Here is a 63,423-nt window from a genome sequence, read left to right on the forward strand (position 1 = left end):
CACACAACACGGGGGCACAACAGCACAATCAATCTGTTTGTGCCTAATGATGCTTCTCATTTCATCCACGATGCGCGGTGCCGAATTGCTCAGTCTTTACTTTATACAATAGTCCAATCTCATAATGTTGTCTTGTTCTTTTCCCTTGACTGGACAGCTGATCTCCCCTACCGGCATATGAACAAGAATCAAAAAAAAAAAAAAAATCAAGGCGAGTCTGACTGACATGGACCGCCCGATCCGGTCAACGGGATCTTGGTTAAACAAGCTGGGGACGGGGGTGTTGTACCTTGGGTCTGGATGACGTTGAATTTGGGTCTCCCGGGTGAAGCTGCCTGGGCTTGGATGCTGGATGGGATGAAATATCTGGGGATATATCAGTTTATGCTAAGCCTGTCTGCTGCCAATGGCATCCCGCTCTGCATTTCGTCCATCATTGTGTGCCTGCGCCACCTTAAGAGGGACCTCAGTCCATGTCCATGCATAATGTAGTGTATTGCATAGTATAGTATCCGGACGAACAGGTACGGATAACACCCAAAGGTGATGTGCAGATACACGCCTATAGTAGCAGTAGGTAGTTGATATTCTCCTAGTCTACGCCGTCCGTCCCTTCCGCCGTGGGCCCCGGCCGGTGCGACCCATGGTTCCCCAACGCTCTCGCCCAATCACGGGCCAATCCTCACCCGCAATTGTGAGCGAACCTCGCCCCGACAGGACAGGAATCCCCTTTTTCCGACAGAAATGCGCGCATAGCCTCGTGCGGCTCCGTTGCCGGCACTTGGTTGGTGCGTCGAATTGTGGGCAAGAGGGGGGCGGTGACGACGGGAATAGCCTCAGAGGGAGAGATCGGATGCTACTCACCTGTGGTACACTAGATGGGCAGAGGGGCAGTGGTCCGAGCGTAGTTGATGCACTGTACAGGCCATAGTCCATAGTACCATACATATGTAGATAGATAGGGACGGGACAGGAGCACACGGCATTTCGTCCGTCTGTCTGGGTCTAGATTGGATGCTACCTACCGTAGTACACTGCAGAAGCGGGTGACTTGGACCTCCCTCTGTCTCTCCGCCCTGCATGCGCCATGCCCGCCATGCACGCCACGCCCGCCAGGCTTTCTTGTTCTTGTATGGCGGCCCGTTCTGTCTCTCGTCGTACTATTCTCCCCCCACGATGCAGCCGGCGTTGGACGAAACCAGATCGAGGTAGAGGAGGAATGGGCCCGCTCGTTGCACGGGGACTCTGCAGTCGGCCGGCCAGTCATCTGTGGGAGAAGACGGAAGAGACATATCTGACTGACAGCAGTCACTGACCTGTTTGTTGTTGGGCAGGATATGCATGTCTCGTGCTGTGCGGCTGTGATGGGTACGGTGCAGAGCAAGGCTCTGGTTGGTGTTGGACCACGCAGTACGGATAGTGTTTCTCCAATCAGAGAGTCACGAGCCCGCCCGACGCAATCGTCCAGCTGTCTGCAAACACCAATCGGGTTTTGCGTTTTGCTGCGGCTGTCGCCCCCGCCGGCCCCCACTGATGCGTCCAACGTATTTTTATTTTATTTTTACCTGTACTCTGCATACTTCCCAATCAAGCATGGAATGAACGAAGGATATGCTTTCCTTCTCATGCGCTTGCTTTCTCTGGCTCCTCGCGTGTGGGTGTGCATGAGCGAAGAAAACGTCCGAGCAAGATTCGCCGTGGCTCGGCCCCAGCATAGCATGCTTAGTGGTAAAAGAAAAGATATTTATTTTATTTTAAAAAAAAGGGTGGAAGAAAAAAACAAGGGGGGGGATTAAAGAACATAAAAAAAAAATATAGCAGGCGTCCCATGCGTAGCGCCATGCGCCGTTGGGACAAAGATTGTCAACAAATGCTACTCTGCTCCCGGTAGCATATCTTCTCAATCTTACTGCTACCTGCCTCGCTCTGCTGGACAAATGAGGGGCGGAGGTGGCCCAGATGCTCTGGCTCCTTTTTTTTTTCCCTTGCTATTCACCGCGTTCCTTCCTATCAATGGTCGAGGTTTCTCAAAAGAGGGAATCTGCACCTTGCCTATGTGGGTCTTCAACCCTTGCCCTGGTATGGGTCGGTCCAATCAGTGATCTCAAACCGGGTATTTACCGGCTAGTCTCTATTCGTATTAGCGTCTTTGTCTCTGTAAGAGTGAGTACGTACTCCTCCTGCAGTGGGAGGAACACTTGCTTCTGAAAGGAGCAACCAGCACCAGCACCAGCACCAGCATCAGAGCAAAGGCAACAGTGGCCCACCCTCTCCTGCCCCCCATCCCATCCCACAACTCTCCTCCCCTCGTGTATTCGCACTGTACTTTGTACACTATCTTAGTACGGCTATGCAGCTCACCTCCCAGCTGCTACTCCACCCGTCCACACTCATCTCTCTCTCTCTCTCTTTCTCTTTTACTCTCGCCAATTCATTGAGGTCCCATCTTTGTCCTTTTTGTCTTGGTTTGTCTCGCTCTCTAGCTACCTATCTCCCTCTCCCTCTCTCCCTCTCTCTCTCTCTCTCTTTTTCTGGTCGTGCTGCTCTGCGTTGCAGCTAGACACTGGCACTGTGGGAATCCTCGCCTGATAAGCGTCCACGAGCAAAGACAAGGACGCAATAATACGCAGAGAGGAGAGACGGCAGCTTTGTCGACACACACGCATCACTGCAACCACCACCACCACCACCACCACCGCCGCATATGGCCTCCCGCTGAAGCTTCTTACTATTCCAATTTCGTTTTCACAATTTTCCGCTTTCCCTCACTGCGAAACCACGTTCCTTGACGCCATTCCTCCGACCCCGTCCTCCGGTCGGTTTCTTGTCACAGAACCATTTTCATTTCCTTTGTTTCGACCTTCAGCCCGACCCGGTCCCTGATCGTCCAGGCCTTCACACCGTCGCCTTTCGTCGACGCCTCCTAATACGCCGCCTCTACCGGTCGACTAACCACCCTGCCATCCCAACCGCGCTAGCTCGATAGCCGACGACCCAATTGCAATTTCCCACCCTCGCCCGCCGAACTGGTCTTCGTTTCCTCGATACCATCGACGCGCCGTCATTCATCACATTACATCTTCTTTGAATTATCCAACACCACATCGACTGCACTCGAACGCCTTCCCCAGTCCACACACGATACCCTGGAGACTGCTGGTCCCCCAGCTCTCCAGCCGTCGCGATGGCCGCTCTGTCCGCCGCGCCGGCGACCGCCAACACCATCACGCCTCCTAGCAGCAGTCACGGCAATGGCAGCCAGAGTGCTTGGAATAATTACGCGAGGGGTGATGCGGAGGTGAGTTTGCTTCCTGCCGCTGCTAATTATCGCCATTGGCCCCATGCTTGCGCTTGCATTCCATGCATGTGAGAGCACATGCTGACTGACGCCTTCTCCTGCAGAATCTGCAGAAAAAATCTCTCGACACGACCGACCAGACGAACCGAACACCCCTGGCACAGAACGGCAACTCGGCCAACGTTCTCGAATACGGCTTTGAGCCCCTGCCACCCCCACGGAAAAGGGCATCCAACGACAACATTTCCCTGACCAAGAGCAACAGGTCCTGGGACAGGACGAACCGTCGTGACCACGACACATCCAAGTCCGGGCTAACCAGCGCCGACGATGTGTTTGGGACCAAGAGCGGAGTGGCCGAGAAGCGGTCCACCAACGAACTGGCGGGCGCCACCGATGACGACAAATGGATTCACCGGGACAAGCTTGCCAAGATTGAGAGTCAGGAGCTCCAGGCCGCCGGTATCATCTTGCCCAAGATGCGTTCGAGCAGCAGACCCCCCCGCAGGGGTCGGAGCGAGGAGAAGCTCAATGGGAGCTCCAGGAGGACCGCGTCTGCCGCCCCGGACGAGGAAATTCCACTCCCGAGATCGAGGAAAAGCTCCGTGTCGCCTGAGTCCAGAGTGCCCGACGAAAGGATGCCCGAGGAGGCGAATAGCTGGGATCTGCGGCGGCCTGAAGAAATCGAAAGCGACGAGCCCTATTGGGTATCTGCCGCCGACAAGAAAAGCGGCTCCAAAATCCCCGTCGCCAAGGCCAGCCCGGCCCCCATCCCCGAGTTCTACCTGGAGAGGAACGCGCCTTCGGGACGGAGACGCAGCGGTGCTAGCGAACTCGAGACGATAGCTTACCCCAAACCGCGCCCGAGAAGCGGCAGCGCTAACACGCTCGGCGCCAGCTCTACCCTGCAGCCGGCGAAGCGCAGTGTGACTGATGTGTCTCCCCGGAAAACCAGCGGCGGCACCTCCTCGGCCACTGGCAGGAAGCCATCAGCACAGGTCAAGGCTGGTGGGAAGAACAAGACGCGCGGTGGCAAGGACTCGACGGGCAGCGTGTCCGGAAACAGATCGAGGCCTGGCGAGATCTCGCCCGGTAACAAGAGACCGGAGGGTGATCCACCATGGATGATTGGATCCTACCGCCCTGATCCACGTCTTCCTCCCGAAGAACAACTGCTCCCCACCGTCGCCAAGCGTCTGCAACAGGAACAATGGGAAAGGGAGGGCAAGTATGGCAGCGTCTACGACAGGGAATTTCGTCCCCTCACCACCGACGGCCTGCTCAAACCGCCCGAAGCTGGATCAAGCACCGCGCCTGCCGATGAAGAGACGCGGGAGCGAGATGAGTGGCCCCTCAAGGGAGAAGCGCCCAAGAGCCCCACGTCGCCAAGCATCAAGCAGAGCAACTCGTACTCAACCATGCCCAAGATCTCAGACAAACCAACGACCAGTCCCTTACCGAGCCCTCGCGGCCCTATGAGCCCGTCGATGCCGCCTCAGATGCCCGCCGAAACCCGTGCCGTCACTCGTGTACCCGACCAGTCTTCTGCTGCTGACATGCCCGTGGGCGGCGAAAAGAAGAAGAAGAGTGAAGGCTGCGGCTGCTGCATTGTCATGTGAGAGAGGGGCCTTTGCCCTTGGGGGCTGACTGTACTCTCTTGGCCATCAGTGCCATATATTCTTGTCTACATTACTCAACATACCCCCCGCCCCTTCAACCGTGAGGCGAGGCCTCCGACGACGTTATGAGTCTCTTAATTCCATTCAGAGCACAGGCCACTCTATTAGATGTATTTATCGGCCTATTTTCACCCGACTACTGCACTGTCTCCGAAGACGATTACCTCGAGAGCGCACCACGGATCAAGTTTTCCTTTGTACCCTCCCGAGTCACCCCTCACCGCGCCTTTTCCTGGTCAGCAGATCCCCATCTGGCGTGTGTCAGTTTACGAGGTGAAGACCATGGCGACGCGCCGGGCAACGAGGGATATTGCAAGCTGTTTTACCAAAGAAGCGGAGAGCGTTGTTCGAATATCCCAACTGACGGGTTGCCCGTACGGCAGAGCCGTGATTCGCAAACCCGATGCAAGGCAGGAGCAGGCCTATTAGACCCCTTGTCTTGTTTCGATTATCAAAATGTATAATCGTAGCGATACTTAAAAAACTGTCTTGAACACATACACAAACTCGCCTGTTTCCTTTTTTCTCTTTTCTGTCCTTTTGCCAATGATTTCCTGCAAGCAAGAGGAGGGAGGTTTTATACCGCCTGGCGTTTTCTTCTGGGACTCATATCCATGCTTGGCGTTGGTTTGCCCTTTGTTGTTTCTTCTTTTTTTTTTTCTTTATCCCCACGCAGTCTCTTGATTCAAAAACTTTCAGGTGTTGATGGGCGTTTCCTGCCTTGTTTTTTTTACGTTCAGGGCCGAACCCATGTGGAGGAAGTCTTTTCTGTCTTGTTACGTTTCTTCGGCGAAGGACGTCTTGGAGGTGAATAGAGGGTGCCCAAGATGAAGAGGGATGATGGACCGCGCGAGTGGCATAAGGAGGAAGGGAGCAGGCAGTCGGCGACGAGAGAGAGGAACGAAACCCGAGGAGAGAGAAGATAGGTTTCGGGGGAGGGGGTCAAGCCACCGGCGCGGGTTATACATAATTGATACCCATCCGCATTCCGCGCGGCGGCCGCGCCTCTTCGGAAAGGGGGTTGAGAGGAAGGGAGGGGAGATGCCAGAGGTTTAGAATTAAAAGAACGTCAAAGTCCAATTTTTGCTGGTCTCAACCGTCGGTGATGTTATTGGGTGGCTGTTCAAGAGAGGCGAGCATTATCGTCGTCTCGGTGATGCGATGCCTACCATGCATATTGTGTTTCACTGCGAGTTGTCGATCAGACGTGAGTGATGATTGAGCGCGCTTGTTCTATTCCTCGGGCACTTCTTCTGCCTCGTACGGTACATAGTACTACTTGCCGCCCAGCTTCCACCAAACTCGGATGGGTTGCGGACGAACCCAAAATCAACCAAGCATAATCTCCTTGAGCTTGAGGCCGCGGAACGCCTCCTTGAAGACCTTGCCCACGCCGACCCTCTCCCACCGCTCGTCCCTCCTCTCGATGAGCAGCACGTAAAACAGGTCCCACTCGCTCTGGTCCCGCTCCTTGGGCACGTAGTACGTCCACTCGCGGCACTCGGCCGCGGTGAAGCTCTTGGCCTCGGACACGGCGATGAACTCCTGCCGCGCCGGCTTCCCGTCCGCCCACGCGGCGTCCAGCACGATCGAGCCGCACCAGTCGCCGCCCTCGTCCGCGATGTGATGCCGCACCTGGCCCGCCCCGAGGGCGGTGCCCGTGCTCGCCGCCGCCGTCGCCCCTCTCTGCTGATGTTGCTGCTGCTGCTGCTCGCCGCCGCTGTCGTGGATGTACAGCCACGCGTGCCACGTGCGGAACTGCAGGATCGGCAGCAGCGGGTGCTCGGCGGTCTCGGGCCGCGCGTCGAAGGGCGCCTTGACGACGCGGTAGGGGTAGTCACGCAGGGTGATGCTGAAGTCTTCGTCGTTGTCGCGGCCGCCGTCGAAGAACATGTCGAAGAATTCGGCGTTGTGCTTCGGGTTCTCCGGGGCCACCGCCGGAGACGGGGGGGCGATGACGGGGACGGTCTGGGTCCCGTGACGGTGGTGACCGTGGCGCTCGATCACCTCTACCTCGTAGTAGCCGGAGCGCCTGCGTGTCGGACTCCTGGTTTGCGTGTGGTTGCGCCGAGGGGATATGCGTCCCTCGTACCGCTCCGGCGCCAAATAGGAGCGAGGTGGTGTTGGTGACGGTGCTCGTCGTGAATCGTAATACGGGGCTCTGGCTTCTTTCGATGGTCGGTATGGTTCACCCCTGCTCATTCTGGAGTGTCTCAAATCGAGGTCTCGGGTATTCCTATCCCGAGAGTTTTGTCGATAGGATAAGTACCTATCGTCTTCATCGTCGTAGTGATCGTGGCGTTCTACGTAGTCGCTGTCGCGACCCTCGACGCTCCTCTGAACAGACTCTGGGGAGGTAGCGTGTGGGTCTGTCCGAGAGATAGTGACTAGATCATCCGGATCGTATGGCGCAACGCTGCCGTCCTCGTCCTCGTTGCGCCGCCTCCCGCGCCGCTCGTACCTCGCGGCCCGTCTCTGCGTGTACCCCCTCCACTTGCTCTCCTTGCTCTGGTCTTCCCGGGACTTTCTAGAGTCCCACAGTGGCCGGAGATCGCCGTGGCCGTCTCGGACCCACCACTCGATCCACGTGCGGGTGTCGAGCCAGTCCGAGACGTTGTCCAGAATGCCGGACACCAGGTCTTCCTTGTACTGGACCTCGCCCACCCAGCCGGTCCACGACCAGCTCGGGAAATCCGGGATCGAGGCGTTTCCGGGCGTCTCCTCCACGACTCTCCGCCTGCTGGACTTGATGGGCTCCCAGAGGAGCGCCAGATCGAAGTGGGAGCTCGGCAGCCCGTGGATGAAGGGCGCGCGCATCCGCCTCTCCATGAGGTTCGCCATGCCGCTGAAGGCCGCCTGGATATCCTTGTCGTGCGTCAGCTTCCTCTCGGTGTACAGCTCCACGCACTTCATGTAGACCCAGATGGAGCGGTTGTCGAGCTGCCGGAACATCTGCAAGGGGGCGTCCACCAGGTCGAGCGACCAGCCGGCGCCCCTCTGGTCCCCAAAGATGTCCTCCGACATGCCCGTCGACCGGCACTGGAAGTAGACCCTCCCGTTAGTGAAGATGAGGCACCGCCGCGAGAGCAGCCTCTCCTGGAACGTCCACGCCCGCTCGTTCCACTCCGAGGCGCGGATGTACATCTCGGGCGGCCTCGTCACCATCAGTTCCAGCCGCGGGCCGACGAGGCCCTTGACCTGCTGCGTGTTGCGGGTCGCCGGCCGCATCGCGCAGAGGCCCCTCGTGGCGTCGCCGTCGGCGGCGCAGATCGTGAGCGCCGCGTTGCCGTAGATGAGGTCCATGTTGTACGCGTTGAGCTTCCACGACCGCGCGCTGTTCTGGACGATGCAGAGCCGGTCGACCCAGATGTACCGGAACCCGAGCCTGCGCGCCAGGTCGATGGCGTCCCGGATCGCCCTCGGCAGCTTCTGCAGCACCTCCTCGAGGCCCCCGTGGGTGCGGTGGAGCATGACGTTCTCCGTCCGGGTCGTGTAGGCGCCGGGGTCGGCGCCCCAGACGTAGCTCAGCGCGACGTACGGCTCGGGCTTGACCTGGTCCAGGGCGGCCTCGCGGTACGGCGGCTGTCTGTATCCCCGGGGGCTGGGCAGGGACTGGCAGGGCAGCTGCGTCAGCTGCATGTTCTGCACGTCGATGACGCCGAAGTACGAGTGCGAGATCATCTCGATGAACCTCTCGGCGCGGCCGTCGTCCGTCTGGCAGCAGGGCCCCTTGTGGGTCTTCCTGCAGAGGTCCAGCCACGACTGGATCAGGGCCTGGTTCTCGATGTTCTCCGTGATGGCGCGGCCGAGGAACAGGGAGTCCTTGACCCACACGCGATCGGCGTCGGACGTGGTCCTCGAGAACTTGTCCGGGGCGACGTACACCAGGTACGCGTCCGACAGCCGCGGGTGGTTCCACCGGAAGTGCATGCGCCGCGTGACGCCCCGCACGAGGTTCTTCGGGGACCGGCCGCCGGAGCTCCCTGTCGAGGCCGCCTCGCGCCCGTCGATCTCCCAGCTGACGAAGCACGTCGCCCTCTGTAGCTGGGCTTCCGCGCCTTCGTCGGGGGCTTGGTCGGCTGGCGGTTTCTGCGTGCCCGCCTCGCGCACCGATCTCACGATGAGCGCGCAGAGGGCGCAGGTCGCCGAGCGGGCTTCCATCCCTTGAAGGCTGCCCAGCCGTCGGGCGGTGGTGGACGAGTGCAAGAGACGTCCCGACGACGGAAACCCGGAGGCTCGGGGCGGGCCGGACTGCACCTTGAAGCTCTGAACTCCCAGTTCGAGACTCTGGCAGACCGGGCACAAGTCCTGCAAGCACCCATCCATCAGTCTGCCAGCCCAACGTGAATATCAGGGGTCAGAGGGGGGGGGCGCCTTTCACCGCCTTATGACCGCGGGCCCTCGCTCACCTTGTTCTCGCGCCGTCTCTGTTCGCTGCTGCCCGAGTCCGACAGCGGGCGGGGTCTCACCGCGGGCCGGGCCGGTGTTTCCGCCACGTCGGACATGACGGACGTGACGGACAACGGGCGGGTTCGGTGGCTGATCTCGGCGACAGACATGATCGGATGCCGGCGGGATGCTGAGGGAAAGGATGAAATGGCTGGGTTGCCGACGACAGGGAATGAAAGCTGCGGCTGAGTTCGAGGTCCCTTTTTGTTAGCATGCATCTCGTTGTAGCTGTCCCTGGTGTCAGCGCTAACCTCGTTTGTACGAACATCTTTATCGCCCCGTCTAATCTCACCACCACCCGCCAAGCGTCATGGCAGGACAGTGGGCCAAGATGATCCAGGGGTGACCTCTTTGACTCTTTGAGGATGGGGGTTTTTTTTTCCGCGAAGCAATTTCTCATCGTAAGTACTTGGAAGGCAGACGAGATGCAATGAAGTGCCAGACGACAGCAACAGCGCCGCTGGGTGCCACATCGCCCTGAATGCTGGTGAGCAGAGACGCACCCTCTTGCAGTCATTCGCAGAGACGGAGAGACTGTACAACAGGTGGACGGCACCGGGTGACGACGTCTCTCGGGTGCCCGACTGCCGAGGCCCGAGATATTCTCGCGCCTTGGCGGCCTCAGAAGGTCTGTGATATCGCCCATCGATGCCTTGGGCGCAGAAACCAGCACGTCGTCTTGCGCACATACTAGAGTTGGGACGGCAACGGCAAGATGGTAGCCATTGTTTGAGGGTGAAAGGGAATGGCGATGTGTCCGTCAGCCCAGACAACCCGCATACGTCAGAATCTTTGCACAGACTCGACGAGGATACCTCCAATCGAGTGATCCCTATCGTCGACGAGATCCAGAAGAGTGCCACGCGTGGCACCGGTCCACTCTTCTTCGTCGACGAAAAGGCGCTCGAGGAAAGGCTTTTGCCGAGTTCTCAACCTGGATGGCTACAGAAACGTCGTGCGCCGTTCTGCCATCGAGCCTGTAAACCTGGCGGCATGAAGGTCCGCGAGGAACTTGGTCGCGACGTCGATTGTTGGTCGAATGGGGGAGATCGGTCACCTTCACAACCCCCCAAGTGAGCAACAGGCCCATACGTGGTATCTGCCCAGCCGGTTTAGGCTGTCGTTACATGACCTTACAATATTGTTAGTAAACATAGCAACATGCTGGTTAACTTTGAAGAAACCAATACCTCGGTTAACACATCGGCTACCCCGAAGGAATTATTGTGGTGCAATCTTATCACGGCGTGTCACAAAACTACCTTGGGCCGTTATCATCTGTTGATTATGAGTACAGCAGGGCATGACTGTTCGGCCGCTGCTATAACTGCGCAAGAGTAGAAATCTCCGGCTTCGGTCTGGCTGTTCCATCTGGTTTCAGAGCTCACGAACACACGGCAACACATGTCCTGTCCTTTTCTGTATTTTTTAAAAAGCATCTGTTGTCGACATGCTCCATTGAAGGAAGCAACACTTGCGATGGGAAGTAACGCTGACGTGCTTTCTGTGGCATGTGGTAATAGGGCCATGCAGTGTTGCTTCAATACCATCTTAGTCTAGGACACGCATGTTTCTCTTCCTACGCTTTTGACTCGGCTTGTGTGTTGGAACGACAAGGGAAATGCCATGCGCGCACTCAGCGAACATGCTGGGGCAAACGTCGCTGTGAACCCGCGCCACGAGAGCCGTAGTCTCGGACGCTCGACTAGCCGGGCTAAAACTCTTGAACTGCGCAATCACATGAAACCCTTCTTAATGGTGTCTCCGTTGAGACATCAGGACCCTTCTTAATGGTGTCTCCGTTGAGACATCAGGCGCTTCCTCTAGGCTCTTGTTTGTTTGCGGTATCTGAGTGAGACTTTAACATGCCTTGATTGTCAGGGTCCGTCCCTGCCGGGTTTAGGTCGCGGGGCTGAAGCGGGGGTCATTCCAGCGTTTCTATCCTCACAGTCGGTCACTTCACGTTGTCGGCAGCGTTGTTTATCCAACCAGAGTACAATTGTTTGGGATTGCTCTGATGTCTTAGATCAGCGTTTGGTGGCGGGCTGAAGCGGGGGCACTCAAACGTTTCCATTCAGTCACCTCGCGTTGCCGATAACCTAGTTAATCCAATCAGAGTACGGATGTTCGATGTGGCTTTCAGCTCATTAGGCAACGAATGGGCTGCTCCGGAGATGTCCCCTGTTCCGTCGCCATATGGGCTGAGGGGTTCTGGGAGATGGAGTTGAATATCCATGATGGAAACCTCTTCATGTCGGAGATGTACTATGGTTGTTGGAGGGCAGCTGATAATTGAGAGGGCAGGTGACAACGTAGTATCAGAGAGTTGACGATATGAAGACATGTTGAGAACTGTTTACACCCTAGATTTATGCTACATACAGGCGGGGTACATAAACGCATTAAACGACAACCAAGCATGGTTGCGGTTGTGGAGAGAGACGGAAGCGGACCGACGCGTACCCGTTGGGGTTCCAACTTCATTTGCCCCTCAGAAGCTAGAATTCCATGTGAGACAAGTATGTATTCCCTCCCCATGTGTACTTCTTAATCGTCTAAGCCGCTTTGAGCGCTTACTAGAGTATGGAATATGAATTTCCCCTCAATAGCTACTAGTGTGGGAGAGTTGTGCAGTACCTGCGTGAGTCAATACGTGCCAAGGACGGAGGTCTGTACTCGTACAGACGGCTGAGAGCAGCATACATATCACACTACTGCCGAGTTACCTCTTTTACTTAAACTTCAAGCTCGACGAAGTCTGTTTAGTTAATCTAGTTCCACCCATATCGTACCATGGCGGTCTCCATGTCTTGTAGGATTTCAGATTTTGGATTAGCACCCTCACCTTGCGTTGAATTTTGTGGTTGCAGCAAGATTGTCTCATGCCAGCTCTGGAGGATGGCACTGCTGCCGTACGAGAAAGGTTTTTGATGGCACCGAGGGAAAAGTATTTAAAGAGCTACGGTTTAGCTCTATTCCGTCTCCTTGTTGCATACCCTCAATCACTTCAACTTTGACTCTCCATTCTAGACATTACTCCCTGAAAAAAAGTCACCAAAATGGGCAATCCCGTTGAGCAAAGCGTTTCTACGGAAACCCCGATGTCTCTTGGATTTTCTCAGACTGTTCTCCAGTCAGATGTCCAACCAGAGACTGCTGGGTCCGGCGGCCTGGAAGCGCAAGTATCGATGGAAGCTCAACCAGAGGCGCCGCTGGGTATCCTGAAGAAGCTCGAACACCACTCGTTCTCCGGGTTTGGCTTCAACACCATCTTCCGGCCACACAGCAACAAGACCCCGACTGGCTCCAACACGTCTGGGGAGCAGAGCGACAACATTTTGCAACTCAATCTCACCAGAGAAGTCATGAAATTCGACTTCAGGCTCGGAGACGTCCCCAACCGCGGCTTGTTTGGGCAGGCTGACATCAACCTCAACGGATTGCCTTACACCCAGAAGATCTTCGACGTGATGGAACCTGAAATCGAAACGCCGCTCATCCACTTCGAGAACGGCATGTGGCTACACGTCCCTGAGACCACCGCGCCTGCTCTGCCCGCTTCTCTTGCCCGAATGGCTTCCATTCCTCACGGCACAACCATCAACGCACAGTCTTTCTCGGCTCCTGTTACCGTTGATGGCGCCCCCGATATCAAGCCTATTTCGATCACGCCGATTCAGATTGAAACAGGACAATTGATCCCATTCTCCAGCCAAAAAGCAGATAAGAAGAACACCTTCCGTCTTCCTCAAGACCTTACCCCCTTCACCAAGGCTGAAACCGTTACACAAGAGATGATAACCAACCCCAACGTCGTCTTGACGAACGCCAACAAGGGCAAGGAGATCATAAAGCACACCACTTACACTATCTCGACGTCCCCACCTGAGTCCAAGCTTGGCGGGGGCACCAGCAATATCGGTTTCCTACAAGGCAATGGCTCCCAAGGCGACGGCACCCCGGCCACGGATAACACACCCAGGGCCAACGCGAACGCTGTGAAAGTCACGGCCACCTACTGGATCTCGACGGTACGCACGAAGCTCCAACTTAAGCGGTTCACGCCCAGCATGGAAGAGCCGACGAGGACGTTCTCCCCGATCGCCTTCCGCCCGAATGACGCGGTGCCTGTCTTCACTGTTGACTTCAAGATTCCGTCGGCCAAGGAGGTCACGGTCGAGTACACTCAGATTCAGTATTCTCAGATGGTGTTCCTTGACTTTGCCACTCTCAGCTGGCCTCACGCTACTGTCGGCACACTCGCCCCCACCGATCTGAAGCTGAAGCACTCTGTCCTGCGCCAGTAGGTCTAAACATGTGGCCGCGAGTCAAACTCGCTAACACGGATTCGCGTCATGAAGTTACGAACAGGCGAGCCATAATGCCGTAGTAGCTCAAGGTCTCCATATCGTGAAAGATGGCTTGTTTGTTGGCAAGTTCCGATTAGCTGTGTGTTCTCTGCGATTCTTTCACGCGAACCGGAGGCTAGGCAGAGTATTTAGATTATCTTGTTAAAAAAAAAAGAAATAAAAGTGCTTCAAGTATTCTTTATCAGATTACCGAAGCCAGGATGAAAGCTTTCCAAATTAGAAGAGTTGTTCCTTCAGAGTCGGTACCTGATGAATATGATACAGGACTCTCGGCGCGGTTGTTGAGTCTCGGACATGCCGCACAAGGATGTATTCTATTCGCCAAACCTACATCACCATCCATTGTTCTTGCCAGACATTGTTTCATAAAAGTCGGCATAATCGGTCCTACTTTATGATTTCCCACTTTTGGTCTTCGAATCCCACTGTGTTACTGATCCTCAGGGTACGTAGCATCGCCTCCGCAACTACATAAAGCTCATCAAGCAGGCCCATACTCGTCTTCTTCATCCTCTTCCACAAGCTTCGTTCGGAAATCCACCAATGCGTCGTAGCACTCCTGTCGCCGGAACTTAGCCAGGTCTGGCCACCCGTGCTCAAGGTAGATATTGCGAGCGTCCTACAGTTGTTCATGATACCGGTTAGTCTAATATACCACCAGAGTACATAGAAAATACCAAAACTAAAAACGAAAGTCACGTACCTCAATTCCGGGGTCTGCCAATTCATCTTCCTCTTCTTCCCCTTCCCGGATTGCACCCCATATTTCGGGATAATACTCTGCAACCTCTGTGTCAGGGCGAGGCAAAGGCACCAAGTCAAGGGAATACAGGCTATTGAGTAGCGCATCAAAGAACGGCCCAGCAGGTCGCGGAGGCGTCCACAACCAGGGCTGATCGTCCGGGGCGTCCTGAACCTGCTTATTGCCAGCGTCGTAGATGATGACGGTGCCGGTGTTGGTATCGATGATCCACCACTCACCGCTGTCACTGCCCTCGCCGCCACCGCCCGCAATGGGAACCAGACCTTCAGGCATCTTCTCGGCGAAAGGGAAGAGACCGTGGGCGCAGAGGCGCTCAGGTGTGGCCTTGTCTTCGGTGAGGTCCTCGTTCAACTCAGGGTTGTCCTCAAGGTAGCGCTGTGGCTCGCTGCGACCTACGACGGGCCAGCGGTTATCATCATGTGTCTCGTCGATATCAAGATACGGTAGATGCCGTAACAGGTCGATGACGCGGTCGTTGAAGCCCAGGAGGCGTGTCTTGTCGGCTGGAAGGAAGCTATCATCATCCCACCGCCCGCCTGGCGGGTATTGGATGATCGATGCCGGAAAGAAGGCCATCTGGGCCAGTGTCTCGTAGTACTTGGTCAGGCCAGCAACAATAACGTCCCGGTTATATCCGTCGGGATAAGTCACAGGATCCTTTCTCTCCAGTGATGGGGGTGGTGGTGGTGGTCGGGATTTGTGAGGGGTTGCCTCTGCCTTTCGCTTTCTCAACTCGCGTTCGTGTCTATCTTTCAACAAAGCCTCCAAGTCTTTCCGGCATTTCTCGCGGTCAAAGGCTGGTCCGGGTCCGGAGCCGTGCTGCCATCCTGCCAGCATGTAAGTCTGATACATGGAAGAGGCAAGGTCCCGGCGATCGGGAGTGGAGAAGTCAGGCTCGATGCCATCGACTAGGCCGGGAATAGGGTAGTAGTCCTTGCCGAGCATCGCGGCAACCTCGCTGAAGAAATCAACAGGGGTGTAGGACGGTGCCTTTTTCCACTCGGTCTCGAACTCGTCTGCCAATGCCTCGCCGCGTGGTGGCCCCGCGTACTTGGTGATACGGCCAGTTCGACAGTCGACAAGCCACCACTGCGGGCCATAAAGAGTGTACGCGCCGGCAGGGTATGTCAAGCTGACCATATCTGGAGGAAGGTGGGCGAGCTCGAACAAGCCCTCCAGATTCCCATCTACCAGCGAGCCATATTCCCTCAGGTAACGCATGGCCTTGGTTCTCGGGAAGATGGGCCACTGACCCGTATGAGGGCCTATGTCGACAGGCCGCACGTAGGGAAGGTGGCGTAGAAGGTCCACAGCGGTATTGGATCGACCTAATGTGGTTCGTAGGCCATCCATGTCCAGCTCAGCGTCGCTCCATCCCTCGGGCGGGGGATGTTGGATGTCGTTAGGTGACAGGTAAGGCGTTGTGGACAACTTGGTGTAGAAATGCGCTAGGCCTTGGGCCACCTCACGATGGAAAGATGGATTCTCCATGAGGTGAGATCAGATGTCTTGCTATTCCTGAGGTTTCAGGGCCTAAAAGAACTTGGTGGATCGGGTCTTAGAACCAAACCAAAGTCGACGCGGCTGGGCGGCGGGGTACAGCAGTCTATAGCAAACAAACGACTATCTGAAGGCTACCGACAATGAGTGCAGGTAATGTGATCTTATCAGCAAGGCAATTACAAACTGAGGACGAGGGGCCGTGGTAGGGGTCATCGGGGCTTTATATGAAAGAAGCTAGCATGTCTTGGCATGCATACATGATGCACCGCCCCTGGCGCGGGCAGTAAGCACGTTGTGTCGGTATCACAGCCCTTCCGTTGCAACAGTGGGTGAGGAATAAGTCGGGTGTATTGAGTCAACTGGTCACGAAGAAGAGAAGAAGCTGTTGCGGAAGGGTGCTAGCCGCGAAGCCGTATTAGTGGTGGAGGATCAGGGAAGGTCACGTGGGCAAGTCACGTATTAACTTCGGATCCTCCGGTTATCCGGCTTCCGGCGATGGCATCGCAACACCCTGATCAAGTCCGGGGTTCTGCAGGAGAACGAGATGGAATACAACACCTATCTTCTTGATTTCCTGTGTAGAAAGCAACAGAAAGCAACAGAAAGCAACAGAAAGCAACTACTTCTGAACATAAAATTTCCGGCCATCAACTGAATCCATAAATGGTGCAACTTCCTACATCACCTTACATCATTTTGTCTACGGCGGCGGGGCCGGGCGCAGGCGTGATGAGCGCCGCCGCTTCGGCCGCCACCTCCGTCGCCGTCGCCAGCGCGTCGGCGATCCACTCCGTCACGCGCGGATCCTCGGTGCCGAACACGGTTTGCCGCGGCGACTCGGCGTCTTCATCGGCGGTCGCCGTGGTGGCTGCGGCCTCTACCCGCTCGGCAGCCCTGGCTGTGACCTGGGCATACGGGAGGGACGCATAGCCCAGCTCCTCCATCTCACGACTGCATGACTTGTCTTGGCAGGCCAGGTAGCCCAAGTGCTCGAGGAGCTCCTCCTCGGTCGGCCTCCGCGTGCTGTTTCCCTCATCAACAAGGAGGTTGTCCGGGCCCGGCTCGCTGTCGTGGGCGACCGCATCCTCGTCGATGATGAAGGTGAGGTCGCCGGTGTCGCCGGCACGCTTCCTGACGCGCTTGCGCTTCCGCGAGGTGTAGCCCCAGCTGGCCGAGCTCACCTTGCCGGCAATGACATTTGGTTCCGGGGCTCGAGCGTAGGCTTTCCGGAGCGCACCGTTCGTGTCACGACCAGCCACCCGATCGTACCACGGATCGTCAGTTAGCAGGGCAAAGCCGGGATCGTTCACCAGGGTCTTGGGCCAGCACGGATTTTCTGTGATACCGTAGTCGTCTGGCATAGCTCCCATGTTGGTAAAGTCCATCTCGAACACGGTCTGCGTGGCGTCGGCCGTAACCTCGTAAACAGTCGTCGTACGACAGCCGATGACCTCGTTTGATATGGACCGCGCCCCGTGCTCCTTCTTCACCATATCCGGCGGGCATACGCCCTTCCAGATCTGACCCGCGCCCCCATTCTCCGTGTTGCGAATGAGACGAATCCACGTCCGGCTGTCCCGTGCCTGCCAGATGTCTGCGGGTGGATACTCGTCTCGCTGGCACTGAAGATCAAACTCTTGCAGCCAGCCAGAACTCCAACCTGTGTTGTGCTGTCTGTTATATCTAGTTACAAGGGGCCGTGGTGCCTCTTTGTTTTTGATACTCTTGCCATTACTGTCGTAATTCTTCTTGCTGACGCAGGGTATTTGTTTGACGGCAGGATTATAGTGGATAACAGAGCTGTAGTGATAGCAGGCCTGCTTGTAGAGACCGCCGTCGCACGTTCTAGTGACAGTCTCAGTGGAAAGCTTGCCATCCTTGGTGATTGTCTTCTTGTCGCCGCCGACTGGGGCGCGCTTGAAATTCTTCTTGTTGCAGGTGTTGGGCTTCTTCGGCGCCGGCGTTGGCTCATTACGCTTAGGCCGGTCTACTTTTGTTGTCAGAGGCTTGTCCAGCTTCACGTCATAGTCCTTTCCATTGAACTTGAACGCTGTTTTTCCAGCTTTCGCAATACCCTTGGCACAAACTTGTACCAGGGCCGGCATAGCAGCCTGCAGGGCTATGGAGATGAATATGCCTATGTCGAAATGGGTTAGTCATGTATGTACGGCGCGGGACTGATATGAGAGTGACTTACCAACGATGGGAATGAATCTTAGTGGCGCAGTCGCTGCTGCAATTGCAATGCGGCAGAAGGCCTTGGCAGCCACTTCTATAGCCAAAGCTTCTGCGGCCTCTCGAGCTAGATCGGCCGCCTCGTCTTCCACCTTCTCTTGTATTTGTTGCTTCGACACGGGGCCCTTGAAACCCTTGCAGCAAAAGCTCTGGGTTCCCCCAGAACAGCTCTGGTCTTCATTCTCCGTCTTGTGGTTGGTGTTTTGTGTGATGTCCACCTCATCGTCAGCACATCCCCCAAAACAGGATAAGCCGAGGCCACGATAACCCCGCCAGCGGCATGTTCCCATGGTGACACCCTTGTTGCAGCAAATGCTTCGAACCTGATCCTTTGGACATCGTACTTCGGTGGAGTATTGCCCTGGCTGGCCATTCGCCTGTGCCGCCAAGTGGTCACCGTCACGGCATCCGTCTCCGCACTTGGTCGTGTAGCACAGTCCCCGGGCGGCTTCGTCTTGGTAAATGATTTCGGCTTCCAGAACTTCTTCTTCCGTCAAGCCATCTGGGTTAAGGAGGCTGTTGGCCTTCTGGTCAACTTGGTCCAGCGCCCAGACCATCACACCACCGAGGCATCGTGAGTTGGCAAAGTCTACCTTCTGCTGAAGAGTCTCACCGTCGTCGTACGAGACCCACTGGTCCTTGTCCCAGTGAATCCATTTGACTCCAGCTTTCTGGTCGTGAACAGGCGTGAGGTTCTTCTCTTTAATAATATCCATGATCTCTTGCAGGGTCAGGATCCCCGAGGCCCTGGAGCAGGGACCTTCCTTGGCACCGTCGGAGAACTTGCATACCCCATTGGGCTTACTGCACTCGGCATCTTCAAGCGTGAAAGAACGACCGTAGACTAGAGAATCATCAGCAAATTCATTTACATCATGGCAAACTAAAGAAGAGTGGAGAATTGCTTACAGCCTTGGCCCAGAACGAGGTTCTCAGGCTTCAACCCGCCACGCCATAGCAGATCGAGGGCCATGTCGATCTCTGTGAGATTGGTGTGAGGTGCAATGTACGGACCGATCTCCTTTGACGCCTTATCCCAGACGCCATGAAGATCGTAAGACATTAAGTTGAACCAATCGACATGTGGTTGAATGCCCTCAATGTCAAAGTGTTGCAAATACCAGTACGATGCAGGCAGCGTGATGGAGAAGCCATACGAGCCGGAAAATGCAGCATAAATGTCTTGGCAGAGCAGAACCAGATTGGCGCGGTCCTCAGCTCGTCCTCCGCGATCATCTGAGAGCAATGTCAGTGAATGACCAATTCGTCGGTATTACTAGGGAAGGGAAAGGTATCTGCTTACCAGCCGTCGGATATTCCCAGTCCATGTCCATTCCGTCGAAACCATACTCGTCCATGAAGGCCAAGAGGCCGTCAATGAATATCTTTCGGTTCTCCGGTGTACTTGCCATGTCGCTAAAGGCCTTTTGATAGGGACCAGCTGATGCCAATCTTTGTCAGTATGATTCGTACAATTGGTTGATAGTTTCAAGGCTACCACTGATAGACTTACGATCGTTAAAAGACCAACCGCCAACACTAACCCAAGCCTCCAAACCTGGCTTCTTTTCCTTCAGCTTAGTGAAGCGACTGAGAAGTGAACCTGCATTCTTGTCCATGGGAACAATTTGGAATGTCTGTGGATTGAAGAACACAAACGCAAAGTTGATATGCGTGAGACCGTCGAGGTTCAGGTCCTCTGGGGAGACCTTACTGCAGGGGCGCGTGTTGGCCCACGACTCATAGTAGCCGATGGAGCGAGCCTCAACACTGTTTCCCTTGCTGCATGAAGGCCTCTTGACATCGCCACACGTGCCGAAGCCCTCCTGGCAGCCTTTGTTGACGTCGCAGAAGTCTGTAGTCGAGCCGCAAAAGCTTATATAGTCATTAGTGGGAGCACTACACTCAACCAGGGATAGATCTACTAACCCAAACTCGGAACAGCAAACGTTCAGCGGGCAGTTTTGCTTCCCGGGTGCTCCATACTGGCCGCACTCGGCCTTCGCGCCGCAGTTTGATGTGCAATTTGCTGCACCGCACTCAGCTGGGGAGTAGCCACAAAGGCCAGACCCGTTCTGGAATTGATATCTCAAGTCAGCTGGTGGACATGTAGTATGTATGAGGCTTCAAAACTTACTCCGGCACAGCAGGCGCCATTCACACATGGGGTCTCAGCATTGCATGTCCCTACAGGCAAATCGAGAGTTTCTGCAGGCAAGTCGGTGCCGAGGAGAGCATAGGCCGAGTTGAGGTTAAAGAAGGTAGAGTTACCCGCAACTGCGAGTACAGAGAAGTAAAGGATAAAGAAAGTGAAAGCGGACATGACTGGAGAGCCTAGAGTAAAGAACGGACGACGCATGTCAGCAGAGACACAAGAGACGAGACCAAAACAAACAGCGGTGTCTTCCCAGGAATGAGGGGATAGTTGAGCGCTGTGGGCACCGGCGATTCAAATATCGGTGACAAAAGGCTTACGGGAGGTTCCTGTTCAAATGCTTCTTCATCCCCCATTTCGACGTCGGAGTGTCTAACACTAATCATGGTTGTCGAAGACACAATCCCCGACTTCCTCCGTCACTCGGACTCTAGGGAGCAAGATCCCATAATGGTCTAACCAACAATGCAACTCTAATTTCGAACTTACTATGTATCGACGCAGTCAGAAAATAGTCGACCTGGGCAGTTGATGCTAATAATTGATCACGTAGAGAGTTTTCAACACAGCCAAGCAATGGCTAGTAACCCTACAATCCTACGATCTGTTGAAGTATCCAATCTGAAGAGTTTAAGCACATCATTTGCTCGTCCGTCTCAAAATTAAGTCAGCAAATGCAACTCTGACTGCAGCGCGGTCCTTTGATCCCCTTGCTTTGGTAAGCCAATTACCACGTTAATTAATGTGATCAAGCGGCCAATATTCCCTTTCGAGCAGGTCACGGAGCCTTGGCGCTAGGGGACGGGCCGTATGACCCTAAAAATTGCGTTGATAAGCGCTTGGTTCGTGGGAGCATCCCATCACGCCGTACCTGCAGATCGGCACCGGGTGGTGTGGCCGAATCGGTCATTTACCCGTTTGGCAAAACCCGTGGTCCTATTGCTGTAACCATCGTGCTTGATGTTGGATGGAACTAGTGAAAGGCTGCGCTCATGATTCTACTCTTATTCGGAGCATCTCGATATCAGGGCGGCACTCTGCTGCTCCCTGCCAGACTTCCGTTGCAGCTCAACCCAAGCCTCTTGTTCACTCGCCTTCTGTCGTTTCCAACTAGCGAAGTCGGCAAAACATTCACTGTCATGTTCCTAGGTTACACACCCGTCGTTTTCGTCGGGCTTATGTCTCTTTCCCAAGCCTTCAACCTGTGGCCTCTAGTTGAGAGTGAAGGTCTGTCTAATGTCCTCCAAATCCCCACTAGCTGCCTCAGTGCCTTGTAAGTCCAAGTTTGGATACGTATAAACCGTCATCAAGGATAGATTGTTAACTTTAATCAAGGAACGCCACCGTAACATGCGATCAGGACCTGTTCCAGCGCACCGTCAACGTGGATGGTCTCTGGTGGACTCAAGAAGATGTTGGCACTCTTTGCACTTCTTCGTGTCTGACCTCTGCGCAGAATTGGAAGGAAAATGTAGATGAAGTGTGCGCCGGCGAGTTTATGGTTCAAGGTGATCGAATGGTTGAGGTGGAGACGCTCGCAGCGCGCTTCGTCGAAGGCCTCGGACTTTCATGTCTTCGCTCCTCGTCGGGCCAGTGGTGCTTTGTCGAGCAGCAAGAGTGGACGGGCTCAGACATGATTACGCCCGACTGCGCAGCCAATCCTTCAGATCCATGGTGTACAAACCCTGCGAACGTGAGCGTTGAGAACCAGCGTATGGCGAGCTTGTACGATGATGAGTTACTCTGCTCCGAGTGCTTTCTTCATCTCATGTACAAACGAGTGACGTCCGACTTTCTCGCTGATACTGACCACTCGGACTATCTTGTGAACGAGTTTCAAGATATGCAAGATATTTGCCAAACGACTATCGGAGAGCTGGCCACGAGGGTGCCGCCTCAGTACCCGTCAGCGACCAACGGTATTGGTTGGGAACCTACTGAGCCCGGCAGTCCTCCATCAACAACACAACCCACAGCTACGGCCACTGCCGTCCCAAACCCGGATCCCGACTGCGAGCTGGGTCAATGGGTAGACATCTTTGCCACCCGTGAATCCACGCTGGCTGAGACCGACTTGGAGAGGTGCAATGAGCTAGCCGAGTTGCATGGCATTGCTACCGGCGACTTGATGGTGACGACTCGTAGTTCATCCTGCACCATGGAGCCAGAAGGTCCTTTGTATGATGAAGACTCGGATGAAGGATGGTTCTGTGGATCGCCCGCCTGTCGGCTTCTTCGGGTGAATGAAGGAGATACTTGGTGAGTGAAAATATCAAACGGCTGGGTCTGACGCATTACTAATTAACATTCGCCAAACACAGTGAATCCATTGCAGCCGCAATCTCCAATGATACAAACCCCATCACAGCCGTGCGGCTGGCTACCTGGAACCCAAATGTACTTGGGGCATGTGACTTCCTAGTCCCCAACCAGTACGTTTGCATAACTCGCCGTGGTGGCTCTTGGGTCGGTCCTCCCGAGTCAGAAATCCCCGATGATGGGGAAGGGCCGGTTCGTGGAGGACCAGGAAGCACGCCCAGTCTTCCCATCCTGGACAACCCATCCTCTCCGCCGACAGATGTGCAACAGGGCATCGCCCCGAGCTGCAATCGCTACGTCCAGGCCAACAACACGGCGGCCTCATGCTGGAAGATTGCCAACGACGGCGGTATCTCGCAGGCGCGCCTATTCGAGCTCAACCCCGTCCTCGGGGAGTCGGGCGAGCACTGTAACACACAGGTATGGCTTGGCTACTACTACTGCGTCCGCATCGCCGGCCAAGGCCCAACCACCACGGCCCCACCGGCAACAACGTCGGCGGTGCCCACATCGGAGCCGACGGCGGTTCCCACGCCGTCGCCCATCCACCAAGGCACCACTCCCAACTGCAACAAATGGGCTGAAGCGCAAGACGGCGATTCCTGCTGGAAGATGGCCAACGACGCCGGCATCGCACAAAGCTCTTTCTATGAGTGGAACACGGTGCTGGCCAACGGCGACAGCTGCGATATGATCTGGCCCGGGTACTTCTACTGTATCGGGGTGAGATCAGATCCTCCAACTACTGCTACACAGGCGCCGCCCGCAACTACCACAGCGACGGCACCCAAACCTTCGCAGACGCAGGCGGGAATTCCGGCAAGCTGCGATACGTTCGCCCAGGCCCTATCCGGCGCCTCGTGCTGGCAGCTCGCTACCGATGCCGGCATTACCTTGGAGCAGTTTTTCAGCTGGAACCCTGTTGTTGGGTCGGAGGGTGAAAACTGCGGGACGCAGATCTGGCCAGAATACTATTATTGTGTTGGGGTTAGCGGATAAAGTGATCTACATGACAGCTTACATATATATTCTCTTGATTTCACACCGCGAGAGAAGTGGTTTCCCGCCTTTTACAACACAGGGGTCATGCTCATGTTCCGGCCTTTCCTGGCCTTTTTCAATTACTAGAATCCTTTGAGTGAGGCTTGTACCATACTCTCTATTCCCATGCATATCTTATAAAGTCGCGCATTACTGTTGCTTTTATGCAAGAATATTATAATACAGGCAAAGAAGGGCCATAGGTTGGCGTTAGTAGGGGGACGTCAGGGACGTCAGGGTCAGGGTTAACAAGGTTAACTAATACAGTGAAGATAACAGAGAAAGCATGTCTTCTATTAGGAAAGGTTACTCCATTCTATAGCCAAGGAAAAGTTTACTCTCACCCCTCCCAAGTCTCTAGGACTAGAAGGTATATAACAACTTAAACTATTAGACTAGCGGGACTCAGGTTTCTGTCATTTAGTTAAAGGCTCTTCTAGGTTATGTTTCAGACTCGGATAGTATGATCGTTATGGCGGGTTCACCCGGCACATCCAATTATCTCCTAAAGACGATGCCGCAGCCCGTGAAGCAGCAACTATGTACCGCCGCGAAAGGTACTCGTTGAAAGTCAATGGCACGAGTGGAGGTAGTCCTCGGAAACTATGAACTGAAGGTCAGTATAAAATGAAGAACGAGGGACAAGAGTCGCATGAAGAACCTTCGTGTGGCGTCTTCAGCTGCAATTTTAAACGTGTCCCCCATCCTGTTGTCCTCGCCGTCATATACGTTTCGAGCTAATGGATTGGGCCGAAGAACTTTATGTTAATTATATGGGCATCAAATGGTAACTCCAACAATTTGGAAGCGAATCACGCCCCTGCTCTGCCGTTACAGTCAGTCATTGCTGCTCCGCCGCTTAGTGACGCAGGCGCCTGTATCACGGTTGAAGGCTACAAGCACCTCACACTACAGACGCTTCCGGCACAAGACCCATTTACAACTTATTGCATCGGGATGTTAGGTAAAGATGAGACTTTGACAAGTCTACTACACACGGAGACGGTCCTTGATCCTCAAACACGGTCAAGCCCCAACCAAAACCCTAGCTAGCCAATGAAATGGACAATAACGTCCGACGCTGTGCCCCAAAACGCACTGTCGATCTTCGTCGCCATGTTTTACGCCAAGCTGCTGACGGGCATTGTGTCTCGGCGCGGATTCGCAATTCTGAATATCGACGGCTTGCTTGACACGCGGTTGGTATTTGAATTAAGGTTCCCGCAGTGGGAAATCCCGTGAAACCATCGTACATGCGAGTGAATCCTCCATGTGTGTAAGAATGCAGATGCTCGTTGGTATTCACGCGAGATTGATGGCAATGGAAACTATCCCTTACTAAAAGCTATCTGTTTCGTTGGTTCATCTATCAAACATGGTTCCGGATTCTAAGAAGCACAGCCATCGCTAAGATTAGAGAGAATATAGAGCATGCCGCCCCTGAATTCCCTGCATTTTTGACTGATGTCTTGACGTTTAATTACTTGGGACCGATTTTCGATGCGGATGCCCTCGTGCCGAGAGTCGTTTCAGTGTCCCAACTCTAGATCCGTCTCCACGATCTCCGCCTCGCTGTCACCCTCACTGAGAGGGGTGTACTCAGACGCAAAGTAGCTGGACTTCGTCACGCTCTGGCAGTGAGGACAGTCGCAGCTTCTTCTAGCGAGCATATGACCGATTACAGGGAGGAGAAGGTACAAGTGGATGGCACTGCCGAGAAAAAGGATATGTCAGCCTGCTCAGTTATAATCCCAAAAGAATAGAGCAGACTTACGTGTCAATCATCAAAGGCACCGTGCCGTACGTGCCCAGCACGATCTGGCCCCTGTCCCAGGGGTTTCTGATGGTGGCCCAGCTGATGAAAAGGAAGATGAAGTGGAATGTGGAGAGGGAGAGGTCGGCGTAGAAGACGTTTGAGGGAGAAAGGGCCTGGATCGGGGAGCCGAGCGCCGCGACGAGGTCACGGCGGATGATGAAGAGGCCGAGGATCGCCGAGGCGAAGAGGGGCAGGATACCGAGGGCCGGGAAGGGGCAGTTCGTGATAATGCCATGGATGAGGAGCAGGATGAATGCTGGAGGGAAGGTGATGATTGTGACTTTGCGGAGGACGACGTTGTTGCCTTCGGAAGCCATGTTGGAATGTGTGTGGTATAATATGCGATGCTGGTTATATTTCCTTTTTGTGGGTTTGTAAGATTTGTTGTCCTGTTTCGTGGTGTTTCCAACGATGTCGATGCTAGGACGTGGAAGCCAGACTTGAGGCTGGATTTCACGACTTTATATCTTGGTGAGATAGATAAATGATACTGTCGCCTGAAGTTAAAACGCATCGTAGTTCGCCCATGATCTACAGAGCCGGGCGTAAAAGCCACGCATCAGCCTCATGTTTCGATGCATCTAATAGACCAGAAGGGAAGGATATTGTTCTAGATGGTGCCGATCACCTGGGACGAATTATACTAGGTACTAAATTAGGAGGATTGCGGCATTGAGCTGTAGTACGTAGCATCCATCGAGCCTGTGGCCACCTGTCCTGTAAAGTTCTGACCGTTTAACAACTCGCGGAATGGCCAGTCGAGCACTAACATGGACGACTCCGAGATCGGGTTGACGCGCTAGAGAGGAAGCGTGGATTTGCATGAGACACAGAATCCTTCGCAGGCAGCCGAGTTTTGATTGACATGAACTAGGCCAATGAGGTGCAGAGATACACTCGGCGGGAGGACTTGGCTGCGTCAACATGGCCAGGCAGATTCTTGGACATGCTGACACTGTGCCGCTTGCGTTGGCTTGTGACTTGGCTTACCTGCTCAGAAAAGCATGCTGGCTGCCGATCTTTCATCAGTCGAATGTTTGCCTGCATCCCTTATTGACTCTGTTCTGGCAGCTTGATGATTGACTAGGAGTAACGCGTATGTAACGAAGGGAATATGCTCTCTTCAAGGACCTCATCAATCGCCAGAAGAGCGGAGATTTAGCTTCATGACATCCAGCTCAGGCAACCGCCGGGAAGATGAAGTCCGCTGTAACACTTTTGGAAGCTTTAGCTTCAGTTTCTATGGATGTCTTTGCCGCTAGAATCGCTGATGCGAGCAATTTGGCTCCGTTTGAATTTAATTTGGGTTTGGATAACGTCGTTCAGGGCCTTGGAGAAGGTTATTATCCTTTCTGAATCGGAAATTTTCTTGATTTGTGTTTGTGGGCCACTCATAGACCTCGAAAGAAGATCACCTCTTTCCCGAAAAACCAGACTTCATACATGAATTCTCATTGTCACAAGACCCTGCGACGTTTTTTATCACGACTTCTAGCTTTCAAAACATCAGGCAAGTCTTGACCATGTAACCTCTGGCAGTGAAGTCTCACAAGATCCTGCCGGATGTCATCGTAGCCAGAGCCGGTGTATGGACATGCTATCCTCGAGACGTCTTTCTCGTGCTCTTTCCGTCTGTGTTTTCCTTAACCCTGATGCCGTCTTGAAAGTCTTTGTGCAGTTCGTAAAGTCGCATCGAAGATATTGCGTGCTTCTGTTTGGTCAACGATTTGTCCCATGACTGAGGGGAAGCGGAAGCTTATGAATTATGTCACGATATATAAGCTACTATTACTGCCCACGTAACAACGGTATCGGTTTGTTACGTGACAAATTACATGTACTCATTTTGTGTCATCGATGGACCACGCTGTCGTTTCGATTCCGTACCCAGTTTCGTGGGCAAATCCGCGCGTGGGGTTTGGGGGCTGGAAGAATCGTAGATCCAGCTAACGAACTTCTCGTACTCCTGGCCCGTCTCAATGACCTCCTGTCGATCGGCGTTATAGGATAGGCATCCACGATGAAATTTTGGACAACAAGGGATATACTTACACGAGAGATGCCAACCAATTAGCCTCGGACATCTTCGAGCGTTCTCAGACTCCCCAAGATGACGAATTTCTCGGCCACCGACAACAACGCCAGAAACGCCACGTTTCCCGACTCGGACTTCTTCATCGGAGCAAACACCTCTTTCTGAAGTTTTCTTTCAGTCTTCGACCTCTCGCCGGCGTACGCTGAGCCTCGCTTGATACAATGGACTGTTTTACCATACCCGGATAGTCGATAGAAGAATTCGCCGGTATCTTGTGAGAACGCCAGCACTACCAAGAACATTGGAGTATCTCTCAGTTTGAAGATAGCCGTGTCGTTGTCTCTGTTGAAACATTTGAAGTTGATGATGTCCCGTTTGACCATTTCCGAGCCAACAGAAGCGTGTTCCTTGTTAGGAGTTGGCGACGACGGGGGTATTATATGAGAGTCGTCCATGGGTAAGAAGGTTTCGGAAGGAATATGGTCTCGGAGAGGGTTGAGATGATATCTGCAGTACTCCATTTGCCTTGGGTCAACACCGGGAGCTGGGGGAAGACCGAAGGCGTGAAGTGGTGCTGAGGACTGTGGACGAGAGACGAGCGTTGAGAGCGGCAAGCTCCTCAAAGCGTGAGTAGCAGAGTTGGGCCCGTTAGCCCCGGGGTCATCACTCCCCGGGTTTCCCCCGCCCACCACGGGGAGGTGGGCCCATGGGCGGTTTAAGTATGTTGGATTGATGTGCGCGCCGCCTGATTCACGTCAGCATATCAATAAGTATTTCGATTAGGACTTAGTCTACTTACTCTGGTTTATTATTGGTAAGATATATAAGCGTTCACTTGCGGCTAGCGTAACATCTGCTTTAGTGGGCGGGCGGCGTCGTCTTTATAAAACGTCTCTTTATTGTTAGTTTGTAGTCTTAGAAATAAACGGGAACACTAAGACAAACGAAATAACTTACCTAGTATATGAACTCAAAATCGTCCACGTCCGCCTCGACGTACTCTTGGTCGTCGTCGTTATTATCGTCGTCGTCGTCGTCGTCGCCGCCAGGAAGAATTGCGGCGGAGGCAACGGGGGCAGGGGAAAAAGGGTTAGGGTCAGACGATGTAGACGATGTTTGCCGAAGAAGAGAGAAAGGGAACATTGTTATCATGGATGGTAATTCAAGAGGAGTCGCCTGCACTGTAGCCATGGTCTTCCTGCCTTCAACATTTCATAGGACGCTTCTCCTCATGTGTGCATATCTAATGCTACTGCCTTTGCTATTGTGGAAATGCTACTCGGGGCAGGTGGTGCGAAACGAGTTGCCAACACAGCTCGCTTGACATTTTGACTCGCATACAAGAACTAATGACTAGCTCTTTCAATCATCGTAAATCTCCTTTCTCTAGGCTGGAAACAACGCCCTGGTCTATTCACAACGTCATGGGAACGTGCAGGAGCAGATGGCAGACTGGGTTTTCGAATTATCATGGGCATGAGATAACCTTGACGTCCCCCTTTCAAATGCAATGGTAAGAAGCTGAAAGTAATCCAAGGCGGATGGCAAATCAATTATAGGACACCCACATTTCCCCTTTGAAAATCAGTGTTGAAATGCCTGGGTCGGGAATCATCTCATTCTAGCGGTTTGGAGATGTGGCCCTGGCAGTCGTTTCCAAGGGATCGTCCAGATTGGCAATGCAGGTTATAGCCTGTTTCTAACGAGCAAGCATCCCAGGCTGTGTAAATTCCTAGTCCATGCATTTTTTTGTTTACTGCAACCAAATCTCATCGCGAGATAGCCCAGACTTGAGCTTGATGCCGGGGTCGTATCTCACCCATGCCGCGCAGCCACTGTAGTATTGAACTGAACTAACAAGCCGTGATTGTACTCTTTCTCTGGAAGATGGGACGATCCATGTTAGATAAAACGTCATCGTGTCCTGCGGCCGGCGCTTGGACACTGTGCCCTCTCTTATCGATGGGATACACCTGGAAATATGGAAAGTACACCATTCGAGAGACGGTGCTCTGTCTTGAATCAGTTCTCTTCAGTTATCATCTTCAGTCAAAGATCTCAGGCAAGACGCGCTGGCCCGACGGTTTCTAGGCAGCGCCAACGACATGGTCTACGTATTTCCCTTCATGTCAAAACGAAATCACCTCACATGTACAGCCATCATGGCACGTGGTCAAGAAAACTGTACTCTTCTATGGCTTTATTCCTACTTGGACGGATTCTACTTCTGCCGGTTCAAGATTTCCTCCATTTTCGAATCGATTCGAACGACCTAAGACCACTACAGATACTGTATAGCTTGGGTAGAGCCACTGTGTCAATGGTGTTAATAGCACAGTTGAACCTCCGGTCTATATGTCGACTTGCTACCTCATCCCATGCTCGTAAAGCCCTATACCCTTGGCCATGCTGCCAAGACACGACATCAAATTTCCAAGTCGCAGCCATCGTGAGATCAACTTCGCTCTCCTTGACCTCGTATCTGAAAAAGAACCCTTCTCCAACACCAGGACTCCATACTTCCAACATCTTTAAGTAGGGCATATATGTAGCTGCTTGACTTGCTGCCATAAGTAGACAACCTAACTCTTTAGGACTGGTAGTCAGCTGTCCAAGTTGGCAACTGAGAACTAGACGCTCAAGCATGCAAGGAGGCAATGCCTCGCCTGATGAGAGTAAAACGTTGAAGTGGGAGAAGAAATTCCTCGCGTCAATGACATACGTTATTGCCAGTTCCTTAAGGTGAAAGCTAGTGGGAACTGCAGTCTGCAGCACAGCTGCTAAAGCGTTTGCTTTCTCGGAGTTACTTTGACTTTGAGCTTCAGATATCAATCTGGACCGAGACTCCCATACGGATAGCCTCTGCAGAGAAGGAACTCGATCTGCGATTGAGAAGGCGACTCTGTTTCCGATTGCTTGTTGAAGTGTTCTCGTCTCTCCCAGCTGTTGTTCAAAGTCGAGTCGCCGAAGGCACGGAAAGCCGTCGCAAAGGTGAGAGAGTAAGATAGACGAACAGCTCCAAGAGATTGTCGGACAGACGGAAATTGCGGTGATACTAGGGACCCGCCGAACAGGCCCTTGCTTGCTGACAACGCTGTTGATACTACGAATTTCCGCGGATGGATCTGAAACGGCGGGTGATCGACGATGGATGCAGCGACGTCGACCACGTCTAGATACGCGGTTCCGATCGCCTGCATTCGGAACTGAGATACCAATCAGTTCAAGCGAAACACCACTTTCGGGTATTCCTTCGGCCCAAAGAGCAAGAATAGAGAGGAGCTCTTCCAAATTTTCATAAAGTACCCTCTCTCTCTCGATAAGTGTATGTTGGCCTCCAACCTCCTGAAGGCATCTATGGCAACGGTACACTTCCATTCTCAGATAAAGGGTAATGGTCTTAATGAGAGATCTTTGATGACGCTGAATAGCCTCGCGAAAGCCTTCAAAGTTTGACTTTGAAATCCAGGGTCGGAAGGTCAGCTTCTGCCAGAGCAGCGGTTCGAAAAAGCTCTGCCATTCTTTCGAAACACTTGCGTAGAGGGCGATGGGGAGGTCTTCGAGATTTAAAATGTTTGCCAAGCATTCCAAAATCATATGTCGGAGCTCTAGTGAAAGACCTGTCCAGCGAGGACTTTTGATGTTTTCTCCTTGAATTGCGATGTCCTGTAAGGTTCCGTGAGATGGAAGCTGCATCATGGTAGAACGTTATTGTTGTATTCCATGCCTGGGACGTTCCTGGTCATGGTAGAACGAATGTTAGAACGAGATTTGGTAGGTAGAAAAAGTCGGGAAGCGAGTGGCGACTGGTTCGATTTGAGCCTTTAATTATCGATGGTAAGAAGATGCAAGCCGAAGTCCGTTCTGTATTTGACGTCCTATTTGTATTTTCCTATAGAGGCCATCAAGGCCCCCAAACTCAGTCAAAATACCTTGTTGGAGGTTTCCCTGTTTTCCTCCACTTACTTCCTAGGTCTCGCTGAACTCTCCATTAAGGTGGCGTTCTAATGAGCATTACGAGAGTAGAGAATCGTATACGCGGTAATGATCGCCAAACTCAAAGCCTCAAGAACAACAAGGTGGAATTCCTCTCGTCTATATATCTACTGGGAAGCAAAGTTGGCCTAGAAGACAGGACCTTCTGGTCCGAGATGAAATGGAGCATCCAGCTGGCCTAGCCCAAACCAGGGTGAACATGACGCGTGAATGGACATCGGCCCTTGTGTTTCCCAACCAATCCTTAAATACGGAAAAGGTTAAGTTCCGGCTAGGATGGCCGCTCTTCGTGGTAAGTAAGCTTGCTGCGATGCTGACCATCGCTAATCCATCGGAGAAACGGGCTTAACCTTGATGTCCACCGGATTAACTACAGTAGATTCTCCAGACTATTATCTAGGGTATCTACTGCTAGTCATGGTAAAATAACTGTCTACATGCCTATGATAGTTACTCGTTTTTACGCCTAATGACCGAGAATTATTTAACCTTATTATTTATTAATATATATACATATATATGTATAGCAAGCAGTATATTATAGTTGTAAGGATATCGCCGATGGGGCGCCTTATAAGGTTATATGTGGTGTAGTTCTGGCATGTAGTGCCAGAACTGGCGGGTCTTTTGGCAGTTGCTAGAATAGTCTATTGTTTAGGCGTAGCACACCACCTAAACCTACTACAATTGTTCTGGCGCTACCTGGGTCTTCTGGCTGTAGGGACAGGGGTTGGGTTCGACTCCCGCCTGTTGCCGAGGCTTCTTAGTGTGTAGGCGCCACCTCAGAGAGGTAGGGGCTGGAGGTTGGTCGGCAACAGGTCAGGCTGTAGGGCGACGGCGTGCAATTACAGCTGGTCACACAAGAGTTAGAGGGGGTGTGCATTAGAGAGATACCTGACAGGGGCGATAAAACTTGGGCCGGTACCCATAGGATCTCCTTTCCCCGCTGATTCGGCCAAGCCCGTTCCCTTGGCTGTGGTCTCGCTAGATGGTCGATAAAATTAATGGGGGGATCTCGTTAATCCATTCATGCGTATCACTAATCACATGACTAACGAGTCCTTTTGTCTACCTCAAAAGCTTTCCGCCCATCCTCCCTCACCAGAGGCCAGACTACCTCTTAAGCCTGACCGTTACAGTTCATCCTATGAACGACTCCGATATCCCTCTTTTGCTAATTCTAATATTTTGAGTGTACCAAATCATCAAGATGCACCCTCCTATTCTACAGTCATATTTTATTTTTGCATGGAGTCTAATTCTTCTAACCATCAAACCTGCCGCTGCAGGACCAACCGCCCACGACTTTCAGAAACGTGACTACGCAGACGTGTATGATAAGGTTTACCAGTCCGTACAAAGTTCAGTGGCGTGCAGCCCTACGCAAATGAGGGTAATTATGGAGGGTGTTCGGGAGGCACAACAACTCGCCAACGCAGCTTCTAGAGCACTGCGAGTCAGAGGTAGTGAAACATCACTGGCTTTTAACATCTGGTTTGGGAAAAGTAGGTATCCAAGGTATAGGGGAAACAAGATGAAGAAAAAGAGCGCTAATAATAGACGTCAGGTAACGCTTCTCCCCAAATGGTCGATAGGCTCATCAACTATCACTACTTGACGGCAGGTTCGCATTTGCCAGCCCCAACTCTTCAGATGAAGATGTCCTTTGAAGGCCGGGCTCGGTATACACCGCAAAACGGTGCCCCAGCACCAGGACTCGACTCTCTACTTTATGTGTGTCCGTCTGCCGCCAGCCCACTAAGTGATATGTGTGGTAGCAGCAATGGTGAATCTGTTGTGGCTAGGGTTGTAACCACTCACGTCGCGAACAGACACCGCGTAGGGCCTACGGTACTTATAGTATGTCCCGCTTTCTTCAGCAGAACGGGCCCAACCAATGCCGAGATGGTGAGATCCTATCGACAGAGTATCGATACGCAAAATTTCTCAAAAGGCTTTTTCTTGCTTCACGAGCTTCAGCACATGCCGAAAGCAACGTCTCCCGACCCCCCTGCCGAAGACATGCCGGATCCTCGTGATCCCAGCCGTGACTGCTATTCAGTACGCTGGTGAGTCGTTGTAATTGATGGATTAATCACGCATCTTATAGCTGACCATTTGCTGTTTAGCTGTCCCATGCTGCAACATAATCAAAAGATCAGAAACGCCCAAAACTTTGCATTCTTTGCTCTCGACGCTGTCGCATTCCCACAGTATGCAAAGCCAGGATCCGCATCACCCTCATCATGATCCATCCTTATTAAGTCGGATCTGCAAACATTGTGAATAAGATGAAGACGACAGGCGGGGGGTTCATCCACTACAGCGAGGTCGACCACAATGTTGGTACGTTGCAACGAACACCACAAGACCAACCAAATCAAGAATTATTAAGGGATGGTAATATGGGACGCAAGAGGTTCCCGGTGAAGGAAATCGGACCCCTCCTAAAAGTTAACTACTAATGTCTGGTTTGGGGTAATGAGAGTAAGAGGCGACGACGGTGAACGAGAAGAAGAGCGGAAAGAAACGGCCCGCAGCCGAGAGCTATACTCAAAGCGCCCCCTTCTGGGCGAAAGCTGGGGTGATCAAGGGTGGCGGATCGGCGGCAAGATGGCCGCCCTCGTGCACTACGGGGAGGTAGGAGTCTGTAGTCAAGGCGACCATTGGGCGGGGCATCTGAACATGTTTTGTGACATAAAGCTGAGATAGCTTTGTATTGCTAGTACTAGTGGTGACTGCTACACCAACGCCACAGGCGAATGGACCAAACTCAACCCCCGGTAGGTCCTGTATAGTGATCACTTTATCTTATTGGTGCGTAACTTGTACCGTAAATCTATTGTTCCTAGGGAGTCATCTGTTCTTGCCCTGTGGCGATTCCCATAAAGGCCGTGCCGCCTGCGACGCCGCCTGTTTCTTGTTGGGGCGTAACACACTCCTCTTGCTCTAGCAGGGAACCTTGCTGCAGTCGCAGCACGCGAAAGCGGCAGTGCATCCACCCTTACAATCCTGTATATCGAATAGATTAGCATGTATTTCAAACAGAAAGACTTTCAACTTCTTAGGTTTGACATAGTACGTACACTGCAGGGGACTGTAGAACCTTCTGCGGTTAAAGTAGTACAAGTAAGACCTTCAAACTGGCGACTTTGTAGAGCGTCTGAAGGAGCGGCCGCTGTGAGCTGCAAGAGGCACGCCATAGCGAGAACGGAGAAAGATTTGATGGAGACCATTTTGTGACTGTTGTGGAGTTGTACTGGAATTGACGAATGTTGATGGACCAAGAGCTAGAAGTAATGGGGAATCTTCACGGGTTATATATAGGGAACACTACAGTATTTATAGCATGCTATATGTCTTAAAGTTCTGACCCTTTACTATCTTCCCTATGGCCATAAGTCAACCATGACTCGTAATGTTACAGAGCCCGGCCATAGAACCAAGAAGGTTACACTTACTACTACGTAGCTACGCCCGCAATTTAATAGTATTTCTTGCACGGTTGCAAGCACTTGTGGGCCTCTTGGCTAGGTTATTTTAGTTGGTAAGAGTCGTGTACTTGAGCGGCTGTTGTCGCTAGATATCGTTTTCAGCATTCTGTTACAGAACTGAAACTGGGTCAATATTAAATGCTACTAAGCTCTGAACTTTAGCCCCTGAATTACTATCTGGTACATTCATGTAGGGTGATCAAATTGCCACAGCCCCACGTGTGGTTAGTGAGATTTAAACCAGCCTAGTGTCTTAGTTGTGTAACACGTTAGCTACACACTACTTAGGCTCGGCGCATTAATATCTTCTAGGATGATCTCGTATTAGGCAGCCTGGGGGTAAGCCTGTTGTCAAACGCGCGGAAATGACACGGCGGATGGCCGGGGAATTGGCGGTAAATCGGCCCCACTTCCCCGGTGGATTGGGCCAATCGGAAGCCAGCAATTCACCAGGGTTTCCCCACGAAGCGAAAGCTTCGTCTGGGAATTTCCGAGCAAAGCAGCGGTTACACACACGTACGGATACACAATCAATCAATACACACGTGAATAACCTTTATAATCCCTACGGTTCGACACCTGTAGTTATAACCATGTCGTCTAGCACTCCCGGTCGGACAAGACTCGCGGGCATACTTCACTTGGAAACGAAGGCTTCTCAGTGGGACATGCATATAGCGCAATCAGGTTGACAGTGAGTTGCAAAGGCACTGTGTGCTTGTATAACCCGCACTCACTAGCTTGTATAATGATAGGGGAGCAGAAAAGATCCCAAGTTTCTCGGGAGGCATGGATGTCTTTGATAGTCTGATGAGGTGAAGCTGGCTATGATGAGCCAGCTTGTGCGACCCTGGAGCGCGCATGATTCAGCTGCACATTCTGTCACAATATATAAGCTACTATTACTGCCCATGTAACTAACAGTATCGTTTCATTATGTGACAGTTATAAGCCCAGCTCCTACCTGCTATGCCATGATAGTATATGTGTTAATTTAAGTGCAATGACTAGCTATAGATCTTAAGCACTGTAGGTTTGATTCCTATTAGGGTCCCCTAGTCAAAAATCCTACTAAAGTCTATACGGATCTTTACTACCTATGATTAGCGAGATGTACCCAACTAGGTTTTTATTAAAAAGTGTGTTCAGATCTGACTTTCTAGGTCAAATCTGGGGGGTATGTCACGATATATAAGCTACTATTACTGCCCACGTAACTAATGGTATTGTTTTATCATGTGACACATGTATAATTGTAAGTCTGTCATGATCATCTATTTGCTATCGTATAAAGTCATCACTGAATCCCAAATGTCATTAGAAGCTGCATTACGTGTTAGTGCCAAAGTTGTCGTGGTTGACTGCAGTGTCGAATATTCTTAGTAGTCTCGCTCTAACCACGGAGCACAGGCGTCGTGTAACTTTTGCAAAGCAGGTGCTTGTTCAACAACACGCTGGTAGTGCTTTGGGGTATACTTTTTCATAGTTTCCAGCAGGCCGACGTAGATAAAGTCGGCATAGGAGACTAAGGTTTATTAGCATGTTCTCGGCTGGTCTAGGACGTTCCAAATCACCCTGCTTGCCGAGAAAGAATGGCCCTGCCGTCTTGTTCAGCTGAGCGGAAGCATCGTCGATCGCCTGCTTGGCCTTGCCCCAGGCCAATTCACCGCCGTACTTGTCCTCGAATTCGTAAATTGTCATCCCTAGATCCTTCTTTCTCGTATCCCAGAAAAAAGGCTGGCTTTTCTCACCGAGAATTGTTCGGTAAACCTCGGGCATCATTACGGGCTGCAACGGACCCCAGAGCCTCCTCATGAGTTGCGATGCGGCCTGCGCTTCCTCGCTGTCAGGTCGGAGTGGCTTATCGGGATATCTCTCCTCGAGGTGTTTGATGATTTTCGCGCTGTCCATGACATACGTTCCGTCGGGAAACTTGACCGCAGGGCAAGTGTGGGTTGTTTGGTCGTCAGCCCAGGGCTCGACGCCTGTGGCTTCGAGTCTACCCTTGATATCCGGGTACTCGAGCCATTCAGTTTCGTAATCTATGCCCTTGTAATTCAATGCCAAGCGGGCTGAAACATCTGTCAGTCAGGAGGATGTTTATGGTAAGACATTTGCCTCACTCTTGAAGACGTTGAAGGACCATGCCCGTCCATTTTTGTCAGGAATATCAAAGAGAATGAGCTTGCCACTCATGATGGATTCTGCCACGTGCGGATCTCGAAGAAAATCTTTGCAATGTAGTTGTAAAACGTGAATGGAAATATGGAGTAAGCGCTGTTTATGTCGACGTTGAAAGGAATGAGATATGTAGCCAGATAAGAGATGGAGAAGAGCGGAGACGTCACACATCATAGGCGGACAGCGTTGCTGTACCCCTCTTGCTGACATGCACAAGTGCTATCGCATCAACCAATGCTGGCTGACTCATTCTGCATTTGTCACGAGGTGATATAAGGCGTTAGTTGTGCTGTCCGCAATTAACGGCGTATAAAAAACCATGCCTTCAAATCTACCATTTAGGATGACTGACGAGATGCTGGCTTCGCTAATCGGGCCAAGCACCCACCTGCTTCCATCCGTTGCTCCATGTCCAAGCCATGATCGACGCGTTCAACGGCCGTTCAACGGCCGTTTGTTATATTGGTCCAGCGAACTGCTACATCCGCCATCGGGATCACTTGCGCTTTGTCTATGTCGTGGCTCTTCCCGTCTGCCCTTTCATTAACAACTTCAATATCGTGCTGCCTTAATATGCGAATAAGAAGTGCTTTGATCACTTGCGCAACAATGTATTGTCCTAGGCACTTCCGGCTGCCGAATCCAAAGATGGCCATCTTGTATCGTAGCTGTAGCGTTGATGAAAAGAGTCAGCAATAACTAAGTATATAGAAGGCAACAATGAAGATCTTTGGATTCACAAGTACTTACATCTGTTATCTTGATATTCTTGAAGCTGGATAGCTCAAAGTCCCTGCTATAGTCGCTCCGATATGGGTTCCGAACGTTGATGGCCAGCATGTCGGCCAGAACCATTGTCTAGCAATACTTTAGTCTCCAGCCGAGGAATGACTTTGATGAAGGGTAGACTTCGAAGGAATTACCCAAGTCCGGATTGACGAGAATTCAGTCCGGATTGACGAGAATTCCGTCGAGATTGCTGACTAACAGCGAACTCTCACCGATCTTTAAAACTACATGCATGGCACAAACCTTGGTCAGCTTTTCTGTCTTTGATGGTGGAGAAGGAAGACCCAAATGGACTCAGAGTCCGTCTTCTCTCCCACGCTGCCCGTAATGCCGCTGCTGGAGTTTCCCGCTTCCTTCGACACTTTCGGAACGCGTTAAAGGGTTTGATGGACTCTAGCCATGTTCATGTCCAAGATGCCCGAAAGGGTCTCCTGGATGGTAGTGAGCTGGCCGCTCTTAGTCGAGCGCTCACGGAAAAGACACGCCACAGCGATCCCAGGACAGTCAAGGATAAACTCGAGGGTGCGGCTACCAGATGGCCAGGGGTATATACCGTTGACTCCACACAAGATGGCGACATATTTTATTAGGGGTCATGAGGCATCTAATAAGCTAGCCTCTGCAATCAGGGATCATATGAATGGAATGGCACCCAGAAACGCTGTTATCTGCGTATTAACCAATCGAACGCTCCACTAGATCGTAGCTAATGTAGCCGTCATTAAGGCCGAGTGTATGTGTTGCCCGCTTGGTGTGACTCTTCTACAAAGGCGCATAGAGCCCATAATCCAGCAAAGCGGAGCTTCCATTTTTGTGTCGGCAAACCGGGACTGTATGTCGACTATCAAATTCCTGAAACAAGATAACGTTCATGAGAGTGATATCTGCATCGTGGTTGACGAGTTTCTGCAAGGCGCGCAGGACCCGGCTCCAGTTGAAACCGTCACGCAATCTGTCGACGTGATCTAGTTGGTCTTCTGGAACTACCGGAGTTCCAAAAGGTACGTTCTTCCGTTCAGGTTCGTTCATCAACGTGAAAGGCCGGCAAATTACGTACCAAGTGACCGGAAACAGGACGTGTTTCATTGCATAACCTCAAAATTCTTAACTCGATAGCGAACCCGGGAGTCCGATTCTTCGCAGGATCTGGTCGCCGAATCACCCAGATCTTCTCACCGGGCAAGACATCGGTCAAACGAGACTGGAGTACCCACAATTGACATACATAGATGACCTAACATCTACTTTCAGAGTTCGACATTGCCACGCTTGAGATGTTTAGCACGCTATTCTACGGCGGTACCCTCTTGTTGAAATAGCGGACGGATCCGTTCGAACACCTCAAGCGTGGCCACGCCGCCCTCGTGACCCCGTCGGTATTTTCGGCGTGCCTCCCATCCGAACATCTGCTTCTTGACATGATCGTGGTTGGAGGTGAACCTGTGCCGCAGGCTATGGCTGAGATATGGGGATCTGGTTGGACTTTGATCAATGGTTACGGCCGAAGTGATAAGTCTCCGTCCTCTTCGTTCCCTTTGTCAACATTCTTGTCCACCTCTTTTGCATTCACTGACACGAGGCGGGTGCTTCTGCAGTGCGGATCAATTTCAACAACCAGTAGACTCCTGCCTGGTCACAAATTGTCCATTGGTCGCGAGCTTCCGCAAGTAAGCGTATACGTCCTGGATCACCGCCAGTGCCCTGTTGCTCAAGGGGTCACAAGTGAGATTTGCGTCTCAGGCGAGCAAGTGACCCGCAGGTACTGGGGAGTCAGCAAGCAAAACAACAAGAACGACACGTGCTCGACCCTTTCGCATAGTCTCCGGCCCATAAGCTTATGTACCGACCGTACCGATTACCTTGGGTACTGGGACGAAGAGATGAACCTCAACTACTTCGGCCGCATCGGCAACCAGGTCAAGGTGCGCGGATTCAGAGTCAAGCTCGAAGAGATCGGACATGCTGTCTCTACCGCGGCCGATATGGACCCCAAGGTGCAAAACGCCGTCGTTATAACCATGAACGATGACCCTCAGGGGCAAACAGAAGACGAAAAGCGCCTAGCGAGCTTCGTGACGTCTCAGGACGTCGGTCTCACGGCCTTGCGCTCAAAAATTGCCGCCGTGTTGCCCAGCCACATGCAGCCGTTGCAGTGGGTGACCCTCTCGGAGCTTTCTACAACGTCCAACTACATGGCCGAACGGCGAAAGCTCGCAAACATGGCAATCTCCCAGTGGTCTGGCACCTAATGCGGTGCCAGTGGCGTCATGATCCAGGATGGCAAAACAAGACTGGCGACAACGGAGAGAACGATCAGTAAAGTCTGGAAATAACTGCTCCACTTGGACCCTAACACTCCAATGCAGAAGGATCAGGACTTCTTGACGATTGGAGGAAACTCATGTCTGGCCATCAAAGTTGCACGGGAGCTGGGCTTGTCGGCCGGTCGCCATATCCCGGTGGCTCTTCTTCTGCGGACCACGGTCCTTGAAGAACTGGCGCGTGCCATTAATTAACACTAGAGACTATCTCCTGTGACGAAGCCCGAAACACAATCGTTTTCTACGTATGTATCATCCCAAGATGAATAGAATATCCAGAACGGTACGAGGTCTAACCCAGCACCTCTATCATATATGGAGGAGGAGCTGTTTCACTCCCACATAGAATCCGGGACGAGGTCACCTTTCAATACTGTCATTTAGTTCGCTCTCGGCGTCATCGATACGGACGCCCTCGCCGAGACCTTCAAATTCGTTCAGCGCGAAAACCCCATCATGTGAGCTCGGTATGCCGTGGATGCACAGGTCAATCCTTGCCGCTTTACAACCGAAGATCTTACCAGCGCACAATGCGATATGTGGGATGACGTAAAGATGCAGGCTCTGTCCGAAACGCCCTTCGATCTAATCAGAGGCCAGCTGATAAGGATAGTAATCTGGAAATGAAGCAACTACAGTGTCCGCAGAGACGGTGCAGCGAAGGCTGTGGAGATCACCTTTATCATACATCATATCACAACCAACAGAGCCTCGCTTATGTTGGTCCTGCAGGCTTCAGCGAGTAAATGCAACCAACCCCGCTTCTCAAGTGATTGAAACCTGGTTGAAGTGGGGTGGGACAAAGTACAGATGTCATACATATGCCTGCGTTCAATTCGGGGTTTCTACTTTTCATTTGCTTCAACTTCTTCGAGAAACCAGCCCGCCGTTGTTATCGAGATCCGCCCCAAGACCCAAAGGACTTTCAAGAGGCGCTCCACCATCATGACTGAGCTCAAATTAATGCAGTTGGACATATTCACTGTCCTGAAGTGTTCTGCAGCTCTTTTCGTGTCTTGGTACATCATCTCCTCCATCATCGCATGGTACAAGCTGAGACACGTCCCGGGTCCTTTCCTGGCTAAGTTCTCCCACTTCTGGTCCATCTACCACTATGTCACCGGTGACATTGGCTCTATTTACCTCAGCCTGGAGAAATACAACTCACCTCTGGTCCGCACCGGGCCTCACTACATGGTGACCTTAGACCCGGACGTCTGGAAGCAGGTCAATGGCGCCCGCAGCACTTACCAGCGCGACCCGTGGTGGTCGGTCAACCGCATCGACTACAACAGGCCCTCCTTGGCAGACACACTGGACACGGTATCCCACGATAGGGTCAAGGCCAAGGTGGCGAGCGGCTACAGCGGACGAGACGTCGACCTCGAAAAGATCATCGACATCCAGATCGCCAAGTTTGCCGACATGATCAGGAGGAAGCACATCACCAGGGATAAGACCGACTTTGCCGATCTCAGTCGCTTTTTCACGCTTGACGTTATCACTAGGCTCGCCTACGGAAAGGAGTTTGGCTGGGTGGAAGCCAGCGAGGACCTCTACGGGTACGGCGCGGATATCAACAAGCACGCGGCACTGGCTTCCCTGATCTCCGACGTTACGTGGCTCCATCCCCTCATGCGCTGGAATTTCATCAACAACAGGTTCAAGCCGAGCCCAACGGACAAGTATGGTGTGGGCAGAGTCGTCGGGTATGCTGCAGACAGCTTGGCCCTCCCGTTTTCTTCGCCCAGCTAACGACAAATATGATCAGAATCGGCCGAGAAGAAATTCGAAGACGCTTTGAAGTGGATGAGAAGGATGCCAGAGACATGGTGGGGTCTTTCATGCGTCATGGGCTTAGCGTTTCCGAGATCGAGGACGAGGCCCTGATTCAAATCTTCGCTGGTTCCGATACGACTGCCACTGTCATCCGCTCTGTCATGTTGCATTTGATTGCAACACCAAGAGTTTGGTAAGTGCTGCTAAGAAGAGACATTTTTATTAGAGAGCCATGTGGACTAATCAGTTTGAACCTTTAGTATGTTTTAAACCCGTCCGCAATCCTGATCCAACAAATCAGTGTCCACTGCAACAACGCAGTCGAGATCATAACGGACAGTGTGTAAATTCACTAACTCTCATTTTTTAGATATGCGCCTCAAGACCGACATCAAAGATGCTCTTGCCAAGGGGAGTGTCTCGGTGCCCATCACCCTCGCGCAGGCACAATCCATGCCGTACCTCCAGGTGCGTACAACGGTTTATCCCGTAGCCCTCTTTCACCCACTCGGTATTATTACTAGGAGTGCAATACTCAGCAAGTTGCAAGTAAACTAACACGTGTATTCTGTCGTAGGCTGTAATGTGGGAAGGGTTTCGCATGCGGCCGGCCGTGACGTACGGCCACTACAAAGTGGTGCCCCCAGGCGGCGATACGATCGCCGGTATATGGGTTCCAGGCGGGACGGCCATCGGACACTGTCACTACGGCATGATGCGCAACAAGAAGATCTTTGGCGAGGACGTTCACGTCTTCCGGCCCGAGCGGTACCTGGACTCGCCGAACAAGGAGGAGATGCAGAGGACGGTGGAGCTAGTCTTTGGCACCGGCCGCTGGATGTGTATTGGAAAGCAGGTGGCGCTCATGGAGCTGAACAAGATCTTCTGGGAGGTGAGTTTGGCCAGCTGCTATCGCTTTTGACATCCGTTCTACATGATACCCCTCGAGAGAGATGGGGGAGAGTTGAAATTCCTGACCACGGGCTAATCCATGTTGAATGAGCAGCTCTTGCGCCAGTTTGACTTCCAGCTCGCAGAGCCGCACAACGCCGGATGGAAGGAGACGACGAACATTGTTTTCACACATAGTGACATGTGGATCAAAATCACCGAGGCCATGGATGTGTAGATTGTATCATTTGGGTTTCCGTCATGCATCGCTTGGTTGAAAGTCAGATTTGTATGAGGGCATTCGAGGAATATAGATGCTGTTTGTTTTGCCGGGAATACACCAAACGGATACAGCAAGAAAAAGACGTCTCCCGAGAATCAAATTCCTATCATGACAGTCATTGGTTGCCTTAGACTAAGGTGTCTTGGTCCCCCCACCCCTCGACCCCCCGGGTAAATATGCAGTAGGCAAAATCTCAACACTCAAGTTATACATGTTTATATGCTCCCCTCCACGGGCGTTTTCCCGTCCCAGCAGTATACTCCGTACTTGAAACATGACCATTTGTCGGACAAGCTCCGGTCCAATCACCTTGTCAAAATGACACTTGCTTGCGTCCTTAGTGGATGACTACTGAAGTAGGTATGAACAGCAGCGAATTGTGATAATACCACACAATATTTTATGCTTACGGGGTCTCCTGTAAACTGGTACTAAGCAAGATCTTTATGCTCTTCGCGCGCTAAATCTCCGAGTCTTCGCTGCCCAGGAGCCCACTCGTCTCGAACAAGTCACCCAGCGAAATCGTGTGTCTACCAGCCTTGGCCACGTACTTTGAAATAGAAACAGTAAAGACAGCACCGCTTAGTCTAGGCCCCTGGCGCCTCGTGGAATCGACCTTCCCCAGCATGACTTCCAATCATTCTAAGGCCACCCCTTTCACCCACTGCGGCCCCGGGCCTAGCGTGATACGACAGAATATAGATCTGGCAAAATAATGCCCAAAGTAAAACACCTTACTGTCAACTAAACATCACAAGTCAATCCGCTGCCCAAGTCATTGCAGAGGCCTTTGGGGGGGGGGGGGGGGGGTGATATGGGATTTGGAGTTTGTAGTGTTAGTGCTGATGAGGAAAGCAGTTCTTATCGTTACAAGTGGGAAGTCTTTCTTCTTTTTATGATGCTACAAGTAAAGCCATTTCTCTTTTTTTTTTGTAATATCTCAAAGCCTAGCACTAGATAGCTCACAAAGGGCAGCGACCAGTGAAATAACCCCCCAGTTTTCTTTGCCATATTGAATGTATATTATAGATAGTGTACTAGCCTAGTCATAATATATATCACAAGGTTATCTATAATTAAATAGGAATGAAACTGAGGCACTAGTTTTGATCAATGATAAAAATTACCTAATGTAGTCCTGAAAATGAAGTTGTGTAACTGTATGAGTAGCAAACCACGTTCTGGCTGCCGTTCTCTAGACAACTGCTTATATTTTGACCATTATGTCCCCACACATTTCTCAAACTGTACGCTTTGAAAATGTGGTATATAGTAAAGGTGTCACGAGGTAAAGCACACACAGTAAGGTATATAAGAGTAGGACCAAGAAAGGCTTATTCTTATGAAAGTAGAAATTCAAAGGGAAGATCCTATAACTATGTAGTTAAGTAATGTAAGTAATGAATGAAACGTCACATGATTTATGGCACATGATAATCCACTTGACAGGTGCTGTGTCAAGCTATCGTGACAAAAGGACTATCATGACGTGGAGAGAGTCCTTTGAAGCTTAGTTATGTCTCTAATGCGTATGTCTTGAAATATCTTGTTACTTGGCCAATTTCTACCCTCGTTGTCGTAGTCATCTTCATCGATGTCAACAGCCTTCAAGTTTGAATTAAGCTTAGTCTAGGCTGTCACAACACGTAAGGCGTTAATTGTCGAATCACGGGCGTCGTTTTTGCGACATATGTCCCTTGGAGCAAGCTGTGCTTTGTAAGGTAGCAACGGATGACAGGAATCAAAACGCATGTATAAAGGAATAAAGAAAACGGCCATGGCTGAAGGGGATTAGAAACCTTTACGGGGCAGACTAATGAAGGTTATTTGTACTCTTGTACATGACTCGTGTATGAGACAATCAGTGTGTCAGCCAACGTAGACCTATAGCAATTCTATATCACTCACACGATATGTAACTATAGTTGAATCGCATCAAGCCTTAGCTTTTATGCCTCCCGCGTTCACATACCTATGTTTCGACCCATTTCTCTGCAACAAAGATGCAGTGTCGGCGAGGCCGCGATGATGCCAAGGCCCCTGCACGTTAGAGACGGAAATCTATAGCGGGGGGGGGGGGGACCCGGGCTGTAAGGCTGACGATCCTGATAAGTCGCGCGCGGCGTCGCGACTTTGTCATCGTTTGTAGGAGGCGCAACCATTTTGTAGCCTGATAGCGCAGAGGCTGGTGCGGAAGGTTTGCCAATAACTTCATTTGCATCGGCCAGTAGAGCGGGTGGTTTGGCACGGCTGTGATGGCTAGTCCAGTGTTTTCCGGCTGCACACCTCATACTTGGAGTTGGATGCTGACCAATGAGCAGCTACGGATTTTGTTACTATTCCTCGTAGTATTATAGCCAGTGTATGTGATATGTAAATGTACTCTATGTCTAACGAGTTTACGACATTGTCACAAGTGAAGGTTTCAGACCCCGGTTCCCTGGCTTCGGGAACATTGCCTTGATTGAGGAGTTAAGCGGGCTGTCAAGACAGCTGTTATTCGAGTCCTAGTTGTTGCAGGTTGAGATAAAATCGCCTTGCCGAGTATCCGGTACCGTGGAATCGGACCATTGACGGTGCTTGGCGATTTGTGGGTATCCCCCGCCTAGGGAGTCACAGGCCAGGTAGGTATAATCAAACGACTGACTTTGTACAAGCACAATTTTGGCTTACCCGTCAGGGATCACAGTAAGCTGGAATAACTCGTTGGATATTACTGTACATTGAAGAATCAAATGAGTACATACAGACCCCTCTTTCCCATTATAAAAGGGGTTTAAGAACGTGCCAGCAGTCATAGGTTTGCATACTTTATCACTTCCACTTCTCAAAAATAACAAGCAGGGCTCGTTATCCAACTATCCATTTTTCTTCCTCATTTCTCTGTGTTTCCAAGTTCAAACAAGGATTTATCTTTCCTTTAGACCAATCCTTTTTCAAAATGCGCGTCTTCGTCATTATCAGCGCCTTGATGGCGGTTGCAGTTACCGCTGCTCCGACTCCCTGCGTAAGTCCATCCATAGTTGAATTTGAACCAGCTGCCAAAGTACGAAAAGCTTACGCAATGCTTAGAACGAATACACTTGCCAGAAAATCCCTCCTCCAGGCGGCGATGACAAGCCGGACGTTGGGCCTGGGGATTTCATTAAGGCTTTCATTCCTTAGATTGTTGGATGGAAGTCCAGCTCGGAAAAAGACGTGACGTGTAGGGAAGACTGTTCTCTATTGCATCAAAGTGGTCTTTTGGCGGGTTTTGTAAGACAGGAAATGCCCGATGAAGCTGTGTTGATACAAGTGGGCGGATCGAGTTATGGGCCAGCTGGAGGCTGCGAGCGGCGACGGGTGATAGCCCTTTGCCAACCCTACTGCCAATCGGCTTCTAGACAGTGACTCCTTTGGTCCGCCGACTACATCAAACTTTTATCGTCACTATATTGACCTGCTGTCTATACGGAACCTATTCAAGCATTGTACACTATCCGTACCAGTAGACCCGCTGGCCAGGTGCTTATGCGCTTGAAAATCACCACCATCGAAGCGTCAAAAGAATTGCCCGTATTCACCGGCTCAAGCGGCCTTCCTTGCAACTGCCACTTGTGCAGCTTGCTGAATGGTTTTACCAAGAGTCTCGGGCATGCTGAGGAAAGGTGAATGGCTAGCTGTAAGAGTAGCAGTGAAGGAACTGGCTGGGAATTGGGACGCCATGTCGATTTGCTTGTCCAGAGGTATAACCTGGTCGTCCTCTGCGAAGATGTAGCCCATCTCGAAGCCCTCATTCCATGGCTCAAACCCGGACTTATCTTGGAATGTCTTGCCAGGCTGGGGACATAGGGCGACGGCTGCCTTGGTAGCGAGGGAAGGCTCAACGTCAGCGTAGAATATCGGGATTGGGTCTCGGGGTGAGACAAAACCGTCCTGTAATGTGTAGGTAATAAGAGTCAGCCACGTCGTGGTCCTGGATGCGGTTTCTCCTGTCTCCTACCTTAACATCCAACCACGGCTTCAGTCCCTCGCCATCAGAATCAGATAGACTCTCATCGGCCGGGACAGCGAAAGAGGCCACGTAGATAATCATAAGAACGCCACCAGTCTTCTTTTTGGCAACACGGCATTTGTGATTGAGACCTTCGACGGCGTTCGCAACGGGGATGCCGCCATAAGAGTGTGCCACCACGACAACCTCCCGCCCGGCATCAATGAGTCGCTGCAGCTCGGCGCGAACAGCGTCTGCGTCTTGACCAAGCCCAGCGTTCACGTCTGTGCTACCGACGCTGGGCAATGAAACAGCCGCGGTGGGGTAGCCCCGACCGGCGAGGTCGTCGCGCACAAGGTCGAATATCCAGGGCTTATGCCAGGCGCCGGGGATGAAAACGATGGTGGGGAGCTCAGAAGGCATGACGTTGGCGGTCGCTTGGGTGATGGAGATGACCGCAGTGGGAATCGAGACTTACGCCGAGGAGATGGCGGCAGAAGTGAGAGTCGAGGTTGAGGGAAAGTTCTCGTCCAGAGAGTGTGGGACGTCATTTAGCCGCTTTGACCTTGTGTATGGGTCTCAAATGCGGCATTCAGACTTCAGAGCCCAGGCGATTAGTCAAGTAAATGCATTTTCTCTCTTTCCTTTGTCGCTAAGCAATCGGGCAGCTATGTTTCTTCAACGCATTAACGCAAGTTATTCTTCATCAAAGTTGTATAGCGCTATCAACACCAGGGCGATGCCACGATTGTGAATTCATCCGCCGTATCACATATGAGCCCATGATAATGCTCCCTGTGCCTCATGCCTGAAAAATGGAGGTTTCCGAGAACCATACTTTGACAAAATAGGAATTTTACCCAATTTGTTGTATGAACTTGAAATCTGCTCTTCGTCGGCGTTTTCCTGTATTATGTGGAAGAATCGCCTGCTGACAAGTAATAACCATCACAGAGCTAACGCATTACTCATTATGAGAATGTGAGTGCTTTTTGCTATCGACGCTATCTCGCCAGAAGTCATCTGGGATGCCAGCGACAAGAAGCTAATATAGCCATTGTGTGAGAGGTGAAATTTTTTTATCACAACGGGGCGTCAGGAACAACACTCCATCATCGTACCCTGCTTATTAGTTGGAAACGGTAGGCGTTCTCACCGAGCTATAAGACCCGAGTAGATTAACAAATGAATATCCATAATCGAAGAGATTCGTTACAGAGGTGGTTCGAGTATCTAAACGCGTCCTATACTGTTGTAAATGAGTTCCAATATAGCTTCTCGTTCTCATGAGGTCTAACTGATAGTTTACTCAGGTGGTAATCATCATATCTTGCCAAAAATATCCAGTCTCGTGAAGGTCTTGCCCTGAGCGAGCCTTCTAATTTCGCAAATAATGCAGGCTAGAATGTTAATATACAACTCTCATTGTAGATAGTCGTAGCTCTACTAACCATGAATAGAAATGAGCTGTATTTGGTCTTTTCGAGGCATGGATTTCTTAAGGCTCACTAGGTGAGGCCTTTGGGTCTAGTCTTCGTTAAAATGGTAATTAGTGCAAGCGGCCATCACCAAAATCTCCATTGTCTATTTTCACGCCACCTTCGCCGACCTTCATCTTCGTCTCCCACCCGATTTCTCACCACAATGAGAACGATATTCAATCCACACGCGCCGATGGTTTAGTGGTAAAATTCTCCGTTGCCACCAAGCAGCGTCGGGGAGCCGGGGGTTCGATTCCCCCTCGGCGCAATGTGCTGGGCTGCCTCCCGAGAGGGCGAGATCTTTTTTCAAGCGTATGCAAAGATTCTCTTTTTCTTGTTACATAGTATTAATAGGTATTTACTTAAGTTCTACTACATATAGATAAGTCCCTATAATACTAAATTAACTAGTTCTATGTATAGTAGAAAGTAAAAATACTAACAACTAGGTGTAATATAATTACACTATAAGGCATTAATGTAATAGGCCAAAAGGGGTACAAGGCCAAAAGCCTATAGATCTAGAGATACTTATATACTCCTCTAGTGTAGGTAGTAGTAGAGTATTACTAGAGAGATTTATTTAGTGGCTAGTAAGTTAAGCCTATTTTAGATTTTACTTAACTAACTAATAAGAAGGTCAGGATTTAGAAAGTTATATAAAGTTAGGTAATATATTTCTTTATGTAGCCTAAAGTAGGTAATTACTAGCTCAATTATAGATAAAGTTAAATTAATTACGCTTATTAGTCTAGCCTTTTGCTTAATAAGTAATGCCCTTATTGTACTCTGTAATAGTAAATCTATACACGTTGCTAGCACTCTTTAAAGGTTAGGTAGAAGGGCTCTATCTTAGGCATCGTAGGCGTCTGTTAGCGATGGTGGATTTATGGCAAAAAGGGCGTTTTTTGCATAGTTATGGACGGCGGCGGTGGCAGTGGTGGCAGTGCCTTCTAAAATAGGCTTAACCATTGGCCGCTGAACAAATCGCTCTGGCATTCTACTGCTGCCCCCTGGTGTAGTAGCAGCCTCGTCGTGACATTACATAAAGTGGAGCAAGGAATATACTCTCTACTCAGAGAAACCTATCTTTTTGCATGTGTTAATTCGCTGGTACTTGCTTTCTTCTTTCTCTTCACTGCGTTGCTGTTACGTTACACGCGTTTGCTGTGTATCTTTGCGACTCCGCCGTGCACCCTCACAAGCCGGCACTCTGAGACCGTTCACCCCATCAGATCCGCAACGGCTGCCAGGAGGGCTGTGTCAATTAATGTAAATGAAATCTTTATAGAATAATTATTTTTAACCCGGCTAATACAGTATGGCACTGATGTAAAAGCTTTAGTAGTTTAGGCATTACATAAAATTTACAACACCGCTTACACCTGGTCGAGCACTACTTAGTCGGCAATTTAGACCTACTGTGACAAGTCTAAAAGTAAGGACTGGGTCGCCCGGGGCTGCTAATGGGTTGATAGATTCTCGTGTCATTTCTAGGTCTTGAAGTGTTCCATATCGATGACTGTTATGGAAGTGCTAGTCATGGCAAAGTCAAAGGGAGACAGATGGCGGTGGCATGTTTGCAAACCGAAGAACCAACCCCCTCCACAACCACCAAGTTCGGTGCCTCGACACGGAACAAGCGGGATGCGCTTGGTGGGGTTGCTTATGCCTATCTCACCGCCTCATTCAGAGAACATGTCTCCCAAGCTAACAAGTCAAAAGACAGCATGCCCCGGGCCGGCTGGCATTGACCGGCCAAACCCTTGAAGCTTCTCTTCCATCGCCACGGCGTACACCGCTAGCTAGCATGCTGGGTATTTTGCTCGTGATTGTGCGGGTACTATGTATGTATTGTGGGGAAGCTAATATGATCGCATGGCATACGTAGTATACCATTCGAGCGAGAGGTTGCACCGAACCAATTCGGCACATGGTTTAGTTAGATCTCGGTAAATCAACCCGGCCCAGTCAGGTCTCCAAGCCTGAATTGGCTGCGGTGACAACTTCTTTCAGCATCTGTTCAACGTTCTTGTGCCATACCCACCAGTGGCTGATAGGCGGTGTCCTAACTTTCTTCTCCGTGACCCCGGAGCAGTAGGTGTGGATTTCGTATAGGGGTTGCGGTTCCCCCGAGGTGGTACGACACCCGAAACCTTAAAAATGTGAAAGAAAGTATGCAATTTTGCTATGCGCTTCCCTAATATTAGAAAACGTTCATTGATGTGATAGCCCATGTAACTTACCACTGCGCAAAATGGCGGCCTAGCAATATTGGACTCAGGGTTAGAGTCTAAATACTGATTCTCGAGAGTAAGGAAAACAAGCATAGGCGACGTTCCAAGCCCTTTTTGAATGATCACGTTAAGGGCTGATCGGATAGGGAGATGGTGTACAATTAAAAACATTGGCAGCCGATGAGCCAACCTGTAAACAGGGGGAAAGGGAATGAATGCACAATGCCTATGCATAGGGCGGGCGTTAACCCGGCTCGCCGACGCCGCGAGAAAGCTTGGCCTACGCAAAGTCCACCTTCATGGGCTGGGAAAAAAATCTCGGGGATCCCGTCATGGAAGCACCCAGGCAAATCGCCCAAAAATAGATAAATTGAACGCTCCCGTACTGGTAGTCCCTCCGCGCCACTTCAATGGGAACTGCGTGGGGCTGTCCAATAAAAAGCATTCATCTCGATGTTCGTCTGATTCGGCGACAATCAGTTGCCGGAACTCGACCCGTTCAAAGGAGGGAATTCCAGATCTACAGTGGAAATGCCAGAGTTGGTTTGGGCGAGATTGCGGGAATTAAGGCTCGAGGGGTTGACAACCCCCTTTTCGGAGGGTGATCTCCACCCCTTGTTAGGAGGGGATTAGGCCAATGCGATGCCACCCTCTGAGCAAAAAGACGGAATTCCGAGCGTTGAAATGCTGTTGTTGTTGTTGTTGTTTTTCGGGCTACCTTCACAGGTTTTGCAACACTTGCCTCATTGGAAGCTCGAGTTCTAGCAGCAACTCGCGGGCTGTGATGAACCTGGTCCATGTTTTGTTTATTTGTCTGCCCAACTCCATGACGCCCCACGCGTAACTAGGTGAACTAATATGGAGTAAGTGGCTCGGCAAGCGGGTAGAACACGAGCCCGGCTGGCTCAAGGGGTCCACCGATCGCCGGTGACGATAATCATTGCCACCGATGTACAGACAACCCTGCTACTCTTCGTATTGACCAGGGCCAGTTGTCTGAACAAAGAATATAAATAATGCTGTCGGTGTCGTCGTCTTCAGCAATCAGCAGCTCCTCCAACCACCAACTCACCAACACACTTATTTTCTAATACTCCAACCTCAACAAACCGCCAACATGAAGTTCGCCGCCATCCTCTCTTCTGCCGCTGTCGCCGCCGCCGCTGCCATTGACAAGAGCAGCACCGTTGAGTTCCGCGTCGGCAAGTTCGCCGCCGGCTGCATCGGCCACAGCACACAGTGCGTGTAAGTTGAACCCCTCGGCACATCATGGAAATCGCAACGCAGGTTTACTAACGCACCTTTTCCAGCGTCGGCTTCACCGTCTACCAGCCCGGCGAGACCATCGGCGTCCAGTGCACGACCCGTGTCTCCGCCATCCCCGGCGCCGGCGGCCCCAACGTTATCCCCGACATCAGGGGCGCCGGGTGCTCAAACTCCTCCCGCACCTTCGACTTCGTCCGCGACGACGGTGCCGCTACCCTCACCGTCTCTCAGCAGGTCAGCCGCCTCAGCTTCCGCAACGGCTCCCACGTCCTCCCTAGCACCGACTTCTTCATCACCAACGAGCCCAACGCCTGGGTCGAGAACTACACCGGCCCCGACTCTTTTGACCTCAAGTCTATTGACCTCAAGTCTATTGACCTCAACTCTGTTGACCTCAACTCTGTTGACAACTCTGTTGACAACTCTGATGACCTCAACTCTGATGACCTCAACTCTATTGACCTCGAGTGAACATCTCGCGGCTCTTGGTCCAAAAGACGAACATTATTCTAATTTCACTGTATATCATTGAACGTTCCCTTGGAGTAGAGGGAAGAAAATATAAGGCATTTGTACTCTAGATAATGCAATGAATCGTTTCTTGATCTTGAACCATTTGAACCTCGGCAACTGTCCCGCAGCATTGCAGGATTTTATCTGGACCGGATTATTAGATGATCCGGTGCCAACGGCTCCACCTACCTGATCAACCACGAAGATAAGTATATCTACGGCGCGGACCAGGTAGTCTCACGTAGAAAAGTGAAGCCACTTTCTTATGACTTTTCCCACCCGAAAAGGTGCATCGTGACAGCACCTTTATGTTTTTGATATATTCCTTTGATATGCCGAAGGATGTGAGTAGATGCCGTGCTGTCTTTTGTTCGCACATCGAACGATGGCTTAACTGTTTGGCTAGTCTCTGCGTGGTCACTGGATAAATGTAACCAAAGTCCCAAATAGGTATTGGAACCAAAGAGAATTGAAGACTTTCAAGCTTCAATAGAAATAAGGTTTGTTTTGAGAGCCAGTGGGAGTCGGCCATAGTCGGCCTGGAACAGAGCGGTGTGATGGTCTTGATCAAATGACCCTAATGCTGTTATTGTCACCAACCGCTTCATACGCTGCTACAAATTGTTATGTTTCTTCCTTGTCCGTCAACTGTTCTTGCGGCCGACAGAATGTGGCTGGAAAATGGAAGCTCGGCCGAGCGGCCTACTGGCTGCTTGATCATTATTAAACTTCACGTCTTGCTGAACACGGATATTCAATATCGATATCCCAATATCTGCAGTAAGTCTTCATTCGATTCGAATCACATCCGTTGGCAATCTTCGTAATGACGCCACAGCTACCAAGCTGTTAGCCATCTCCCCCCCTTCCTGATATTCACAGCCGCGTCACCCAGGAATATCGGACGATGGTGAGAGCAGCCCTATTGTAGACTTCCTATTTTTTTTTTACCAGGGTCAAATATCTACGTCCTTGTTGACCTGGAGGGCTTTAATAAAAAGCTATAAAAGCTTCAAGAGAGGTTGTAGAGGCCAAGCTGGCGTAAGAAAGGCTGACGAATACGTCGCTAGCACACCGTGGTTGCAACAGTGATGATATTTTTTTCAACAACGTAACAAGGTCCCAGGGCGCGGTCACTTCACTGAATGACTCGCGACACAAAAGTATTTTTTGAGAAATACAGAGCTAGGGACACGGGAAGTCCCTCCTCTTTACAAGGTTCAAAACTCCCTGTTTGAGAACGTTAAACGTCTGCACCTTATCGGAGTTAATCTGCACGGGAAACTATGTACTCCCTGCAACTTAGCAGACATTAGTTATGCGCGTAGTTGAGCCTTCACACAAGAGAGGGAGGAGTGGAGTAATAAGATTCACTTAAGGAAGCTTTGAAGACTTTCCGTTAGTTTTCCTTCCTTTAAGGACATAGTTCTGTTGGCAAATAGGCTAGCTAGTGTGTTGTACACCAGTTCCCCTTTTTCGTTTCTTCGCATCCTCTGTGAGAAGGAGGTTTAGAGTAGCAGGCTTGATGACTGAAATCCCCGGGTAATTTAGGCAGTAAAAGGTCACTCTCATTCAGGTACGTAGCTCTTGAATTCTAATCACGGTCAAAATCAAGATTGCATCTTCAGCTGGTAACCTAAGAAGGTAAGTAGTCAACATGTTTGCCAGTCTGATACCCAAGTACCTTAATATCACTGATTTACAGATCGCCCTCGTTATGTACTATTTATCGCTATAACCTTATTAGATAGAATGGGAGGCTTCACTTTCTAATATCACCTGACTAATGCTGGGATAGCATAGAGTTATGTTGTATAACACAGAGTTATCTAGCAAACTGTAATCATAATGTACACACCAGTCTTCAACCTTGTGCGATATAGTTTAAGTTTGAGGGGCATTTCTGACTCCTGCTATCCCGGACTTGGACTTTCTTAACTAACAGGTGGGCGTTATTTAAGTTTCTGATCTCGCTCGTTAGGTAGAACCACAGGCTTGAAGCAATCCGACCTACGCTCCATCGGGACCCAACAGCAACCGTCTCTTGTGGCAACGAACCACAATGAATATAAACCCATCCATCGCCGAAATCTGGTCTCTTTACGCGATCGCCACTATTATGATCGCGTTGAGGGTATTCTGCCGCACGAAAATGGTCGGGGTTTCTGGATACCGGCCAGATGACTATCTGGTTTTCTTTGCCTGGGTAGACACGTCGTGATCCGAGCACCGCTGATAGCGAGATCATCGAGAGAAGCTAACATCAACACTAAGGCTCTCTACACGATTGTATCTACTATGGGGACGCTCTTTGTGCTGGTTGCACGCGGCCAACACACCTCACTGTTGACACATGAACAACGGGAAACAATGCCAGAATCAGAGTTGTAGGTAAACGTGATTGGGAAACCTATCCGAGGTCGACTGTTCTGAACTAATAGCCTGGATCGTCAAGTGCAATATGGCAATATGGCTCGAAAAACTTCATAGCCGGCATGTGTTGCTACGTCACAATTGTTTGGACGTTAAAATTTAATAGTAGGTGCTTCAACCTTTCTCCAGCCAGTCTTCCCATTCGATGCAGAGCGGTTAATAAGGCAAATCCCAAGTGTTATTCTTTTATAAAAGATTGGTCAAGAGCCAATGGGTTGAAAAGGTCTTATTTCCCCTCATGGGGCTGGTTGGATTGACAGCAGTCATCATAGTATTGATTATCTTCCTGACTTGCCGTCCTCTTAACCTTATGTGGCAAATAAGACCAGACCCCGGAGGTAGGTTGCTAAATTCTTTTCAGTCTGTCATCTGAATAACAACGGGTCTAACAATGTTTCCAGAAAACTGCGTACCGCAGAATAAGATCTATTTCTATAGCATTCTAGTCATGAATGTCACTACAGATCTTTGTATTATCATCGTCCCCATTCCTGTAAGTAACCGAAATCAAGCAAATGGTGTGGCTTCTAAGTTACTTCAAAGGTCATCAGCCTCGTCCGAGCCTCAGTCTGGCGCAGAATCGGTATATATTTTCTCTTTAGCCTAGGCGTCTTCGTGATGGCGGCTTCTATCATTCGTGTTGTTCTTATTTTCCATGTATGTGAGAAAGAGAAGCTCATTATATTGGGAAGCTAACCTGATTTCTTTAGCCAACAGGTCAGTTTGGACCCGGGGCCATGTGGTCCATCCGTGAAGATTTCGTGGCTATTTTTGTCGGCCAAGCTCCAATGATTATTCCAATCTTTAGAAAGAGATTCTGGGAAAAGTCCATCAGCAGAACACCCAAAACGTGCCAGGGGTCTGATGGTCATGAACTGTCAGAAGGAGGGGCAAAAAAGCCCAAAAAAGCAAAGGATCCATGGAGCTTGACCATGATAGGCTTCACCCACCACACAAATGCAACCCGTGGTACTCAACCCAGCAGCGTAGGCGCAACAGTGAAGGCAACGGTGTCCACAGGCGGTTTTGAAAGAGCTGTTGTAACAGAGAGGCATTCATCATGTGAAGGCTACCAATCACAGGTGGTAGGTGACTCGCGTTTTATTAATGTTAGCAGCAAAGACCACGACGATCTAGAAATCACGGGAGCTTAAAAATACTTTAGGAGTAGAAATAGCACGGTAGGAAACAGTTGAAAGAAATAGTTTATCTTCATGTTCCATCATAGACGATATAAAGTCGATATAACAAATTCCGCTCCTAGCACACCTCCCTCTCACCTATCTTTTCTTGGTATTCGCTGTTGGTGAAACAGATAGACTACAAAATCCATCACCGCTCCCCTCCGGTGTCCTGCGATGGCCTCACAGCCTCTGGCCCTGATGGGGGCAGCCTGAAACTGGCCTCACCCTTGCCTCCCTCAGGTTATTGTACAAAGTGAGCAAAAGCAGCAAGACTCACCCAGCTCAGCCTATTGGCTAGAGGGTCATGACACGAACGCAGATTCCAGCGAACTCAATTCGGCATGCCGGTATGGACAAGGTACATGGATATGGCGTCTTGTAGACTCCCATTGCAGACATCCTGGCGCCAATCTTCCAACGGCTTTGGCGAGAAGCGCCGGATAAGCGGTAAAATCGATCGTGAACATCCACAAGCCGTCTGAAGTTCCTATTAAACCTTCGCTCACTTTAGCCAAGGGGGCTGACGCTCCAACCAAAGACTATGGTTCCGTGGGGTCTATATTACAAGTAATCTGTACAAGAAGGAGAAGAAAAGGTGTCGCTCTGGGCTAGCAGCGCGACCCAAGCATCGTTCTTTGACTCTGCATCGGTTTGCTGGAATATTCTTCATCCGGAGCAAATTCACCGGGGAAACTACGGGCGCCGGCAGAGCCATTACGGCATCGAGAGAACCACAAACCCGGACCCTCACTTTGCTAAAACAACAGATGAAATATCAAGATTAGGCATAACAGCTAAAACTAGTGCTTACAGGCTATATCCTCGCACCTCCATACAATCCTTATGCCAGCAGGGTCTATCTATGTCAGAAGGGTTACAGTACTAAGTAAAGGAGTCTATAAATAGCGTAGTTAAAGGTTAATTATAACTATTTTCTAATTTACCTTCTCCTAATTCTCTTGTTCTTATAAACTCTGCTTTTATATAACCCTTAGATAATAGTTTTCTTAGTTATAGCCCTATAGCTAGTAGTCCCCTAGTGCCCTTTACCTCTAGCACCTAATATAATCCCCCCCCTTTAAGGTCTTGTCCTTAGGACCTTAAGTAGTGCTTTAGTAGGCCCCTAGGGCTCTACTACTACCTAGTATCTTAGAGGTATCTAAAAACACCTTTAGGCTTAATAAGTTACTAAGTAAATAGCTATTTCTTTAGCTAGCTAATTACTTTTAATTTTACTTTTATAGCTATTATAGTTTAACTAGGCTAAGACTATTATTTTCTTAAGGTTATAGTTATTTTTAGCTAGGTTATAAGCCTTTATTACTTAATTAGCCTTACTAAAGGTTATTTACTTTATAATAAAAATACTTTATTTACTTATAATACTTTTATTATTTTTTTAATTTTTTTTAATTATAATACTTTCTTAAGTACTATATATCTTTAGTAAGCTTTTATTATATAGTTACTTTTTTTATTTTTTTTATTTTTTTATAGCTTTAGCCTTAAGTTATATTATTTTTATAATAAAAAAAAGCCTTTATTTTATTTTTTAATAAGCTATACTAGTAACTTTCTAGGTTTTATTTTTTTTTTATTATTTTTTTTTACTTTATAAGCTTAAGATACTATTATAATTTACTTTATTATTTTTATTTAGCTTAATTAAGTAACTTTTTTAGCTTTACTTTTTTTTTAAATTTTTTACTTTTAATTTTTTATAATAGTTTTATTTTATTATTATTATTTATTTTTTTTATTTTACTACTACTATTACTATTATTACTATTACTTAGTAGTAATAATAATAATAATAGTACTAGTATTAGTACTAGCTTTTTTATTATTACTATATTTTTTTTTACTTTTATTAATACTTTTACTAATAATACTACTACTACTACTACTAGCTTTACTATTACTAGTCTTATTAACTAAGGTAGCTTTATTAGCCTTTTAGTACTTTTTTTTACTTTATTTACTTTTTATTACTTTTATACTTATATTAAAAAAAATAAACTTATTTATAATATACTTTATAACTACTATATTTATTAAATAACTAACTAGTATTTTAGTATATTAAGTACTTATATTACTATTTTTTTTTACTATATAAAGACTATTTATATACTTTTCTTTATACTTAGTACTTCTTTAGTGCTTTTTTTTTATTACTATAGCTAATATATTTTAGCTACTAGTAATAAGTATATTTATTATACTATTATATATAATAAGTCTTATATTCTAGTATATTTACTTTTACTTTAGTTATTTTTATAACTTTTAGTAGCTATTAACCTCTTAAGTAAACTACTTATATTACTACTATAGCTAGTATTAAGCTATATTACTTTTTTAAGGCTATAAACTATTTTATTAAGCTTACTTATATTTACTATAGTACTATTATATATTTACTTTCTTTAGTGCCCCCTTAGTAACCTTTTATACTAACGTTAGCCTAGGACAAGATTAATAAGGCCTAGGTTATAGTTAAAAAAGTACTTTAGTACTAGGTTAACCTAGCTAAGGCCTCTAATACTAAGTATAAGGCTAAGGCTAAAGAGAAAAAGTAGCTTTTTTACTAGTACTATATTATAGCCTTTAAGACCTTTATTAACTTCTTTTACTACTAAGTTAAGCTAGCTAAGTTTATACTTTATACTACTAAGGTTATTACTATAGCCTTTAAGGCCTAGACTATTACTTTTTAGGAGTAGACTATTACTATTATAGCTTAGACTACTTTTTTTTTAAAGTAGTCTTAGACTTACTTTTAGGTTATAAGTGTTCTTTTTAATACTCTTTTAGTACTTTTTTAGTATTTTTTATACTAATTATTAACTTTTCTTTAGTATACTAGTAAGCTTAACTTTAAGGCTAATAAAAATAAAAGTAATACTTTTATATTTTTTATATTCTTTACTTATAATAATAATAATAATAATAATAATAGAAATATTAGTAATAGTAATTTAGAGAATAATAAGTAAAGTAGTAAGTAGACTTTACTATTATTACTTTAGTATTCTCTTTAGTCTTTTTCTTAGTTTATTTTTTTTTACTTATTATACTTTTTAAATACTTAGCCTTTAGGCTACCTATATTCTTTAGCCTTAGTACTATAATAATTAAATCTTTAATCTAGTTATCCTTAGGCTAATCTTTACTTTACTTAGCTATACTTTTATTTTTTTTTAGTAACCTTATACTTATAGTTATATTATAATCTTTTTATAATATTCCTTAAGGTTTTTAAGAGTTTTTCTTTTTACTATATCTCTTTTACTTAATAAGGTACTATTAATTTTACTATAGCCTCTTATAAACTATAATTTAATTTACTTTATATATATCTTTTTTTTTCTTCTTAATTAGTATTAGTTAAGGCTTTACTAGTAATCCCTAGAACTTCTTTAGCTAAAATAAAAAAAAGATATTATAGATCTTATATTTAGTACCTATATTTATCTTATAGGCCTTACTTTTATTAACTATTTACTTTATTATAAAGAGGCTAAAGTACTTATTTAATAGCTTTTTAAATAGTCTCTTTTACTTAATAAACTTAGCTAATAAAAAGACTTTTTTTTTAACCTTAAAGTCTATATTAGACCTCTTAGTATTATACTACTTCTTATAGGCCTAATTAACTACCTTTAATATTTTACTAATTATAGTTCTTTAGCTTTATAGTTACTTTACTTTTTTATAGGCCTTAAGGACCTCTATTAGTCTTACTTTTACTAAGCGTATATTATATATACTCTATAGTATATAGCCTATTAGTACTTTTACTAGTATAACCTTAGTTATACTATACTATAAACTATTATAAATAAATTTAGCTATAGGTAACTATTTTACTTAGTTATCTTACTTAATATTATAAAAGGCTTAAAGGTAGTATTTAATATTCTAGTTTTACTTTTTTATTTATTTATTAGTTTAAAGGTAATAAGCTATACTAAGCTTTTATTTAATAGCTAGCTAATAATATACTACTACTTAAAAGTAACTTATAAATAAAGACCTATAATTTAATACTATTAAAGTTAAAAGTCTAAAATAAAAAAATACTTTATTTACTAAGAAAGTTACTAGCTAATTTATTATTAAGGTTTCCTTAGTAAATAAATAAATAGTATACTTTATAAGCTTATTAACTATAACTAAAATACTATTATATACTTTACTATTAAATCTTTTTAACTTTAGTAGCTTAGTAATAAAGTCTATAGTAACTTACTTCTATAGTTAGTTAAGTAGTAAAAGAAAAACTAGTTTTTTATAAAGTAAATAGTGCCTTAGTTTTATATATTAGTAAGTAGTATATATATTAATATACTTCTTAATATTTTTTCTTATTAATTTCTAGAAAAATATTTATCTTATATATTTTATTATTTAGGTTACCTCTAGGTACTCTTTTAATAGTTTATTATAAAACACTATAAGTAGCTTTATTTTTATTATATATTTCTTTAGTACTATAAGCCTACCTTAGTATTAAAGTAACTTATTTTCCTCTTTAGCCTAGTAATATTATAAGACAAGTGCCTTATATAGTAGATAGATAGGTAGGACATAGGATTACCTTATTAGTATATATCTAGGCATATACCTAGGGGTATATATCCTATTACCTATTTCCTCCTATAAGGAAAGGTAACCTTAATAGATAACTTACACTTATACCTAGCTTTTATCTTATGTTATTTATTTAGCTCCTTGTTATTATTTACCTTATTTTACTACTCTACTGTTACACTTTACCTTTACACTATATTACTTTATATTACCTATTATAGCCTTACTTCTCCTATTAGATCTATAATAGCTAGTAAGAAGGCTATATTAAGTAGTAGTATAACTACTTTAATCTACACCTTTTATTATAGGACAATATATAGCTAACCTTTGGATCTACTTTCTTGGCTTTGCTAATAGATCTATTAGTTAGGCTAATATCCTGCTAACAGCTAGTGCCTTACTAGGCCCTACCTGTTGCTAGTCTATAAGACTAGCTGTTGCTAGCTATAGCTCTAGCTCTTAGTTAGTTATTAAATCTATTACCTATTTAACTATATTAAGTAGTAGTATAACTAGTTATAATACTATAGGTAATTAACCCTCTGCTACTATTAAATTTATAATAAGAGCTAAATACACTAAATTACTATTAAGAGCTATTTAATTAGTTATCTTAAAAGTAACTAATTAAATAAAGGTATTTACTTTACTAGCCTAGCTACTAATATACGCTTACTAGTAGATTTTTTTACTGCTGCCCTTACTAGCCTACGCTAGACTAACCTATCTAGCTAGATCTACTATACCTCTAGCTACTACTATTAATAACCTTACTTTTCTTACCTTTCTTTATACTCTTTTACCTCTATTACTTCCTCTGTTTTCCTATTAAGGTTACTACTACTAGAGCTACTGTTAATTAAAGCCCTTAAATAATAATAATAAAGTTACTAGCTAGAGCCTTACTATAAGTATAGTACTAGATTCCCTTTAAGATCTACGCTTTTTTACTATATATACACTAATAACTATAGCTAATAATATTACTACTAACTTTACTATTAAAACTTTATATCTTAGAATACCCTTTTTTACTACCTACTAGACTACTAGCCCTTATTACCTTTACCTTTAAAGCCTTTACTACCTTTATTAACTTTACTATCCTTATTATTAATAATAATAGTCTTATTACTGCCCTTAACACTATTACTACTAGCTATACCTATAAGAGAGTAATCTACTTTACTAGTAGTACTAACCCTCTTTACTACTATAAGATTTAATACTACTATTAATACCCTTTGCTAAAGGATAATACTAATATAAAACCATAAGGATATACTTTACTACTAGTATAAATAAGTAATAAATATATAAAACCCTTAGCTAGTAGTAAAATACTTAAAGCTACTGCTACTAATACTATTACTAATGTACACCTAACTAGTGTACACCTAACTAATAGCCTAATGTAGCCCTAAGTTATATACCTAGCTATGCCTTTAAAAGCTATATTAAATACACCTTAGATTTAGAGGAGGTAACCTACCTAGAGGTAAATCTTATGTCTACTAGTAACTTAAAGAACAAGAGGAGAAAATCTAGTCTCTTTAACACTAAGTCTACTAGCTACTACTACTACTGCTACTACCTTGTAAAGCTACCTAGTACTATAGTTAAGATACCCTAGATAAAGATAATAAAGAAAAAAATAATACTACTAGTTATACTATAGAGACAGGTCCCTAGGATAATAACAATAGATCTATTTACATAAGGGATTATTACTATAACTTTAATAAATCTAATAGCTAGCTAGTAGCTAATAGTTAGCTTACTTCTAGCTAACTTGCCTATAGTTAGCTAGTATCTTATTATACTTTAGTATAAGTATTAGAAAGGTGTAAGGTAAGAGGGACTAAAGCAGTGCAGTAATCTAGAGAGAAACACTAATAACCCCTAAGGCAACACAAGATGCTTCCTTAATTAGCTAAAGACTTGCCTTAATTAAAGCATTAAATCCCTTAGATTAGTAATAAACAATGTCTTAATTATAAGGGGAGAGCGTCTAATTAGAAGAGGACTTATTATAATTAAAGGGGTAAAAGCTCCTAATTGTCTTATGTTATTACGCGTAATTAGCTTATAGAAGAAAGGCTTATAGTCTAATCTAGCTAAAAGGTAGGTCTAAGAAGAAAAAGAGAAAGTTTATTAATATTCTATCTATATAATTAGTCTCCCTTATATAGGTTTTTTACTTAATTAGACTAACTACTTTTTCCTTATTAACTTATCTTCTAGCTTCTAATTAGCTTAAGTTAATCTCTAAATTACCTTACCTTATTTTAATTATCCCCTAGTTTCTTCTTTATAGTCCCTAAGAGAAGAAAATATATA

The 63,423-nt window shown here is 48.6% G+C and overlaps 22 protein-coding genes and 1 non-coding gene across 23 annotated transcripts; 12 read left to right on the forward strand and 11 right to left on the reverse strand.

The window, feature by feature from the left end:
* The first annotated feature begins 1,210 nt into the window (after positions 1 to 1,210).
* On the forward strand, positions 1,211 to 1,889 carry LY79DRAFT_395877 (uncharacterized protein). Its single transcript, XM_060552971.1, has one exon. It carries the CDS (start codon positions 1,338 to 1,340, stop codon positions 1,794 to 1,796), a length of 459 nt encoding a protein of 152 aa, XP_060409504.1. The 5' UTR covers positions 1,211 to 1,337; the 3' UTR covers positions 1,797 to 1,889.
* A 1,295-nt stretch (positions 1,890 to 3,184) lies between these two features.
* On the forward strand, positions 3,185 to 4,917 carry LY79DRAFT_524866 (uncharacterized protein; the record flags this gene model as incomplete). The annotated part of the gene is made up of 2 exons (XM_060555672.1): positions 3,185 to 3,298; positions 3,403 to 4,917. The coding sequence occupies 2 exons, from the start codon at positions 3,185 to 3,187 to the stop codon at positions 4,915 to 4,917; spliced, it is 1,629 nt and encodes a 542-aa protein (XP_060409505.1).
* Positions 4,918 to 6,190: 1,273 nt separating this feature from the next.
* Positions 6,191 to 9,408, reverse strand: LY79DRAFT_567443 (heterokaryon incompatibility protein). Its single transcript, XM_060558892.1, has one exon. It carries the CDS (start codon positions 9,301 to 9,303, stop codon positions 6,307 to 6,309), a length of 2,997 nt encoding a protein of 998 aa, XP_060409506.1. The 5' UTR covers positions 9,304 to 9,408; the 3' UTR covers positions 6,191 to 6,306.
* A 2,774-nt stretch (positions 9,409 to 12,182) lies between these two features.
* LY79DRAFT_567447 (uncharacterized protein) lies at positions 12,183 to 13,796 on the forward strand. The gene has a single exon (XM_060558893.1). It carries the CDS (start codon positions 12,486 to 12,488, stop codon positions 13,731 to 13,733), a length of 1,248 nt encoding a protein of 415 aa, XP_060409507.1. The 5' UTR covers positions 12,183 to 12,485; the 3' UTR covers positions 13,734 to 13,796.
* Positions 13,797 to 14,277: 481 nt separating this feature from the next.
* On the reverse strand, positions 14,278 to 14,613 carry LY79DRAFT_484387 (uncharacterized protein; the record flags this gene model as incomplete). Its single annotated transcript, XM_060553286.1, has 2 exons — positions 14,278 to 14,415; positions 14,500 to 14,613. Coding segments are annotated over 2 exons (252 nt in total), but the record flags the coding sequence as incomplete, so codon positions are not given.
* Positions 14,614 to 15,705: 1,092 nt separating this feature from the next.
* Positions 15,706 to 16,050, reverse strand: LY79DRAFT_524807 (uncharacterized protein; the record flags this gene model as incomplete). The annotated part of the gene is made up of 1 exon (XM_060555664.1): positions 15,706 to 16,050. A coding segment is annotated over one exon (345 nt), but the record flags the coding sequence as incomplete, so codon positions are not given.
* A 377-nt stretch (positions 16,051 to 16,427) lies between these two features.
* On the reverse strand, positions 16,428 to 20,736 carry LY79DRAFT_615767 (uncharacterized protein). Its single transcript, XM_060561992.1, has 7 exons — positions 20,435 to 20,736; positions 20,227 to 20,372; positions 19,811 to 20,172; positions 19,601 to 19,738; positions 19,207 to 19,533; positions 18,260 to 19,141; positions 16,428 to 18,199 (listed from the first exon to the last, which is right to left on the reverse strand). The coding sequence occupies exons 1-7, from the start codon at positions 20,654 to 20,656 to the stop codon at positions 16,749 to 16,751; spliced, it is 3,528 nt and encodes a 1,175-aa protein (XP_060409510.1). The 5' UTR covers positions 20,657 to 20,736; the 3' UTR covers positions 16,428 to 16,748.
* An 855-nt stretch (positions 20,737 to 21,591) lies between these two features.
* On the forward strand, positions 21,592 to 21,851 carry LY79DRAFT_524818 (uncharacterized protein; the record flags this gene model as incomplete). Its single annotated transcript, XM_060555666.1, has 2 exons — positions 21,592 to 21,725; positions 21,788 to 21,851. Coding segments are annotated over 2 exons (198 nt in total), but the record flags the coding sequence as incomplete, so codon positions are not given.
* Positions 21,852 to 22,085: 234 nt separating this feature from the next.
* Positions 22,086 to 23,770, forward strand: LY79DRAFT_524919 (LysM domain-containing protein; the record flags this gene model as incomplete). The annotated part of the gene is made up of 2 exons (XM_060555680.1): positions 22,086 to 22,711; positions 22,774 to 23,770. The coding sequence occupies 2 exons, from the start codon at positions 22,086 to 22,088 to the stop codon at positions 23,768 to 23,770; spliced, it is 1,623 nt and encodes a 540-aa protein (XP_060409512.1).
* Positions 23,771 to 25,341: 1,571 nt separating this feature from the next.
* On the reverse strand, positions 25,342 to 25,945 carry LY79DRAFT_524815 (uncharacterized protein; the record flags this gene model as incomplete). Its single annotated transcript, XM_060555665.1, has 2 exons — positions 25,342 to 25,522; positions 25,587 to 25,945. 2 exons carry the CDS (start codon positions 25,943 to 25,945, stop codon positions 25,342 to 25,344), a joined length of 540 nt encoding a protein of 179 aa, XP_060409513.1.
* A 1,610-nt stretch (positions 25,946 to 27,555) lies between these two features.
* On the reverse strand, positions 27,556 to 28,184 carry LY79DRAFT_696681 (uncharacterized protein; the record flags this gene model as incomplete). Its single annotated transcript, XM_060564836.1, has 1 exon — positions 27,556 to 28,184. The coding sequence occupies one exon, from the start codon at positions 28,182 to 28,184 to the stop codon at positions 27,699 to 27,701; it is 486 nt and encodes a 161-aa protein (XP_060409514.1). The 3' UTR covers positions 27,556 to 27,698.
* A 1,663-nt stretch (positions 28,185 to 29,847) lies between these two features.
* Positions 29,848 to 31,499, reverse strand: LY79DRAFT_567460 (uncharacterized protein). The gene has a single exon (XM_060558894.1). The coding sequence runs from the start codon at positions 31,360 to 31,362 to the stop codon at positions 29,899 to 29,901; it is 1,464 nt and encodes a 487-aa protein (XP_060409515.1). The 5' UTR covers positions 31,363 to 31,499; the 3' UTR covers positions 29,848 to 29,898.
* A 1,559-nt stretch (positions 31,500 to 33,058) lies between these two features.
* On the forward strand, positions 33,059 to 33,909 carry LY79DRAFT_524915 (uncharacterized protein; the record flags this gene model as incomplete). The annotated part of the gene is made up of 3 exons (XM_060555679.1): positions 33,059 to 33,164; positions 33,227 to 33,728; positions 33,789 to 33,909. The coding sequence occupies 3 exons, from the start codon at positions 33,059 to 33,061 to the stop codon at positions 33,907 to 33,909; spliced, it is 729 nt and encodes a 242-aa protein (XP_060409516.1).
* A 468-nt stretch (positions 33,910 to 34,377) lies between these two features.
* LY79DRAFT_567462 (uncharacterized protein) lies at positions 34,378 to 34,943 on the reverse strand. The gene is made up of 2 exons (XM_060558895.1): positions 34,746 to 34,943; positions 34,378 to 34,671 (listed from the first exon to the last, which is right to left on the reverse strand). The coding sequence occupies exons 1-2, from the start codon at positions 34,893 to 34,895 to the stop codon at positions 34,609 to 34,611; spliced, it is 213 nt and encodes a 70-aa protein (XP_060409517.1). The 5' UTR covers positions 34,896 to 34,943; the 3' UTR covers positions 34,378 to 34,608.
* Positions 34,944 to 36,360: 1,417 nt separating this feature from the next.
* LY79DRAFT_615777 (uncharacterized protein) lies at positions 36,361 to 37,478 on the reverse strand. Its single transcript, XM_060561993.1, has 3 exons — positions 37,277 to 37,478; positions 36,728 to 37,225; positions 36,361 to 36,678 (listed from the first exon to the last, which is right to left on the reverse strand). Exons 1-3 carry the CDS (start codon positions 37,347 to 37,349, stop codon positions 36,533 to 36,535), a joined length of 717 nt encoding a protein of 238 aa, XP_060409518.1. The 5' UTR covers positions 37,350 to 37,478; the 3' UTR covers positions 36,361 to 36,532.
* Positions 37,479 to 38,411: 933 nt separating this feature from the next.
* On the forward strand, positions 38,412 to 40,162 carry LY79DRAFT_492609 (amino acid adenylation; the record flags this gene model as incomplete). The annotated part of the gene is made up of 3 exons (XM_060553324.1): positions 38,412 to 38,496; positions 39,703 to 39,790; positions 39,898 to 40,162. Coding segments are annotated over 3 exons (438 nt in total), but the record flags the coding sequence as incomplete, so codon positions are not given.
* A 1,154-nt stretch (positions 40,163 to 41,316) lies between these two features.
* On the forward strand, positions 41,317 to 43,607 carry LY79DRAFT_567465 (cytochrome P450). Its single transcript, XM_060558896.1, has 5 exons — positions 41,317 to 42,153; positions 42,216 to 42,415; positions 42,594 to 42,691; positions 42,801 to 43,115; positions 43,230 to 43,607. Exons 1-5 carry the CDS (start codon positions 41,390 to 41,392, stop codon positions 43,350 to 43,352), a joined length of 1,500 nt encoding a protein of 499 aa, XP_060409520.1. The 5' UTR covers positions 41,317 to 41,389; the 3' UTR covers positions 43,353 to 43,607.
* A 250-nt stretch (positions 43,608 to 43,857) lies between these two features.
* LY79DRAFT_524881 (uncharacterized protein) lies at positions 43,858 to 44,028 on the reverse strand (the record flags this gene model as incomplete). The annotated part of the gene is made up of 1 exon (XM_060555675.1): positions 43,858 to 44,028. A coding segment is annotated over one exon (171 nt), but the record flags the coding sequence as incomplete, so codon positions are not given.
* A 2,015-nt stretch (positions 44,029 to 46,043) lies between these two features.
* On the forward strand, positions 46,044 to 46,562 carry LY79DRAFT_706817 (uncharacterized protein; the record flags this gene model as incomplete). Its single annotated transcript, XM_060565035.1, has 2 exons — positions 46,044 to 46,404; positions 46,470 to 46,562. Exons 1-2 carry the CDS (start codon positions 46,339 to 46,341, stop codon positions 46,560 to 46,562), a joined length of 159 nt encoding a protein of 52 aa, XP_060409522.1. The 5' UTR covers positions 46,044 to 46,338.
* Positions 46,563 to 46,964: 402 nt separating this feature from the next.
* On the reverse strand, positions 46,965 to 47,793 carry LY79DRAFT_673311 (Alpha/beta hydrolase fold-1; the record flags this gene model as incomplete). The annotated part of the gene is made up of 2 exons (XM_060564157.1): positions 46,965 to 47,312; positions 47,380 to 47,793. The coding sequence occupies 2 exons, from the start codon at positions 47,791 to 47,793 to the stop codon at positions 46,965 to 46,967; spliced, it is 762 nt and encodes a 253-aa protein (XP_060409523.1).
* A 1,245-nt stretch (positions 47,794 to 49,038) lies between these two features.
* Positions 49,039 to 49,119, forward strand: LY79DRAFT_t238. Its single transcript has one exon. It is a non-coding gene; the product is annotated as a tRNA-Gly (tRNA).
* Positions 49,120 to 52,205: 3,086 nt separating this feature from the next.
* LY79DRAFT_593648 (hypersensitive response-inducing protein) lies at positions 52,206 to 53,360 on the forward strand (the record flags this gene model as incomplete). The annotated part of the gene is made up of 3 exons (XM_060561584.1): positions 52,206 to 52,333; positions 52,399 to 52,707; positions 53,318 to 53,360. The coding sequence occupies 3 exons, from the start codon at positions 52,206 to 52,208 to the stop codon at positions 53,358 to 53,360; spliced, it is 480 nt and encodes a 159-aa protein (XP_060409524.1).
* Positions 53,361 to 55,141: 1,781 nt separating this feature from the next.
* On the forward strand, positions 55,142 to 56,454 carry LY79DRAFT_696692 (uncharacterized protein; the record flags this gene model as incomplete). Its single annotated transcript, XM_060564837.1, has 6 exons — positions 55,142 to 55,254; positions 55,323 to 55,405; positions 55,477 to 55,638; positions 55,702 to 55,793; positions 55,844 to 55,957; positions 56,011 to 56,454. Coding segments are annotated over 6 exons (1,008 nt in total), but the record flags the coding sequence as incomplete, so codon positions are not given.
* Between the last annotated feature and the right edge of the window lie 6,969 nt (positions 56,455 to 63,423).

The sequence above is a fragment of the Colletotrichum navitas genome (assembly GCF_030913465.1).
Source record: "Colletotrichum navitas strain CBS 125086 chromosome Unknown LY79scaffold_83, whole genome shotgun sequence".
Taxonomy (NCBI): domain Eukaryota; kingdom Fungi; phylum Ascomycota; class Sordariomycetes; order Glomerellales; family Glomerellaceae; genus Colletotrichum; species Colletotrichum navitas.

Coding starts and splice junctions, on each gene's coding strand:
- LY79DRAFT_395877 (XM_060552971.1), top strand. CDS start 1,338: ATGCATGTCTCGTGCTGTGCGGCTGTGATGGGTACGGTGCAGAGCAAG.
- LY79DRAFT_567443 (XM_060558892.1), bottom strand. CDS start 9,303: ATGGATGGGTGCTTGCAGGACTTGTGCCCGGTCTGCCAGAGTCTCGAA.
- LY79DRAFT_567447 (XM_060558893.1), top strand. CDS start 12,486: ATGGGCAATCCCGTTGAGCAAAGCGTTTCTACGGAAACCCCGATGTCT.
- LY79DRAFT_615767 (XM_060561992.1), bottom strand. CDS start 20,656: ATGCGTCGTCCGTTCTTTACTCTAGGCTCTCCAGTCATGTCCGCTTTC. Junction 19,739..19,810: donor CGGTTGGTCTTTTAACGATC/GTAAGTCTATCA, acceptor GATTGGCATCAG/CTGGTCCCTATCAAAAGGCC. Junction 19,142..19,206: donor CCTCGTTCTGGGCCAAGGCT/GTAAGCAATTCT, acceptor ATGATTCTCTAG/TCTACGGTCGTTCTTTCACG.
- LY79DRAFT_567460 (XM_060558894.1), bottom strand. CDS start 31,362: ATGATGCAGCTTCCATCTCACGGAACCTTACAGGACATCGCAATTCAA.
- LY79DRAFT_567462 (XM_060558895.1), bottom strand. CDS start 34,895: ATGGTCTCCATCAAATCTTTCTCCGTTCTCGCTATGGCGTGCCTCTTG. Junction 34,672..34,745: donor GTTCTACAGTCCCCTGCAGT/GTACGTACTATG, acceptor TTCGATATACAG/GATTGTAAGGGTGGATGCAC.
- LY79DRAFT_615777 (XM_060561993.1), bottom strand. CDS start 37,349: ATGAGTGGCAAGCTCATTCTCTTTGATATTCCTGACAAAAATGGACGG. Junction 37,226..37,276: donor GTCCTTCAACGTCTTCAAGA/GTGAGGCAAATG, acceptor CAGATGTTTCAG/CCCGCTTGGCATTGAATTAC. Junction 36,679..36,727: donor ATTCTTTCTCGGCAAGCAGG/GTGATTTGGAAC, acceptor AATAAACCTTAG/TCTCCTATGCCGACTTTATC.
- LY79DRAFT_567465 (XM_060558896.1), top strand. CDS start 41,390: ATGACTGAGCTCAAATTAATGCAGTTGGACATATTCACTGTCCTGAAG. Junction 42,416..42,593: donor GATTGCAACACCAAGAGTTT/GGTAAGTGCTGC, acceptor CTCATTTTTTAG/ATATGCGCCTCAAGACCGAC. Junction 43,116..43,229: donor TGAACAAGATCTTCTGGGAG/GTGAGTTTGGCC, acceptor TTGAATGAGCAG/CTCTTGCGCCAGTTTGACTT.